Here is a 72,089-nt window from a genome sequence, read left to right as displayed (position 1 = left end):
TAATTACTCTGGTTAAGACGTAGCTTCCTTATTATTTCTGAACTTCCCAAGATAGTTTAAAGCAGACAGCTAGGGCATGAAATATACGGTTCTACAACTATCTTAATTATACTGCGTGACTCTGGGTTTGATACGGAATAGCAATGTCTGGGAAGTGAATTTAATCTCTACAGATTTAGGACGATTGCCAAAAAGATTCATTGATTTTTTTTTCCAAAAGCACGATCTTTTATTGTATAAATGTCAGAAGCTTCAAATTATTAGGAAATGTGTCAAGAAGCTCAAGGTATAATAACATTCTTTAGAGAGCTTGATTCTGAAGACAGTGCAATGAAACGTTCAGAAAGAAAACATGTCTTATGTTCTTAGAGAATAAAGCTCTGGGATTCGTTTTAATTTGTCATTTTGAACAGGATGAGGCCTCCACTGGGTACTTTGATGCAAAAGCCCTGGGTATGATATACAGCCATCTCTTGGTCATCCACAGCTTGACGGGGACTTTAGCAGTCCTGGAAAAGGAGGTACTGACTTGGGACTTGGGGCTGTGGAGCTGAACTATGAAAAATTACTGGGATTTATCTTGGTGAAGAGGTCATGAAGAGGGGGTCATAAAAAAGGGAGACAATATTAGGAGCTATGTCACCAGCTTAGGCAGAGCTTTTCTATGTCCTAAAATCAAGGGACTATCCTTAGCATTGGGCAATGTATTACTTAGGGTGGTGATTTTATTGCAAGTAATGTAAGACCTCCTCTAACTGGTTCAAAAACCAAAATATAGTGGTTCACATATCTGAAAAGTCCAGAAGTTGGGTGGGCTTCAGACACGTGGGATTCAGAAGCCAATGATATCATGAGGGTGCTAGCTCCATTTATTATTCTTGTCATTGTGCTCTGTCTTATGCTTTGGATTCATTCTCAGGCTAGCTCCTAGCCATGCTCAACTCTGTTGTTTCTCAAGACCTTCAGGTAAAGTCCTAAGTTTAATGCAAATTTGATTGCCGCTCTTATTAAAAGGTTTAAAGTCACAGATTGGCTTAGCCTGGGACTTCAGGAGGCCCAAATGGAAAGCAGGAGCTCTTAGGATGATGACAGTAGATGCTGGTGAGGTGGCTAATAGAAGAGTTTTCAGAGATGGGTACAGTCTTCTTTCTGGACAACTGAAGGCTGACTCAAAGGCCTAGAAGGTATGGATCCTATTGCAAACCTCTGCCTACCAAAATATTAATGTTTTCAACCTATACTGAAAACTTAATAAGCGTTCATTACTGCCTCAACAACATGGTCTATTTATTCAGCTTATCACTCAAGACTTCCTGCTGTGAGTTCATCTGAATTTTCTAGTTGAGACTTCCATTGTTCTTCAGCAGGAAGCCTCCATTCCATCTGGGCTGTTCTGATCTCACTTCCATGACTTTGCTCTTGTTCACTCTTCCTCTACCCTTCATTTGAGCAGTTACACCTGACTCACCTCTGAAGGCTGTATTGGAGGAGGCACAGTACAGTAACCACAAATGGAGGTGCTAGAGTAAAACTGTGTTGGTTCAGACTCAGCTGTGTTAACAAGTTATTTAACCTCACTCAGCCATAATTTGCTTGTATTTAAAATGAGAATATAATGGTACCTAATTCAAGTGTTGTTGCAAGCATTAAATGAATCAATACATCTAAAAAGCCTAGAATAATGCCTGACAGCATGCATTCAATAAAAGTTAGATATTATTATAATTATTTATGAAATTATCCTCTGACCATCCCACTTCTCCTCCCTTTAAACTACTGTGCTGTTTAGGCCCGAATTCTTCATTTTACACTTACGGATGTATGGTCAGATCATTTTATACAGGATAGGAGGCTCCTATTAGACACTTCCTATTTATCTGTATAATTCAATGCTCTAACTCTATGTTCTACATATCTACAAATCTAGCAAATATTTACAGAAGAACTGGAATGTGGCTAAGAGTACTTCTATGCATGTTCAGAAAGGATCACAGGTGGCCAAAAATACCAATTGAAAACACCCATGAAAATTCACCTTTCCAACAAATACTGTTTTGTGTACACTAAATTAAAACTTTACGCCTATGGAGCTAGTGAAAAGTTGATCAGTTGGTTATATAATCACAGGTTTACAAATTCTATTCTTTACTCTCACAGGAAATATTTAGTGAGGGTTAGGATGATTTCTGCCTTTCAGAATATTCTTGGGAAATTTACTAGGTATAGGAAGATGGAAGGAAATAGGACAATTTCAGACCTAACAGAAAAGGCAAACATTAGGTATTACCAATGTGATGAGAAATGTAAAGGAAAAGTATAAATCCTATATACTGAATGGGCATGTGTTTATCAGTTTGAGATATGGCACCAATTTTCTCCATCTCCCAGGTGTACAGATGAACAGTAGCACTACTGGCACACATACAAAGCTGATACATTATGTGTAGATAACAATAGCTTATCTGTATGATGCTATATGTTTTACATGTCACCTGTAGATTACATGTACATTGTATGTAAATTTCATTACATATAAATAATAGCTTACCTGAAGGACGCTATATACTTTACGTGTACATCACATGTAGATTACGTAGATAACAGCTTATATGCTTATATACATGTACATCACATGTAAATTAAATGTAGATTACACATAGATAAGAATAGCTTATCTGTACGATGCTATATATTTTCTATATTACTTTCTTATTTCTCATCTGATATTCATCATTATATGGTACAAAGAAGATCTTATTCTGTCAATTAGAATTTGAACAGACTAAATTAGTTGAGAGGAATTAAATGCTATTTTCAAGATCAGAAATGTAGAGAGGAGTGAAGCTGATAGTGGGTTTTACTGACTTCATGTTCAGCAATCTCTGCATAGCCTCCATTTGGTGCCCCTCCCCCTCCAGTTCCTTAGTTTCAACTGCTTCTTACATATATTTGATGAGAAGAAAAAGGTGAGTATATTTGTGATAGCAAATGTGGCAATCCTTTAAGGACTATCAGATTGGATATAAAAAGAAAATTTATTGGCTTAGCATTTGTCTATTGCAAATGATATTCATCTACCAAGATCTCCCTTCTGTCTACACACTAATGCCTCTTCATCCTTGGAGATTCAGCTCAGGTGTGCCTCATTCAAGAAGCATTTCCAGGTTATTCTTCTAAGTCTTCTCTTTCCTGAGTTCACACATCACATGTATTTACTTCTCTGTGTACCTACTTCCTTAAGGAGCATAAACTCCTCAAAGCAGGGTCTATGCTTCATCCATCTTTGTATATTTAATGTCTAGTATAGTACTGTGGGGAGAGGTGAGGAGAGAAAGAGGAAGGGGAAGAAAAATAGAGAGAATGAATATAAGAAAGAGAGAGAGAGAAGGAGGGAGGTGGTATTATACAGTGCCTTTCGAATTACTTTTAAAAGTTGAGCTTTCAAGTTACATTCTTGGACTCCAAGAGAGACATAAACTCTAAGGAAGTTCTTTAAAATCCTAGCATATCTAACTCAACTTTTTTGTCCACAGAAAATTGCTGCCTAACCCGTGGATTAAAGTCAGCAGTTGATGAATAAGAATAGTTTAAAATCACATATAGCTCTGCAAAAGGGAATTGGACTAGATAGAAGTCAGGATATATAAGTTCTAAGTGTCACTTCATAGATCTGAATCTCATTCTTTATGATCAGAAGTTTTGTACTAGGAATTTCAAGGGTCTCTTCTAGTTTTAAAACTTTTATGGGGGTATGAAATAAAAAAAATATATATATTATATAAACAGAGGAAAATCAGATTACAATGATAAAATTAGATAAAACTGAAGTCCTCAATATACCAGATATTGCAGAAAAGAAAGGCTCTTTATTCCAGATGGTTAATTGAATCAAAGATTTGTGTGAATGCACATGAAAATGGCATGCATAGACATAAACTTGGTACTAAATAAATCAAAATAATCATGCAGCTTTTTCTCATGTAAAAACTTCTATTTATAAGCAAAGATAAAAGAGCAAAGGACAGAATAAAGATAAAGGAGCACATGTGATTCATTTATATACTCAAGGTTCGTGGCTTTTAATGACAGATGAAAGGAAATTATTTTCTTCTTGGATATATTACAAGCTATTGGTAGAGACTGAATACTATTTCAGCTAATTTGTATAGAAGTTCCTACTCTTGCTACTAAAAAAGGCTTAATTTTTTTTTTTTTTTACAGCCTGGCTTTTAATAATCAAAGAGATTAAATGGAGCATATGTTGAGACTATCCATCTTTGGCATCCCAACTGTCTTCTCATAAAAAAAAATCATATCACATAAATAACACATTAGTGGCTGTATCTCCTGCTTGATGAAACTTTTTTCTTGGTCCAAGGAACCCTATCTCTCTGGCATAGAAAATCTGGGTAAAAGGGGATGAAAAATCAATTCTTTTTCTCTTTAAGGTACACATACGGCGAAGGAAAGAAAAAGATAGTAGATTAGGTAACCATCAAAATGCCTGAACCATAATGGATAGTCAAAGATGAAATGGCATATATATAATAATTATCATCAGTAAATCCGCATCAAATTTCTTAGTTGTTAATAGATGTGTAACTAAATGTTATTAGGAGCAACTTGAGAAATTATGGCAAAGCAAACTGCATATTGTTTACATTCTGTCAGTAATAAATCAGTACAAACTGAGGGCACAGATTCCAGTTGCTGCTTATACAGTTCTGTCCTTGACCTTGCAGGTCAGGGTCATAGCAATAAAATAGCCAGGGAAATTTAAAGGTTGGAGACACTACATAAAGATCTGACATTTTGTAAGACAATATGGAAAGATCCTTCGTTCAGCAACAGATAAATGTAGGTCAAAGCAACATTGGGAAGGATATGTTGAATTTGGCTTACCATGAACAGTGTCTTGAGAAAGTTGTCATTCTCATCACAAACTGCAAAAATGTGACTCTACTACCAATCATCCCACAGCCCACATATGGACTTCCTTCATTTTCTAAAAGCTATGAAAATTGCAGATGGCAACAGCCTTTAAGAAACTAAATAGCAACTTAGTAGTGAGGTGTTTGAAGAATCATGTTGAGACAAACCAGGCTCCAGATAAATCAGTGTATTTTTTTATTATTGTTGAAAAGTCCCTTTACCAGATTTTTTTTAACAATAGAGAGAAACTGTAACATGTTTAGATGATTCTTTTCTAGGAGAGGGTGAAGAGACAGTCTTTTTTTTTTCTTTCCAGGAAGTCAAACACCAATCTTTCCTAAAAACAAAACAAAACAAAACAAAAAAAAACAAAAGACTTCTTTGTATGTAGTAGGAGATTTCGTGAACTAAGAATGTTTTCATTTCTCTTTGGTTTCTAATTTAGGAAAACATTAGCATCGGTTAATGGAGTGTACTTTAGGTAGAAAGCCTAAGAATATGCTTGCATTACATAGGAAAAATATCGTAGTGTTTTACCTTAGTAGGGTTCACAATTCAGACATGCATAAGGTCCTAAATTCAATCACCCTCAGCCTATGTTGATACTCCAGCTCTATATTTTGTGACATCTCCATGTATTTCAATATATGAAACAGCATGTCATCAGGCTAAAATTTCTTGAGAAAATCACCTATAGATTTACAGCAATTTTTTTCTCAAGACCAATTCTTCTCTCCATGTTTGCAGCATTTTATTACAAAAAATTTCAACATGCAGCAGAGTTCAGAGAAGATTACAAAGAACATCCATATACCTATTACCTAGAGTCTACCATTAATACTTTACTTGCTTTATCATATATCCATGTGCCTATCCATCCCTCTAGATATCAATCTATCCATCTTAACTTCGGATGTATTTCAAAGTGCATCGTAGACATCAGTGCACTTTCCCTTAAATATTTCATCGCATGTCATTAGCTAGAGTTCAATGTTTGTTTACAGTTTTATTCTTTTGATGTAAAATTGACAATGAAAACAACACAGCTTAAATGTGTATTCTAAGTTTTGAAAAATGCATGCATCTGTGTTACAACTCCTGGCAAGACCTCAAACATCACCATTATTGCAGAAAGTTCCCTAATGCACCTGCTCACATAATACTTGCCTTCAGCGCTCCAGAAACAACCATTGCTCTTATCTTTGTTCCCACCATAGATTGGTTTTCCCTAGAAAATCATGTAAATGAAATCACACACACACACACACACACACACACACACACACACACACACACACACAAAAGGGATCCCTGGGGGGCGCAGCGGTTTGGCGCCTGCCTTTGGCCTAGGGCGCGATCCTGGAGACCCGGGATCGAATCCCACATCAGGCTCCCGGTGCATGGAGCCTGCTTCTCCCTCTGCCTATGTCTCTGCCTCTCTCTCTCTCTCTCTGTGTGACTATCATAAATAAAGAAAAATTAAAAAAAAAAAGAAATCACACAATATATGCATTTGTGTAAAGCTTCTTCCAATCAGGATATTGTTGGGAATATTAGCACTTTGCTCTTTTTTTATCATACAGGGATATTTTGTTATGATTACACTACAATTTATTAATTCTCCTGCTTATGGACTTGAAAGCTGTTTCCAATTTTTGACTGTTATTAATAACGCTGCTGTGAATATTCCTATGTATGCCTTTAGAATCTCACTCCATCTACAGGCATTCTCAGTCTCTTTCCACACAACCAATGGCCCATTTTCTTCATGGGGAAGACTGTGTACTTCTCTTATCACAAAGTAAGTTTAAATTTCAGGCCCTGCTTGCACTTGATGAGCTCAGTAGAGTGTTTTTGTTTTGTTTTGTTTTGTTTTGTTTTGGGGGGGTGTGTGTTTCATTGAACATTTGAGCACAGATGGAAAGAATAAAGAAAAGGAAGTAATGACCTTAGGCATATTCTTGAAGGGTGAATGCATTGTTTTCTTCTAATAACTTATACATGAAATATCAGTTTGCAAATCTAGGAGAAAAAAAATAAAAGCATTGCTGTATAATCTCTGTACTTCTTTCCATAAAGATTGACTGTGACTTAAAATAGCCTAGGGTTATTAATGCTGTAAATCTCTCTGAAAGAGATTTCAGCGCTTGTTCTTCTTACTCTCAAGGAAAAAAAAATGTAGTGTACCATAGATCTCACATAAATGGCACAATTTCAAACTCTATCAAGATTAGACTTTTACTAATGCCCAGGGCTAAAATGAATTATGGAATTCTTATATATTTCTCTAAATAACCAAATGTACTCAAACAAAATTTTCTGCTGTAGAAAGACCATTTCAAATGGCCACCTGAACACTTGAAGCATTAACGTCCATAAGACTACACAAGAATGAGGATTATATTATCAAATTAGTTCTTCAAAGGAATTAGAAACAACTAATTAGGTGTGATTCTAAGTAGCAGGGTGGGGTGGGTAGAAAGGAGGGAGTATAAAGTTTCCATCTAACTTATGAAGTTTTATGTCAAGAGTTCTTATGATGCTATCAAAAATTTTCTTCTCTGAAAACCCATTACTACACAAACACACAATTGGAAATTCTGTGTACATGATACAAATGATTCCTCTTAAATATAGAATGATTTTTAAAAATAAAACATATAGAAAGAGGATATGTTTACTCCATCCACTTTTTAAAAAAAAATTTTTTTTATTTATTTATGATAGTCACAGAGAGAGAGAGAGAGAGAGAGAGAGAGGCAGAGACACAGGTGGAGGGAGAAGCAGGCTCCATGCACCGGGAGCCCAACGTGGGATTCGATCCTGGGTCTCCAGGATCGCGCCCTGGGCCAAAGGCAGGCGCCAAACCGCTGCGCCACCCAGGGATCCCCTCCATCCACTTTTTAAAAAAATTCAGCTATGCTGCTATTTCATCTTTATCCATTCACCCACAATATTTCATTTCTAAGACTTCTGTGTTTTTCAGGAAGTCAAATGTACACTCTAAGGTATTACAAAGAAAAGGAGATAAAGTAGCTTTATTAGGTTAATATCAAAAAAGGTATATGTATGTGCAATGTACATAATTCATAGAATGATAAAAATCTATAATCTTAATGAAGCAGATATCATATCAGCATTTGGCATGACAATAATAGCAGATCCTTTCAAAATTTTATTTTTCCTATTTTTTCTTTTAGATAATAACAGAAAAGAGCCAATGGGCAATGTTTTCTTAGCTATCTAGGTCAGGAAAGCCATCTGGCACTCATTTTAATCGCCATGAGAGCATTGAAAGAACCAATAAACCCCGTACTAATATTCCAATCTATTCATAATGGTGATAATCAGAACATCTGGTTAGGGTTTCCCCTACAAAGGTCTCCAAGGATTATATTTGGTATTGGAGCCCATCCTGAGCCGTGTTGACTCTCAACAACAGCTTCCCACACCCATCTTTGCCTGACTCAAGCCAGACTGACCATCTTGTCTTTGCCTATGGCCCAAGCCAATCTACATTCTAAATCTAATCTCAGTGTTTACAGGAAGCATGTCATTCACAGATTCTAAGAAGCAGCCTTAGCTCCCACTATTGTTGCTGTAAGTTTGTGCTTGTTCCTCTATGATGTGCCTAGACTCTAAAGTTCTTTTAGTCTGGACTCTGTCTTCGGTTCCTGCTGTCCTAGTGTTATCGGTCATCATCCACTTTGGTAGCTCACCCTTAACTCTTTAACCTCCTGTGTGTTTTCTCTGTTCCCTTCCAGTCTTGAGGTATTGTTTCCCCAAAGTTCCTTGATTCCTTCCTCGTCTGTACATCTCTTGACCTCTCTATATTAGACCAAATGGCTTTAGATTTATCTCCATTTTAGCCAATGCAAATTCTATGTATAATAGAATAATAACTGGACCAGAATTCTAAGATATCTGGATTCTAATTTGGACTTAACTCTAATTAGCATTGCAATCTTTTGGGACCCTCTGGGATTTCTATTCATTTATACCACGGAGAAGGCAGCTCTCCAATTTTGCTTCTAGTTCTATCATCCTATAATTTTGTATGTATCTTTATGATGATAACAATTATGATCCACTGTCTGCTAGTAACTAGGTTCAGTTACTTTCAGAATTTCGCAGTTAGGATGACTATCCCCAAATAAATGAGATTATCTAGGTAATCGAGAGATTACCTGAGTCAGTTCTCAGGATGGTTGCATATAAGAAATATCTGACAAACTTTTACAGAATCTATTGCCCAGGGCCCATTCAGACCAATCAAGTAAAAATGACTAAGAACAGGGCATAGGTATTATATAAAAGCTCACACATGTAATTCTAATGTACAGCTGAGATTATAAACTCCTATAACGAATATGAGTCAGTTTATTGGACACAGGCTCTAAAAACAATCATTTCAAGGAGTGAATCAAGGTATTTCCTGGAACAACACAGATATTAATAAATAAATACATGAATTCAAGAAGCAAATTGTACTGTCAGCGCAGACAAATCTTAACTTTTAGAAAATATAAACATGAATTTCGGTCCCTAACTCTGACTTTTACATATATATTGGTTGATCTAAAAGATTCAAGAACCCTTTAACTATGCCAGATATGCTTCCTGTTTGGAAATGGTTGCATTTCCTTTAATAATCTGGTAACATACACTCTGCTGAATCAAGAGGTCAGTAGAATTCTGCTTGTGGTGCTAACATCACAGACCGGCAGATAATGTTGACCAGGAAGATTGCCTGGGTTTACTTGATTGATTATGAATTCCTCATTACCTTTCCACACTCTTGCTGTTAACAGTGAAATTTCACACATATTCACACAAGTATAAAATAATAAGAGCGAAGGACAAAGCCCATGAGTAAGACAAAATGGATAACAAAAGTAATCACTGTGTATTACCACTGTAAAAATCAATAAAGCAAACATGTTCTTTTTAAGTGTCATATTACAATAATGTTTTTCTGAAAACTGTTGTCTGCATCCAGTTTAAAAAGGCATCTGCTTGTGTTTGCTTAAAACAAAAGGGTGGTTGACTTAATGAATTATTTACAGGCATGCAATATGGCAACAGTGTCATTACGAAGTCTCTTCTAAGATCTCCTCTGGCTACTCCTGGCAGGGTGTCAATTTGCTTGTTTTTATGGTAGGTACACGAAAATTGTGAAGCTATTCAAGGAAATGAGATGCTGCCATTGCACTTACGGATGCACACAAACCCAGTAAGAAAGCCATAGTGACAAGAATGGCAGAAACTTATTTGGCATTAAAATGTGTAATGTAGAGTCCATGGAAAGAAGGAACTATTAGACTCACATATAGCTGAAAGCAGCCGAGGGCCTAAAGAAAATCAGGACAGGAGCTGGTGAGGAAAAACAAAAAAAAGTATCCTCTGTGACTTCTTTCTTTTCCCTGTTATGTAAACTACCTACATCTCAGTATTTGCTTGGCAGAGGAGGAATGGGACTGCTTCTGCTTCTGTACCACATGATGAAGTAGAAGAAATTCAATCAACTTTGGAATTTATAAGCCAAAGTAAAAGTCTTAAAAGGAGAAATTATGGACACAAAGTAGTATGACAATGTAAAATCCAATTATTATTATTATTATTATTATTATTATTATTGTAATCTCTCATCAATCCCAAATTTGCTAAAACTTTCTTCTATGAAACCAGAATACCTAGACAGGCAGCCTAGCAAGCAGGTAGGTGGCTGTCAGAAACAGGTCAAAGTCCAGGCCAAAAAGAACACCAAACTTCATAGAGGAGATTATTACCTACCTTCAGGTAAGAGCCATGTGTACTTGGCGCAACGCTTTGACTATCATCACTCATCAATGAGACTGGTTGATGGAATCATTTGATCAAACTGAAATTTCAATTTATAAGAATAGCCCTGGGACAAGATTTTGTAAACTAAAATCAGTTACTGTAGTAATTTCTTCCCCATGAACCCACAATGCCAGTCTCAGAATTTGAGAAAGAGGCTATGCAGAGAATGAGTAGGAGGTGTAGCTGTGTATTTACATCCTCAAAACTCTGGTGATTGCCTGCCATGCGTTGGTGCCCTGAGCTAAGCCTGGAGCATATGACGGTGATCCAGGTCTATGTCCTCCCTGCCTTCATAGACCTTATATAGTCTAGCAGGGATTTTTTTTTTCTAGTAGGGAATTTTTGCTTGAACTTCGGATGGCCTTTATTATGCTAGGGATTCTAGTGGAGAGCTAGTACATTTATCTTTAGATGCTTAGCATACATAAAGATCATAAATGTTTATAGTGGGATCCCTGGGTGGCGCAGCGGTTTAGCGCCTGCCTTTGGCCCAGGGCGCGATCCTGGAGACCCAGGATCAAATCCCACGTCCGGCTCCCGGTGCATGGAGCCTGCTTCTCCCTCTGCCTATGTCTCTGCCTCTCTCTCTCACTGTGTGCCTATCATAAATAAATAAAAAAAAATAAAGTTAAAAAAAAAAAGGAAAGCCAAGTGAAATTAAAAAAAAATAAATGTTTATAGTTATTTTTTCATATTTGGATCAAGGACATCAAAAGATAAAAGTAGTAGATTTTCTTAAGAACTCTTTGAAAGACAAACTTTTAAATGCTGATAAAAATGTGAACAAAGTATGACTAAGGTGTATGTTATATTGAATGCTTGAGCTACATGCCCTCTCCTGATGGTATGAACGGGTTCTATTGTAAACAAAACAAAACACTTGTGAGCTACAAAGACCTCTGGTAAAACTGCAGGACCAGCATATACAGATTGTAGCTGGAGCATTTTATAGGTTGAAGGATGAAGAATTGAGAAAATGACCCTCTTCCCACAAGAAGTGACGACTTCTCTAACAGCTTTGAGACACTGTTCAAAGGAAGTAAGAAATTAGGAATCATCAAGCCAGCAGGTAGGACCGATTAATGTACTCCGGCTCTAGTCACAGATCAAATTCACCAGAAAATTGCCAAAGTACTTTTGCTTTTTTGTAGTTTGAGATACAAATTTAAAGTTAAGATTACCAAATCTACTGGTCTTTTTATCTTTTTAGGGTTCCTATAGCTATGTGATATTTATGCACAGAAAATAGCAGTGAAGACAGGGTTAAGGGTATGGACTTTGATGTTTAGGAATCTTGGGCAAAAGAATGGACCCTTTCCATGCATGAGCTGTGCAGTTTTGGATAAGGCACTTAACCTTTCTGAGCTTCTATTTTATCACTGGAAAATTTGGAAAATAATAATACTAATTATTATAGTAATATCTAAAGTAATGATTCTCATGAAGGTTAAGATACTTAATGTAATAGTTCTTAGTCTATTAAGCAATAGTAGTACAAGCTCAAAAATGTTAGATTTATATTATTATCATTGTTCTAACTTTAGTTTCCCTCTCAATAAAACTCCTCTGACAATCCTTTACTATTAAGCCAACAAGCAATTTCTTAGAAGTCATATGTGACCCCAAGTCTACCACTTGCATGCCTTGAGCTGTTACATAAGAGGAAGGCAGGAAAAGAATACTATTTCAAAATCAGTCAGAAATTTATGTATGTTGTATGAACTCTAACTTCCCTGGAGAACTCAGGCTTTGTCTCTCCTATTTACAATTCTTTTCACCCCCAGCCAGGGGACCTCTGATGTGTGCATCAAGCAAAGACAATAAGGTCACTACAATAAGGATAGTGGGAAAAGAAAAGAGGTTAAGGGCTCTTCCTTGCCAGTAGAGTATTCTTTAAACTGGTTTCCTTTAGGATTTATTTTCTCTTTGGAATTCTTTCTTCTTTCTTTCTTTCTTTCTTTCTTTCTAAATTTTTTTTTTTTTTTTTTTTTTATGATAGTCACAGAGAGAGAGAGAGAGAGAGGCAGAGACACAGGCAGAGGGAGAAGCAGGCTCCATGCACCGGGAGCCCGACGTGGGATTCGATCCCGGGTCTCCAGGATCGCTTCCTGGGCCAAAGGCAGGCGCCAAACTGCTGCGCCACCCAGGGATCCCTCTTTCTTTCTTTCTTTCTTTCTTTCTTTCTTTCTTTCTTTCTTTCTTTCTTTCTTTTCTTCTTCTTCTTCTTCTTCTTCTTCTTCTTCTTCTTCTTCTTTCTTCTTTTCTTCTTTCTTCTTCTTCTGTCTTCTTTCCTCTTCTTCTCTTTTTTTTTGCTTCAAATTCCTCCCTATTACTTTGTTGCTCCATCTTCTCTCCCAAGCTACTGCTGAGAGATTTAAAGCTGTCTCCTGTTTAGGCAGAGCCTTCTGAAATGGAAAGGCGCTGAAAGACTGGGATGAGATCTATTGGAAAGGAACAAAGGAAACTCTGCTCTAGAAAGAGAATCTTTTTTCCCTTGTGTAGGGCTTTCATTTCACTGTGTTGGTGTACCAACAGGATCAAAACCAAGGAAGAGAGACCAATGGGATGGGTCTTCCTCAGTCACCAAGTCAAAGGCCACAGAGGATCCAGAAGCTCTAGAATTGGGAATGCACTGGCTGAGAGGATCTTTTCTGAAGATCTATTCTTCAAAAGATCTGCTGCCAGATTCCAGGATTGTAATTCTGTTCATATACTCCAGAGTACTGAGGAGCAGAAGTGATGTTTCTCAACGTTTTAAGTACTAAATGCCTTTACTTAAGCACTCCTTGGGAAACCACATTTGACTAATATTCTGCTCATTTAATTTTAGTATTTCTACTAAATTGACAACATAATACTACCAATAAGACCTGTCATGTAAGGCCCATAATCAGTAAATAGCCAAGGAATGTAGAATCAAATAGGCACAATTGTTTCTTTTTTTCACTTTTTTATAGTTAGTAGCAATTTTGTGTTCAAGTTTTAAAAATTAATATATTTAAAAATAAAGAAACCTATTTAAAATACAGTTTATTATAATGTCTTTTACTTATCCAAGAGCTAATTACTTTTAACGTATTTACATACATATTATGGAATTAAGACAATAATCATACCCAGTTTATTATTATCTCAATCTTACAGATAAATAAACTGACAGAGAGTTTGTATCTTGTGTAAGTCCCCAAAGTTAAAAAGGAACAGAAGTGGGAAATAAAACCAGATGCCCTGAAACAGAGTTTTAGATCTTTTTTCGCCTCATGGCAGTTGACTTTCTGTTATGTTATCAAAGCAGAGAGGAATTTTGTATCCCAGTGGCTTTCAACTTATTTTTAGCACTGATTTCATTCCTCAAATGAAATATCATGCATACACCGGATGCATGTGATGAATAAAAGTGGGTGGTAGACCATCTGCTTGATTTCCAACCACTCTCCCTCCCCCACCTCCACCTTGGAAAGGTCTCTGTGGAACTTCCACTAACTCCAAAGGGCTTCTCAGAATACAGCTTGGAGACACTTAGTCTAGATGTATCTCATCACCTCTAGGCATAATCACAAATGGGCAGGACTTGTTACACAGTTTGTGGAATCCAGTGCAAAATGGAAACACGGGTGCCATGTTAAAAAATTAAGAATTTTAGGATGGCAATGGCAGAACCAATGAGGCTAACATGAGTGAGAGTTCTAGGTGATTCCACAAGCTACATGTCTGTGACCCCTGCTCTGTGTGTGGATCAGAATTTATCTCTTTTACTAAATGGTCTCTAGACCAGCATGTTTATCTTTTCTCAATGACCCTTGTCTACACTCTAGTTAATTCTCATATTTATATTTCAATTGGGGAAGAGCTACTAAAGCTATTCAAACTATATTATAATGGGGTAATTTTTAAGTTTTTTAAAAAATATTTTGCCCCATGCCTACATACCAGACCTTCACTCTAGCTGAAAGTAGACACTCATATTCCAGAGGAGATTAATTATTGTTATTTTTTAAAGGAACCTAAAGTAAAAGATACTCATTTTAAGTCATGGAAGCTGACAGCGTGAGAGTGGATACTGAAAATTCCTTTCATCTTCTTGTTCTAATCCTTAACCCACTCTTACAATACCAACTATCAATCTTGGTGGGCTCAGTTAATAGACTGTGTCACTAATTTGTGACATAGACATTGCCATATGTTCATCACACCTGTCTCATATTGTGCTGGACACCCAGGAAGATGGTGTTTCCTGATCTCTCCTGTAGTTAAACAATAGTAAGAATAAAGAAGGAGTGATGTTTATCACTTCTAAGCCTAGCCCCCAAACCTATACACTCCTCCAAGCACATGCTCTTTCCTCAGCTACAGCCAAATGCACAGAACCCAGAGGGGAACATAGATATCTTAGAAGTTGAAAGAGCCAGAATATGGAAAGATCCCAGGGCCCCCAAGTAAGTCCATACAACAGAGTATCTTAGTCCCCAACACTGGTCCACACTGAACTGTGGGGTGACTGAGAAGAAATTGGTACCGTATTATGTGACTGAGATTTGAGGCTGTTGTTTTAAAAGCCAGCACCACTTTATCTAATACATACAGTATAAAGTAGATATTTCTCTTTTTTTAAAGATTTTATTCATTCATGAGAAACACACACACACACACAGAGAGAGAGAGAGAGAGAGAGAGGGGCAGAGACACAGGCAGAGGGAGAAGCAGGCTCCATGCAGGGAGCCCAATGCGGGACTCGATCCCGAGTCTCCAGGATCACACCCTCGGCTGAAGGTGGTGCTAAACCACTGAGCTACCTGGGCTGCCCAAAGAAGATATTTCTGACATTATTGGAGCTTAGCAGGAGTTAAGATGACATTCGTGGTCATTTTATTTTATTTTATTTTATTTATTTATTTATTTTTAAATTTATGATAGTCACAGAGAGAGAGAGAGAGAGAGGCAGAGACACAGGCAGAGGGAGAAGCAGGCTCCATGCACCGGGAGCCCGATGTGGGATTCGATCCCGGGTCTCCAGGATCGCGCCCTGGGCCAAAGGCAGGCGCCGAACTGCGGCACCACCCAGGGATCCCCTCGTGATCATTTTACATAAGACCCTTCTTCTGATACCAGAAAATTTGTGTGAGGAGACATATGGAAGAGGTACAAAGGGGAGTTTTATATATAAATATAAATATAAATATAAATATAAATATAAATATAAATATAAATATAAATAAATATAAATATAAATCTTGAGTTTTCCTTTTTGGGTATCATTTTGGAGAAAAAAAGGCATGTTAAGTAAATTGACAGGACTGTTGAGGGTATCATTTCTTGCCCTTATCTACATTTGTGACTTTCAGAGGGGACTTTCTTACCCCAATAAAGGATAAATCACATCAACCCAGTGATGCACCAGGTCCAGGCAGAGGAAACCCCTGGTATCAGCTTTTGCAAGCATCCCCTGGTTCCTAAGTGGTGCAGACAGAATATATGTAGAGCCTCACTGGAGAAGAGGCTAGAGGAATTACTTCAGTGAGGAAACATGGATGCCTGGCATGGGCAGCTGAGGAGATCACCAAGATGGGGCTAAATGGAAGTCAGAGCCATGTCTCACAGAACTCAACAGAAAGAGTACAAACCCAAATGAGGTCAAAACCACCAGAGAGTGCTAATGGGTCCTGACTGAAGTAGATCAACATCACAAGTGACCCAGCCACAGAGTTTAGCTGGGAACTCCTTCAGAGCAACCAACACGTGGATGATAAGAGGCAGGAAGCGTGGGTAGAGGGCCCTGACTATTTTCTACTCCTGGAAAGTTTCATAAGTCACCTCGTTCAACCAATGTACCCAGATAATGCTACAAGGAAAGAAAGAGGAAATGGGTACTACCTCAGAGACAAACGTGCTTTGTCAAAAGACTAAACACTGTAACTGGGCTGTTTAAATTATCTGAATGGATTATACTTTAAACAGGATTGGACACTTACCAATTTTCTTTTTTCCTATTAATCACTAAGTGGGGGATGGGGAGTAGGCAGGGGATGGAGGTGTGGGTGTGTGTGGATAGTGACAGGGTTGGAAGCTCAGATCAGCTTAAGACAAAATGAAGTATTCATGTTTTCTTTGCACATCGGAGTGTTGACAGGAGTTAAACTTGGTCAATCTTCTATCTAAGATAAAAGAACAGTGAACTAAACTATCTCAAACTCTGCTAAAACTCCATACACCTCAGAACTCTTTCTCATGGGAAAGCCTGGCAATGACAGAGTTTTGTAGACGGATGTCACTCTTTTTCTCCATTCAGTGGTGCTGCATTATTTTTTTAAAGTCCAATTTTCCCACCTCCATTCTTGTGCAATATAATACACAGGGAGGAAAAGGGTATAAAACAGTGCCAGGTTTTTCGTGGTTTTTCCTCAAGCAGTGCCCTGGAAAACCAAGCCTGCCAGGAACAATGTCAGAACATCAATTGACTACAGCGATAACAACATACCCAGAAGGCAGATTGTCTGACAATAAAGTTGCCAAAAAAGAAATTGCTGTACCTGTGGAGACCTCGAGTTGCTCCACGAAGGTGGTCCATAACCAGTAATAAAGGCAGCACAGAGCAGCTATGAGGTTTCTTTTAACCCAGTAGGCACTTCCTGAGGATTCTGCGCCAGTTGGCTTTGCTGAGTCACTCCAGGAGAGACACACGTCCTTCATCCCGAGCAAGGAAGGTTTATTTAGAAGACAAGCACCACCACCACTAAACATTTCCCTCATCATGCTATTCTTTACATTTCACTTTGCTTAATGATTGAGACCAAACTCATCCCCTGATAACGAGCTGCCAGATACAATTGCATGAATAGAAATGTGGTTATTTATTCTCATTTTGTGTGAAACTTCTGCATTTAGCCTAAGTTGCTTTAGTCAACCCTTTAAACCAATTCTTAAGTGCACCAGAATGACCAACTAGTTATAGCCACAGTAGGAGAGTCTAAACTTGAATATTTCTGAGTTCCACAGGAAAATGGATGTATAGTTTTTGTATGAACCAGAACATTTTGGGCCATAGCAGATTTTCTCTCTTGTCCAGAGGACTTACCAGACCAAGTATCCTTGGGAATCTGAGAAAAGGCTGAGAGCATGGAGAACAAGAGTGGAGATGTGTCATAAAGTCCTTGGGATTGATGGGAAACGTTTATAAAAGACTATGTTCAACTCTTCAAAGTGAGGCTGACTTCTAGCTTTTTTGCTTTCTATCTTCAAAGTGTACACTAGGAAAGCAGAAGGAGCTAGGAGAAAAAGACATGGACTTTGTGAACTCGTTTCCTGGTAAAGTATCAAGGTCTGCATGAGTTGGGGTGTGTTACACATTTGCAGAATAACCCTGTTTTCTGGCCAATTATGCAGTGTTTCTTGCTGTTCACCAAGGAGCCTGCGAGCTCATTTTTGCAGGGATATCATGTCCACCAGGGTCTTAATAAGACGCCGCACTCAAACTGGAATAGTTCAAAGAAGCTTTAAAGAAGAAGAAAGATGTGGGCAAGGTGTAAGGAGATCACAGGGAATGGTAGAGTGCCCAGGATAATTAGAGAGCTACTGTCACCACCTTAGGCTCCAGAAAAGCTGCAAGAAGAGTCCTGGAGCCTCTGCTCTGTGACCTTTCTACCTGGTCAGTTGAAAACGGGCCAGAGAGGGGGAGAGAGTTTTCTTACTTTGCTGTCCTTCCTGCCCTGGAACTCCAGGGGCTGAGCCCAAGGGGGAAGCCAGAGGGCTCCCAATCTCCAGAGGCTCTCGGAGCAGAGAGCAGGGTTGTGAAGGGCAGAGCAGACCGGGAGAGGCAAACAGAAGACCCTCAGCAGAGACACGTTACCTTTCCTCTCTTAAATCCATAGCACCTGGCCTCAGCAGCAAGCTGTTTGATTGAGAGGTTGCTCTTGGCATCTCAGTGACTCTTTTTCCTTATCTGTATAGTAGCAATGCACCTGCCTGCTTCCAGCGCCCACAGGAAAGGAATGCTTTATATCTATTTGAGGTGCCCTAAAAGAACCTGACTACAGGAGTGATTCGAAAGCATAATTTAAACCAAAGCAATAACAGACCCCGAAAAGCCCTGATTAAGAGTCCTAAATAAATTCACTTCTGTAATTGCCAGTACACGTCTGTGCCCTCAACTTTATGAACCAACTCTGGCATCCCAGAGTTTACCTCCCTCCTTGATCAATTCTCAGTAAGGAATTTACTTCTCTAATAACATGCTTCTCAACATCACGCAGGTCCCAGAATGACCATCAAACAGAGACAACGTGAACAGCTGGGACTATCTGATGGTAGTAAACACAGATGTGCCTGACAGGACATTAACTGCTTAGCACGTTGATGTAACTGACTTCCCAATGTTTGGCGAGGCCCTGCAGTCCCTGAGATGCTACTGCCTGGGTTTAACGATCGCTGTGTTCCCCACCCGCTCTTTGGCAAAGGTGTTTCTGGAGCATTTGATGCAGTGCCTCAGCTTGGTGTTAATTATGGGATCGGCTCAAGGCCTGTGATTTAGAGCCTGGGCTCCGAACCCTTTCAGTAATTCAGTTCCCGTAAGTCTGTGTTATTGGCTCCTGAAAGCACTTGCTTAAGCTAATTAAAAAATAAGCTGAAGAAATTCATTTCTTATGCAAAATTAAATCTGATATACACACTGAATATTGCACCTTGTCATGTTCATTTCTAGGCTCAATTCTACCTTTTACTGTTCACTTCGCAGCTTGAGATTTCCCTTTTAAAACAAATGTTTGTATTCTTGAAAAGACAGCTTGGCCTTTTGAAAATATTTGGTTATGAAGTAACTTTGATAAAAGGATTAAAGGACAAAAAAAACCAACCTTGTCAATGTTCTGTGGCGTGATCAGTCAACCAACACTGTCGTGCCACTGACAAATTGATAGTCTCTTGATGAAACGGGAATGATTCTTCAAATAATCTGTCCTTTGCACGGGAAAATGGCATTGGTGGACCTGATAGGCATTAGGTATCAGCAATGATAACTTGATGAGTGGGGACTGTAATCTCTACCCTGTCCTACCCAATCTACCTAATAGCAGTAGAGGTTGATGAAATTAAGGGCAGGCTTTCCCAAGAAACAAAATCTCCTTTCACTTTTCAATGGAAACACATAAAACAAAAGCCACCCAGCTGCAGACCAGTGTTCTGTGTGTCTGTTCATGGCTAGGCTTTCAGAGGTAAGGGAGAAAAATCTCAGGGCAGAGTCCTTTCTAACACCTCTAACCTGAGCCAACTCTCTTGGAAATGCATTCTTCACACACAGGCCATACTGACCTATGAAACACATCACTGCTCCTGAGAATCTTCTCAATAGCCTCAGCCTATTGTGGAGAGGCAAAGAATGTCACTGTCCCATAAAGCACTTGGCACAAACTTGGAAAAACTAGAGTACTCTTTCCACTTAGAGAAATACTGAAGTCTCTTGGCAGTTTTGATTATTTAAAACAGTTATACGAAGCAATGATCTAAGGCACTGTCAGGTGAATCCCAGGTTCAGGGGAAAACAGGGTAGGATCAGTTGCAAGCTGTTGGAGGAGTGAGCCTATATTTTTTTTTTCCCTTTAACAGTAGCATTTAATAATGGTACTGTGGGTAACCATAAGTTCTACTTCAATTTTAAGAAATCCTCAAGACTGGCCATGTGGGATGTTGTTACAGGAGGGCAAGCATGTATTTTACAGGCAGAGGTTGATGAGGAGATAGGCTGGATGCTATTAATGAGACCACAGTGGTGGAGGTAATGGAGGAATAGCTGACCCTTCTCTGATCTCTTGAAGACTACTACTGGGTAGGAGATAAGGATGCATCTACTGCTTTCCTAGGCAGCAGGAGGCCAAGGACAATGAATAGAGAGTGACAAGAAATTCTGATGAAGGAGGTTTGAGTTAGTTCTTGGAGCTGGAAAAATATACTCCAAGTCTTTGACCACAAAAACACATGCTTGACCATCCACACCCTGACCTACAGTGTGTTCTTAAATATAAAAATGAGAGTGGGATGTAAAACAAGGATGCCTAAAGAAATTATGGTTTTATTTTTTCATGATGACTACATCAATTCTTTTTTTAAATATTTCAAATAGAAACTACTTTCAAAAACTGCATATGCTTAGTTTGACTTCTAGGTATTAGGTAATGCTAGTCTCTAAGTATCTGGGTTAATCCCAACTACCTGGAGCTCAACCAGGTCAGCTCTATGCGGACAAGGTCTGTCAGCAAGTTACATACCCAACAGGGGTCCATATTCTGAGCATTGTAGGAACTAACAAATATTTGTAGGTGGACGGACTGACAGATTAAATGAATCCTATGTCTATTAAAGGGAATTTTCACCTATTCTTATCATGTTGGAGGTAGAGCAAATAAGGGATATGTTACTCATTTCACATAGGTAGAAAACACATTGTATTTCCATAATCCAACGTGTTTTTTATAGCTTTTATTTTTAGATTTCATTTTCTGGAATATTTCTGTTATTTTCTGGTATCACTCGCTAATTGCCACCTACTTGTCCTTTATGAAATTAATTTAATTTTATTATTTGTTATGAGATTAATTTTAATCAGACTATATCTGGTATTTACTTTTTCTTTTACCTATTTCTCTTCCCTGTTTCACGGCTGACTCTGTGAGGAGAGCAGATAGAACTGTCTAATTTATACCCATATCACCACAGCCTGGCACAGAGTAAATGATCGATATATATTTGTTGCAAAATGCATGACTGTCTCCTTATTTCCTCCCTCCCTTTCCCAATTGGAGCCCTCTAAGTAAGGTCACCATAAAGTTTGTCATTGAAACTAGTAATCTTTTTTATATGGAAAGGAGATGCTCTTGCTGATTATATGAGGACAAAATCTGCCACTGTCCCACCAAATTGGGACATATGGTCATATACTACCTCAAGAGGTGTCTTCCATCTTTTTCCCCTGGAACTTTACTAATTGGAAGAAATGGGCAAACGAGTTTTAGATAGTAGATGTCAAAATCCAGCACATTTCATTATTGCTTTTATACTCACCAGCCAATAAGTTGACAGTAATGCTTGCCTCTGTCCTAAGACCACACAGTAAGTCCTCTCTCTGGCTTTTTATACTTTGTTTTGTTTGCATGCACGTGTATGTGTTTCTTTTAAGGATCTGTTGTTATTAGGACTGGCTTTCTGGGTGATTCAGATTTTCTTGATTCTTCTAAGTCTTGCTTCCTGCTTTTCATTCCCTAATCATCCTGCTTAGTTATTGTAGACTTCCAGTTGGAGGCTCTTCTCTGACTTAAATGTTTGGCTTCTGCCATTCTGCTCAACTTCCTTTGGAGCTCCTGTTGGCAAATTCTAAACCTCCTCTTAACAAGAACCAGACTTCAACAATGCAGATGAGTAAGCCTGGATTTTGGGCTAAATTCTCATCCTTCAGAAGTGACATGGAAGCTTATCTACTGCTCCCCCTGCCTTGACTGTGCACTTAGTCTAGATCTGGACTAAGGGATAACACTGTTGCCTTCAAACGGAATGTGGACCACAACTTTCCAGGGAAGACAGCTTTCATTGTAACTGCCACCTGTCATGTGGCAAAACTTAGAGAAAACTCAACCAGGCTGTGTGATACGGATTCTGGGGGAAATTTGTAAATCAAGGATCAGAAAGAAGAGAAAGCCTGCAGACTCCTTCCTTCCCAGGCTGTATTGAGAGTTCTAGACACTCTGGGCAGTCTGCAGGATGCACAGTGGATTTTTGTTCCAGTTGCTCTTCATTCTCACAGGGTAGGCATGACTGTACTGATAGTGTGGGTAGAAAAAGAGTGTGAGGGTGCCAGTCAGTCTGAATTTTACAACTTGGCTGTTTATAGGAATTGTCTGGGAAACACAGCATCCAGACCTAGCAGTCTGCAGGCCCACGGGACATTGAGTCCTACTAAGGTGTGGAATTCGTTGGGTGGATGAGAGGTTGAGTCATAGCACTGCTTAAGAGATGAGCTGTAGATGCTGTGTTATTCACATCCTATCTCCTTGCTCTACAAGGAGTCAGCATGACTACAGCTTAGGAGCTTCAAATAAAAATACAAGTAGCCCTAGATGATTTCAATCTAAAAAACAGTCAGGAAAAAGGCCTTCCTATTGTTTTATTGCAAAAGAAACTTCATTGCTTTCTTGATTCCCTTTTAATAGAGATAGTAATAAAAGTAAAATGGAAATGAAAGATTATGGATGGCCTGTAGGTATCTTCCTCAACAACAGAAAACAAGACATATAAATAGAAATATTAATCAATGCTCTGAGCTTAGTTCAGGTGCTAAGCTGTGGAGTGTAATACATCCCACAGCTTAATCATTATTTTTTATGGGTATAGTGGCCCAATGTACCCCAGGCAATTGCATCAATAAAATCTCCTGCTAGAATGGGTTCAGCATAGAGTTGTACTACTTTGCTGCCAGATGAACAGCTTTGGATTTATATGAGATTCATGCTAATGTTCTGAGCAGTGTGTCCTGGATCTTCTTCATTTTAAATGTATAGTTGAAGACACCTGTATTCAGTTCCCAAGTTGGGCCTTAGTTTTGTTCTGGAAATGTGCCTGCTCACACCAAAAAAGATGTCAATTGAACTGAGCCATGTGACGCTACATAAAATCAAGCTTGCTACAAAAATAAATTGGGTGAAACAAATGCTTTCATCAGAAATGTCACTACTGAACAAGAAATAAAAGAGATATTTTTTTTTCTCTCCTGGGCAAGAGTAGTAGATGACAAAGAATATTTTTTCCGGTATTAAATTTTAAGTATAATTTTTTTTCTACAGGGAATTAGCATTTGTTTAAGGCACATAAAGAAAGTAGATCAAAATTTCTCTCATCTAGCAATGACTCTTTAGAAAAATAATTTATTTTTCTGCAGCCATACTTTGTAGGAAAAAAGGAAAAAAAACTGCAGGGGAAATCATGCTAGATCTTTACTTTTCCCCTCTAGGTTGTCATATTATCAACCTATTGTCACTAATTACATTATATTCTCCTACTTTGTAAGATTAGATTCTTCAGGCTGGCTTCTAAGGATGATAAGGCCATCAAGCATGCGAGAAAAAGAAAAGAAATCCAAGGAACTCTGTCTTCACCCTCTTCTACAAACATTCTTTCTACATGGCATTAAACATTTCCATCCTCCAAACTGGGAAATGTCTCCGAAATCTGGCTGTCCAGGCTGGGTTCAAAACACTGACTCAGTGAGGGAAACAAGTTTGGAGTGAAATGCTATCCTTACATTCAATATTGACTTTTCCATTTCCTTTCCATAAATGTTCAATAAAATTTATTCTGAGATACAAGATTTTAATTTTCATTTCTCTAGTTTTCATTGATATGTGTTTCCATGCCATGTGGTTTCATCAAATATGATTAAAAGACGATAATATCAAATGAGCTATCAATGGCAAGCTTTTAAAAAGAAATGCAACGGTAATCTTATGTCGTAGGGCTGTGTCTTTGCAATGTGCAAACATATAGATGTAAAGAAAAAAATGTCCAACTAACCAGATGTTAACGCTGAAGTAACTTTAAATATTGGGACACTTTATCTGTACTTGCTAACTAGTCCAGTGTTTCTTAGTATATGACTGTCCATACTCTGTAGACAAAAGAGATGGACAATCTCTCAGCACTAATCATTTTTTTATCCAGATGTCCTGCCATCGTGTTAGCAAAGCTTTTCCCCGGTTTTAACAGTTGATACTCAATAGAAACTTGAGATCAGTATTGTTACATTGATGGTTTTCCCTGAAAAACCCCTGATTTTTAAAAATTTCTGATTATTCACTCATTATTATTCTGAATAAGTAACTAATTTGACATGGGAAGCTTATTAAATACTGTTAATATGTTGTTAATGGTGAGAGGAAAGTATTATACACACCATTCACATACATTTCAACATATATCTATATAGATCATTGTGCAGTTTAAAAATTTTATGTATGAACCCTATTCTGTTAATTGGCTTCTGCATTAATAATTGGAGATGACACTAGCATATAAATAAACAAGTAGGTAAATACATACAAATATAACCTAAAATTTCCCTCTTACATGAATTCATTTCAACTGTTCTTCTGCTAAGGTATACAAAAAAAAAATAAAAATAAACCTCAGGCTATTTCATATGTTCTTTGTAAGGAGACAGAATCTTTATATAATTTTAAAATTCTGAAGATTTATAGCTTGTGAGGTTCTTTTACCTTCCACTCTAATGGCCCGCATCACTTAGACTGGGAATTTTAAAGTAAGTGTATTTATTTTTGCATTTCTTCAGAAGCTCCAACTTAAATATTATCATGACAATAAATATCTTTGCGTTAAGAACCCTTCATAAAATGTAAGAGCTTTTAACGTGAAATAAATAAATGCATTGTTCACTCAGATTAGGTCAGTGTCTTTGAAATATACTGTGTTAGAATGTTAATTGAGTTTGACATAAGCATGGATATAAAATGCATCGTGCCACTCAACTTACCAGCGGTGGAACTGATTACCAATTCTAATCGTCGTCTGCCTGGTGACAGCATACCGAGATGGAGATGTTGAATATTTTAGTTTGTGATATTATCATGGTTGTTTAAAGTACTGACTACGTGTTTTGAAACCAATAGAAGTAATTGGTATGCATGTAAGAAATAGCAGGCTGAGCACATCATTTATTTAGAGAGTCTTTTGATGTAACTCTATGGGGGAAAAAGTTAATAAAACATGGTTCAAAGATAAATTTATACTCAGCACTATAATATGACATAAAGCACAAATTATTGTACTGAAACAACTGTTTTCTAGTGAAACATGTTCTTTATCCCTTCCGAAGCTACTCACGAAAGCCAGAAAGACCAGGCTAGGAGGAAACAAAAGGTACGCAGGTATTGTTAATTCTTTTAAACTTTTTTGAAGCAACCTGTGATGATTAAAATCTGTGTGCCAACGGAGAAAAATCAAGAAATGTGACAGAGTTCCCAAGCCTTTACATTTGCTCCCAGAAATTAGGTTATAGTCTCACAGGGCAGGCTCACCACCTAGTCAGTATTGAGAAAGACTAGAAAACACATTTGGGAAGTGATAGGGCGGCCTTGTGTGAAAGGTCAGAGGTAGAGGGTAGCTCCGTACACACATCCTTCTGCAGCGAGGGCACGGACATGCTTAGTCTCTACTCAAGTGGGAAAGTACTTTTATGACAATATTAATTAAATGCCTAATAATGGCCAGAGAACTGCTGACTTCAAACCTGATGGGTTTCAGGCAGCGTCTGAGATTACAACTATGTGTTAGCAAAACCTGAAAAACTGCTGACAATAAAGAATTCGTTAAGAACAGTGTTGTAGGCTAGACATGGACAAGCAGGGAGGGAAGAGGGTTTCTGTGCAGGCAACTCTCTAGGGAGTGTGACTGACTCCTCTCATCAGTGTGGGGAGAAGTGTTCCTAATCAGTGGACACCACACACAGGAGTTTTGGGGGGATCACCCTGAAAATCAGAAAACTCGATCTTTTGACTTTTAATGACAACTGTGTATTCTTAGGCAGGGATTTGAATCCTTCTGAGCTTTATTCTCTTTATCTTGGACTAGATGGTTTCCCACTCTTCTTTTAATTCTTGGTTCTACAATGCCTTCTTCTCAAGGATATTAAGTGGGAACTTCTAGGTCCAACAAGTAGAAGAGATGGGCCTGATCTAGGGCTTACCTGGATGATCTCATGTGATCTTCCTGACAACCTTGTGAGATATTGTATATCCATTTTGCAGGTGAGGAAGTCCCAACACAGTTGTCATATACAACTATATTGAACAGAACCACGATTCAAATACAGGCAGTTTGGCTCTAGAGCTCGGGTGCCAGACTTCAAAAGTATCACAGTGAATGAACATTGTGCTTGGCCCAATCTTTTCTGCTGCATGTGACCCCTGCCTTTGTGATCAAGTCACTAGCTATGGTGTGGGGAAGGTGGCTAGCACAGCTGTGAGGAGTAGCTTGGCTTAATCTGAGAAGAGTTCACTTTCACCTACACACAGTTGCTACCTCAGAACTCTTATCCATCAGATTGCCACCATGAGGAATTCTGTCCTTGGTTCAGCTGACTGGGGGGAGAATATGAGGAGCTCTCCCCTGTGTCTCCTCTATGATCATTTCATCCCTATAATTGGGCTTCAGTGTTTAAAGTCTCTATGTCAATAGTATTTAATTTAATCAACCCCACATTCATCAAGCAGTGTATTATAAGCGGAAGCTTATGTTGGAATTCCTATTAACTTGCATTTTTAAAATGAGGATTTGAGGTTTCAGAATGGCCACTTTTGGCAAAAATATGACTATAAAAATAAAAGCTAATAATTAGAAAAATGCTTGACAGTTCCCCTTCCTACCTACACTTATTGCTTCTGCTGATACTGCATTTCTTCCTAATGAACTCACACCCTTTCATCAGCCACAGCATGCTTCTGCCAGGCTCCATCAACTTTCCAGGCCTGTTCATAATTTCTGTCACTACTTTCTTGTCACTACGGAGGTCAGTGTAAAGAACACATCTCATAGGTTTATGGCTACAGTAAAGCTAAACACGTAACATTTCATCAACTCTTACTAAATACTGGATACTAAAGATGTGTAGATCAGTCCAGGCTGCTATAACAAAATCCCATAGACTGTGTGGCTTGCAACAGAGGTTTATTTCTCACAGTTTTGGAGGCTGGAGGTCCAAGAGGTAGGTGCTGGCAGATTCAGTTCCTGGAGAGAGTTCTTCCTGGATGGCTGACAACCATCTTCTCGCTGTGGCCTCATGTGACAGAGAAAGAGAGCTCTGGCTTTTTTCTCTTCATCTTCTTCTTTTTCTTCTTCTCTCTCTTTTTTTTTATTTATGATAGTCACAGAGAGAGAAAGAGAGAGAGGCAGAGACACAGGCAGAGGGAGAAGCAGGCTCCATGCACCGGGAGCCCGATATGGGATTCGATCCCGGGTCTCCAGGATCGCGCCCTGGGCCAAAGGCAGGCGCCAAACCGCTGCGCCACCCAGGGATCCCCCTCTTCTTCTCTTTTTAAGAGTTATTTATTTATTCATGAGAGACACAGAGAGAGGCAGAGACATAGGCAGAGGGAGAAGCAGGCTCCCTGTGGGGAGCCCTATGCAGGACTTGATCCCAGGACCCCTGGATCACGACCTGAGCCAAAGGTAGGGGCTTAACCACTGAGCTGCCCAAGTGCCCCTCTCTTTGTCTTCTTATAAGGACACAAATCCCATGTGTCATGCGGGCCCCACCCTTATGACTTCATGTAAACTTGTCACCTCCCAAAGGCCCCATTTCCAAATTTCATCGCATTGGTGGTTAGGGCTTCAACACAAGAATTTTGTGGGAGACATAGGCATTTGGTCTACAGCAAAGGGCAATGAAGAATTTTCATCTTTTCATCCTCTGAACGGAAATGACATGAGTCCACATAGAAAAGGCAGGACTTTTTTTTTTTTCTCTCTCCCATTGACTTTTATTGCCTCTTTTTGATCTTTGCTTATTGATCTCCCTAAAAATGCACTCTCAGGGGTGGTGAACCAGATTTAAGTTTGCCTTACTTACTCTTGCTTCAAGTTCATGCTATCATGGTTTCCAGATTCTTACTCTCATTTAAAAGAACAAGTCTTAGTAAATTTTATAAACAGCGTGTTACCGCATTTCTTGATTTGTGGTTAGTTTAGACAGGTGAGACATAAAAGTTAACATTTAAGAAATATAAGTCCTCTCCTAACCAAAAGTAATTAACATTAATAATTATTAATTAACAATTAATTAAAATTAATAATCAAACATGTATAAAATGTAGACTGTAATGGTAGAAACATAGGTTCTATATATATATATATTTAAAGGTTTTATTTATTTACTCATGAGAGACAGAGAGAGGGGCAGAGACACAGGCAGAGGGAGAAGCAGGCTCCCTGGGGATAACCTGATGCAGGACTTGACCCCAGGACCCTGAGGATCACGACCTAAGCCAAAGGCAGACGCTCAACCACTGAGCCACCCAGGCACCCCAAATATATATTTATAGATTAAGGATGAAAATACCCTAAACAAGTAACAAAAATTAGATTTCAAAAGTTTCCTTCCACGCTTATGAAAATTAAGTGAATAATATAAGACATAGTCAAGTTAGACAAATCCTCATTTTCTTCTCTATGTGTTTCTACTTTCTTGATCCCTTTTTTTCTTTTTTTGTCTTTCTTTGTGGTCACAGTTTACTGACTTTGTAACTCTTTTATAAAGATGCAATTTTATGGAATTTATACCTCTAACTTTTTGCCTATATCAGAGTATATAGATAAAATCTAATAAGTCAGTGAGCCAGGAAGCTGAGAATAGAAAGGAAATGTAAGTCTTTCACTGATATCTCTCCTTCCTGTTTATGGTTTTCCTGTCTGCCAGTCTCGGTCTTCTATAATGTCAAGTCAGTTGGTTAATTTTTCAGAACTAGGTAGTTGGATTGAGGACAGGACAAAACAAATAGAAAAAAGAAATAATAAATTTCAGAAAAAGCCACTTCTGTAGACCAAGAATTTTCTGGTTGCTTTAAACTGTAGTAGGTCACAAAATCCATTCAGGACATTTCTCATAGTAACTGTATAAATATCAAATGTTTACTATGTGCCAGATACCAAAATAAGCACTCACACACATTATTTCATTTAAACCACAAAGGAACCTCTTGAATTTGTTTTTCATATAAGGACTCAGACCATTTATTAAAATAGTTTAGTGGATAATGCCTGGCATTAAAAAAAATAGATTAGAAAAAAGCACAGTGACTCCCATACTGTAATGACAAATACTGCTTCTTAAATTCTTTTGTTTCAATATATGTCTGAATATTTGTGTGTGTGTGTATTGAGTCTTACTATAAAATGTGTTTTTTTACTGATAGTTAAAAGCTTCAAAGCCCTGCCCCATAAAGTAGTATTATTATCTTAATTTTTAGAGGAAAAGTAAAAAGATCCAGCTTTATAACTGACTTCCAAGTTCTCAAATCAATTAGCTTCCACTGAGTTTTTAATGGTGCCTAGGATAACGTTATTGTTGAACTTACTTCGTTACTGTCTCTCTCATGGTTTGCATTTACTTAACATCAAGGCGGCCCTAACACGGGGTGATTAAATCTCCTCAGATCAGGCCATCTGTGCCACTGAGTAAGTGAGATACTTCAAATAAGTGAATGATGAATTCTGTTCCAGACTGTCCCATAAAATTATAATAAAAATAATAATGAAGTGCTCTCTAATAAAAAGAAAGTCGTTACAAATACTGTGCTATTGATTTCAAAGGGCAGTAATTTTAGAGGAGCTCTTTCATCTGTGTTATAAATCTCAGCAACCAGTGGAGAAAATGTCAGGATTTTAAAAGCAAACAAATAGAAGAAAAAAAAAATCGCCTCACTGCTCATCTTTCATGCTGTTTTGAGTAAAACTAAGGTAGCACAAATATTTAAACAGATGGCTCGATGATATGCTTTTTTCTTTACTAATCATAGTTATTAAAGCACTCAGTTTATTTTTATTGTGTTTTAAACGAGCAGAGAAAATCTGAGTCTGCTAATGACCTTTGTACATCATGCTGCAAATTGATTTTGATGACCTTTCACTCTCCAATAATTAGGCTGGCTTCATGCACATTCATCTCCCTCCTCTCCTCTCGTCTCAACGTTCGTGGTGCAGTGTTTTTTCTTGCCATCCCACAAAACCTTATCCTCCCCCTCTCCTAGCTTTCTCTCCATCATTGCTGGATTGGGTTTCTATCTCTTCCCTGAAAGCCACGGATTCTTGCATAAAGAATGAATAGAGGTATTTAGAGGCTGGCAAAAAAAAAAAAAAGAAGAAGAAGAAGAAGAATAGTTACTTCACTGAGGTTTTGAATGATCAAATATCTGAATTGTCATGTAATTATGACCATTACAATGATGTCATTGCCATAGTCACTTGGCAATTGTGTACATTGTGTTGAAGACTTATTACCGCACTGAATTATATCTTGGTAGTTTAATGAATTTTATAAGGGTGTTTCTCTGTGGCTAATGTGAACAGATGGTAGAAGTGGAAAAGAAATAAACTATGCCTCATTTTCCTTTACATTTTCTCGGTTATTATGCTCTGAAATTAAGAACATCAGACTAACACACATTTATACAGACATATTTTAAATCATAATCTTTAAAAATACATTTGTCAGATATCCCCCAATTCCATATTTTCTGCTTTCTTTAGGCTTATTTTTGTCACTTTAAAAAAATATGGTAAAGTATACAAAACATATAATTTACCATTTAACTGCTTCAATGTACAGTTTGGTTGCATTAAGTACATTCACAATATTGTGCAACCATCGCCACTCTCCACTGCCAGAACTTTTTCATCATCTCAAACCTTTAGACAGATTCTGAAGCAAGTACATTTTTAGTCCATTAAGAAACTTCTCTCTCTTCCTTATGTAAGGTTCATTAAGTCATATTCTTAATATAATCATTTATACATGAACCCCTAAGTCTGAGGCTAATTATGAATGTATTTTCCTCAGCACTATGGAATTCCAGAGAATAGCTTACTGAAGGATAGTAGTCCAAGAAGCCTTGCAGGTGATGATAGCTAACGTTTATGGAACATTTATTTTGAGTGAAGCAAGAAGCTCATTACTGTACATGTTAAAGAGAAAAATTAGATCCTCGAACGCTGCTTACAACATCCCTTAAGGCAAAGGTGATGTTATTATTAAGTTCACCTTTCCTACAAAAATATAGCAGTTGAGTTTTCCAAACCTATGAGCACCAATCCACAATAAGTAAGACCATAAGCAAACTGCACCCAGTCTTGAGAGTTTCTAGGTCCCACTACTGCTCTGTTCCTTTCCTGGTCAGGGTTGAGCCAGGAAAACACAAACCAGACTATGATTTTTATGTTTATTTTTATTTTTGAAATTTTTAAAAAATATTTTATTTATTTATTCATGAGAGAGAGAGAGACAGAGAGAGGGAGAGAGAGAGAGAGAGAGTGACGCAGGCAGAGGGAGAAGCAGGCTCCATGCAGGGAACCTGATCTGGGACTCAATCCTGGGACTCCAAGATCACGCCCTGAGCGGAACACAGAGTCTAAAGCGCTGAGCCACCCCAGGCATCCCCAGACTATGATTTTTATTTTTATTTATTTATTTATTTATTTATTTTTTAAAGATTTTATTTATTTATTCATGAGAGGCAGACAGAGAGACAGAGAGACACAGGCAGAGGGAGAAGCAGGCTCCATGCAGGGAGCGCGACGTGGGACTGGATCCTGGGTCTCCAGAATCAGGCCCTGGGCTGAAGGCGCGCTAAACTGCTGAGCTACCCGGGCTGCCCAGACTATGATTTTTAAATGGAAGAAAGTTAATACAGGAAATGTGGCATACAAGTGATGGTAGTGCCTAAAAGCCAATAGGAAATTGCTAGGCAGCCTGTATGTCAGCAACCACAGGAGCCATTACAAAGCTGCTGGGCCAAAGTGGCAATGCAATGTTAGGAGAGCCCAGGGGCAGGAGTCAGCTCCAGGAAGCTGGAGTCATGAAAGAGACACAGCCATTTTTTGGTTATTGTTAAACACTAGCTCCCATGGAGAGGGAGGAGAAATATTCTCATCTCTCTCTTCCTCATATATTTTAATCTCCTTACAGTTCTTCTCCTGGACAATCCAACCAGAAGTCAATGTGATAAGTAGCCTGGGACACAGCTTGAATGGAAAAGCAACACCACCACCACCACCACCAACCGCCCCCCCCCCCCCGCCCTCCATGGTATAACAAAGAACAAAGCAGGGGGTGGGGTGGGGAGGGACTTAAGAGCAACTGGGTCAAAGATTGGCCTTAACTTGCCAAATCAGGAAATAGTGAACTCCCTTCCAACAAAGATGAACAGAAGAAAAAACAACAAGAAAGAACAGAAGAAAATATAGAAAGATTGATGGAAGCCATGATGAACTGTAAATGGAAAGCTTTGATAAAGCTTCCCAAAGAGGATGCCACTTCTCACCTTTATAATCCTTGATTCCTTTCTTTCTTCACACCCAGTTTCTTCACACTCAGTTTCAAAGCAAATCTTTTCTGTATTCTCCAATACATGTCTTCCATCCAACTACTCCCACCATCTCCATTGGTATGTACCATCATCTCTCACTTGAATTTTCACAATGATTTCCTATTTTATTTAGTCTTCTAATTTGTTCCTTACATAAAAAAATGAAGGAACATTTTACATACAATAAATGGCATATATCTCAAATTCTGATAAATGTATCTACCCACATTTTATGGTCAAGATACACAACTTTTCTAGCACCTTTTCATCACTCTTTACTAGAAAATCCCCTCATGTCCATCCAGTTCACCAAATTTCACTTCTCATAGGCAACTACCATTCTACTTTTTACCACCATGCATTTGCTTTCCCTGTTAGTAAACTTCATATAAATAGAATCATACAGGATGTATTCTTTCATACTTTGTTCACTCATCCTAATGTTCTTGAGAGTCATCCATGTTGTTCTGTGTCTTTTACTAATTTTGGATCAGTATTGCATTTTGTGGATATACTACAATATGTTTACTCATTCCCCTGTTGATAGATATCTGGACTAGCTCCGTTTTTTTGTTTGTTTGTTTGTTTGGTTGGTTGGTTGGTTTTGTTTTTGTTGTTGTTGTTATTGTTATTATGAGTAAAGCTGTTACAAATTTTCAAGCACAAGTCTTCTCAGGGATATATGTTGTCATTCTCGTGGGTAGATTCCTAGAAGTAGAATTGACCGGTTGTTGCATAAATGTATGGTAACTATAAGAAAAACACTATGCTGTATTCTGAATTGGTTGTACCATTTTACATCCCCTCCACCAGAAATCGAAATTGTTCCACAAACTTGAAAACACTGATATTGCCAGTATTTTAATTTAGCCATTCTAGAAGGTGGGAAGTAGGATCTCACTGTAGTGTTAATTTGTGTTTGTCTGACAATGAATGATTTTGAGATTTTCATGTACTGGTTGGCCATTCATATGTTTCCTCCTGCGAAGGGCCTGTTCAAGTTTTTGTCCATTTCTTATCTATTTATTGTTACTAAAGTGAGTTTTAATAGTTCTTTATACATTCTAAACTTAAATCTATTTCTTCTAGTCTGAGGTTTATATTTTCATTTTCTTAAGACCATGCTTATATGTTATAATTTTGATGATCTCAAATTTTCAATTTTTGTCTTTTATGGTTAGGGTTCATTACCTTGTACCTAGTTATTGCCTACCCCAAGCCCCTAAGGATATTCTGTTATGTTTTCCTCTAGAAGTTTAAGAAGTTAACATTTTAGCTTTTACATTTAGGTCTATAATGCATCTTGATTTTTTTGTATCACATGAAAAGGGAGGTGGAGTTAAGACTCATTTTTCCTTCATATATTTGTCCAGTAGTTCCAACACTATTTGGGAAAAGAGTTTTTTCCACATTAAATTGACTTGGTGTTCTGTTAAATACCAAATAGACCCATTTACAATTACATATGTTTTTGGATTCTATAGTTCATTGAACTATTTTTTTATCCTTATTTGTCACTTTCTTGATGTGTATGACAGCTTTGTAATAAGTCTTGCAAAGAGATAGTATATTTCCTCCAATTATTTTTCAAGTCTATTTTAGTTTTTTTTTTCTTTTTGTACTTCCATATAAGTTCTAGAATCAACTTGTCAATTTCTACATAAAAAATATGATTAGGTTTTGATTGGACTTGTATCACACATGAATTCAGGGGAGAATTGACACTTTTACACCATGAAGTCTTCCAATTGATTCACATAGCAGATCTTTCTATTTATTCAGAAATTCTTCAATTTCCCCAAGCAACGTTTTATGGTTTTTGGTGAAGTCTTGCACATGTTTTGTTTATTTATACACTTAAAAAATTATTTTGGGGGCTATAATAAATAGTATTTGTCCACTTTCAAGAAAGTTCCTGTAGATTTTCACTTCTTGATATGTTTGCCAGTGTGTAGGCATTCCTCACTGGATAAAACTAACCTAAGTGACCTAGAGGACATTTTGGGTATGACTGAGCAGGACTTCCCAGGCTTGTTTATAAATGAAACTTTGATTTCTGCCTTAATCTTTTTTTTTTGCTGTGGGGGAAGCTACTGTCACATCATGAGGACACCCAAGAGGTTCTATGGAGAGGCACGTGTGGTAGCAACCAAGACCTCTTGCCAAGATCAGCATCAACTTGCCAGCCTTGTGAGTGAGTCTTCTGGGAAGGAGATCTTCCAGTCCACTCCAGCCCTCAGAATCCTACTACTCTTGCTGACATTGTGATTGAAACCCCCTGAGAGACCTTGAGCCAGAATCACCCAACTCAGTTGTTCCCAAATTCCTGATGCACAGAAACTGCATGAGATAATATATGTTTGTTATAGTTTTCAGCCATTACATTAAAAGTAATTTGTTATGCATAAATAGATAGTATAACATTTTTAAAGTTTTGTTTTCTAATTATTTCTTGTTAGTATATAGAAATAAAATTGATTTTTTTACACATTATGTATCCTGTGACATTGTTAAATTCATTTATTAGTGTGAGTAGCTTGTTTGATAGATAAGTTAGAATTTTCTAACATCAACAATCAAGTCATCTGCAAATAAAGACAGTTTTACTTTTTCCTTCCCAGTGTTTCTGCCTTCCATTTATTTTTTTCCTACCGCAATGGACAGGGCTTGGAGACAGTATCAATCAAAAGTAGTAATAGCGCAAATCCTTGCCTTGTTGCTCACTTTTTCATTGAAAATAAGTATAATGTTAGTTGCCATTTCTCATAGATGTTTTTTTTATCAGATTGAAGAAATTATCATCTATCTATAGTCTGCTGAGATTTTCAATTATAAATGAACGTTGACAAGGTTGTTGACTTTTAAAGAAATTATGAGAAAAGAAAAGATGTTCCCTTATATTTGGCCACATGGTTACATATCCAGAGTTCTTCCACCGTTTTCTTTACATCTGGGTATTACTTCTCTTCACCTTGAAGAATAAACTTTAGCATTTCTTAAAGGGAGATTTGCTGGCAAAAGATTCTTTCAGCTTTGGTTTATCCAAAAATGTCTACTTCCCCTTAATAAAAAAATTTCCTCAGAGTACTTCACAATGTCAACACTTACTTAATTTACTCATATTTCCTTCTACTAGAAGGTGAGTTTGATGAAGTCAGGAGCCTTCTCTTATTTACTTCTCTGTATTCACTTCACCTGCAACTGTGCCAATGCCAGTGCCAAAGTATTGGCCAATTTGTTGGCAGAAAGAAAGATGGAAAGAAATAGAAGAAAAGAAGAAGGGAAGAGAGGCAGGCCACCTCAAGATGGGCTTCTCTGGCAGGAACATTATTTTGAGTTAAAAGCAATCAAAACCCCCAAATTCAGGGAAGACTCCTTACCTCCTCTCTCAGCCACCTGTCTATACCAGGAAGACAGCTATTAACAGTGATTTGTCTTTACCTAAGAAACTCTTCCACATAATAGGGCAATCTTTGTTTTCTAAACATCTCCTCTTACCTTCCTGCTATAGTCTTTTTCCCCTTTGTAGTCTCAGATCCCACCTCTGTCCTTACTTTGTATAAGCTTCATGATGGCCAATTATCTTTGGAATTTCCATGTCTGTGTGGAGTCCCGACAAGTAAACTATTAAATTTGATTTTCTCCTGTTAATCTATCTCATGTTAATTTGATTCTTAGTCCAGCTAGAAGGATCTTGAATGGCAGAGTAAATTCTTCCTCCCCAACAAAGAAGAAGAAGAAGAAGAAGAAGAAGAAGAAGAAGAAGAAGAAAGAAAGAGAAAGAAAGAAGAAAGAAAGAAAGAAAGAAAGAAAGAAAGAAAGAAAGAAAGAAAGAAAAAGGAAGGAAGGAAGAAGGAAGGAAAAATGGAAAGAAGGAAAGAAGGGAAAGAGGAAAGGAAGAAAACTAATTAGCACTGCTAGTTATGGTCTCTGCACAAATGTTTGGGGTTGACATTTCATGAAATAGCGGTTATATTAATCAGGTGTTTGAGTGGCATAAATTAGTTTGCTTATGATAGCAATAAAACATATTGGGCATGAAGGAGTAAAGGAAAATTTCCATTTTTTATATATATATATATATATATATATGTATATGAAAATTTACAGGACATTTTAAGGTATAAAATAATAATTTATTATAACCTTGCTGTTATATATGTGTGTGTGTATCTCTTTATCTATAGATAGATTATGGGATTTATTCTCTATTTCATATTCCATATGGAATATATTCATGGAAACCTTATAAGTGTAAAGAAAGCGTATAATCTTTATTATAAATAAATACTAATTATGTATGTATAATCATCCTCAAAATTACTGAAACTTTTTCAGAATATGCCTACAATGGTTCTGTACCTAATGGTAAAAAAAAAAAAAAAACAAAAAACCATGTACAGGGCCTGGGAGAAAAAAATTGGTGGAAGGGGGCAAAGATAAAGATGACAGGCTTAACATAGAGGGGACTGAAATAATAGATACAATATAGTTGATTGACAAAGATATTTTTGATAGGAAATATTTTGAAAACATGCACAATTCCAAATAACTACTTTGAGGTAACAATGATTTCTTAGCCTGCAAAAGGGAAATAGCTTCTAAGTAATGTCATTTATATTGTTCGCAATGTTGATTATAAATCAGCTGAGATCGCTCATCTACAAAACATCAGGCTTTATAGCAGTAAAATTTATTTTCTAGGAAAGAAATGTGTGGAATTCAAATTCTGAAGTTGTAAGCTCCATTGTTTTATAGAACAATACTCTAGGACAAGACTGGAAACACTGAGGTTTGGGTTATTTAAGATGTGCCCACGCGAAAGGCTGTAACATAAGCTATGCAGATCAATTTTGTGGAGAGAGATGTCAGGGGAGTGGACAGGGCTCCTTCATCCCTAATTTTGATGTGGGACAATGTTTGATAGAGCATTGTCATGAGAAGGTTTTAGTTTAAAAAAAATTTTTTTTAAGATTTCTTTATTTATTTATTGAGAGTGTGAGCAAGTGCAGGGGAGAGGCAGAGGGAAAGAATCCTGCAGCAGAGGGAAAGAATCCTGCAGCAGACTCCCTGCTGAGCCCAGAGCACTGTGTGCAGGGCTGGATCCCAGGACCCTAAGATCATGATCTGAGCTGAAACCAGGAGTCGGATACTCAACTGATGGAGCCATCCAGGTGCCCTGTGAGAAGGTTTTAAATGAAAATACTTGATATTGGTAACTTGGGAAAGATAAGTAATGCCAGAGTGTAGGCTTGGGAGATAGACTGAGTTCAAATGTAGGGTTGGCTTTCTCCCTTGTTTACCATGATAGATAGTGTCCCGAATTATACATTACAAGGTTACCCAATTTAAATGTCATCTCTTACTGTGAGAAACTGGATGAGTTTCCAAGTCTAGGTTTCTTACTTTTGAAACGGGAATAATGAAAAAAATAAAATAAAATAGTAATAATGATATCTCCTAGGCATGTTGAAAGGTTTAAATGAGATAGATCTCAGAAAAGAACCTACTTGTGCCGGGCTGGTCAGTTCACACCGGACTATTATTCCTTTTTGCCTGCAGCCTCCTCAATGAGATAATTAAAGCCATCAGTGATATGACCCCAGCTGTCTTTTTCCTTCATCTACCTTTTTTTTTCCTTCATCTACCTTAAACTCAAACTTCACCTGCCTAAAATTTCTCAGCCTTTTCCAACTCTCAGTCTTGGGCATGTTATTTCTTAGCTTGAAATGCAATCTCCTTCTTTTATCTAAATTCTACTTAATCTTGATGGCTCCCATTTTTGGAATATTTGTAGCTAGAAGTAATTCTACTATTGTACACATAAGCACCTTTTTAAACTTCACTTCATGACAGCTATCACTCTTTAAAATGATTTCAATATATGATTAGGTGATAAAATATTTTCTATTATTTGAATCTATCCCAATTGTATTTATTTAGATATACCACAACTTGTTTAATGTATCTCCTACTGAATGATATTTAAATTGTTCCCAGTTTTTAAATTATTATATTTTTGTTTAATTATACATAATTATATTTTAAATTAATATTTTATACAATGCAGATAGGGCTATACATTTTTTTCTTCATTGCTTTAATTTGTATTTATTTCAAGGTCAGGAAAGTTGTGAATGTTTCATATATTAACTACTTTTTTTCTTATGAAGCATCCCTTTTTGTTTACTTACTATTTAGAGGGGCCTATTTTTGTATATTTAAGATATTTTATATATCTATCTTAAAAATCAATTTGTAAGTATTTTTTTTCAAGATTAAAGAAATTAGTTTCTATCACTTATTTCTAGTTTTAGTTAAATGTCTTCTGTTCATAATGTTTTAGACCTTGCTGAAAAGGTTTTCCTTTTAAGTGCTGTTTAAATGATCAAATTTATGGTTTCTGAGTTTTGTGTCTGTCTAGAAAGTTCATTCCCATCCCAAGGTTATTAAGAAATTAAGTCATGTTTTCATCCAATACTTTTATGGTTTCATTGTTTATTTTAAATTGCTGATCCATCTGGAGTTTATTTTTATGTAAGAAGTGACTTGAAGATGTGATTTTATTTTTTCAAATGACTATATAGTTACCACAGATTTATTAAAAAATTCATCTTTACCCCCATTAGTTTGAGATGTTCTCTTTACGCTAATTCCCATATGTACTCGGGCTTATTTCTGAACTCATTCTCTTCCACTGACATTTCTGTGTACTCTTGGGCCAAAAACACAAAAAGCGTATGTTTTATTATCTGGTAGAGCTCTTTATTTTTCTTCTTCGGACTATTTCTAGCTAGTTTTATGTGTTTATTTTCCAGGCTACTATAGTCATATGGTTTTGTTTTGTAAATTTTACAGCATTTTGTGGTTGTTATTGTTTTTGTGGTTTTTTGAAAAATTTGTCTTAACGATGTTGAGTCGTTATTTCTAGGAACAGTTTAGGTTGCATTGTTTTTTTTTTCAGGTTGCATTTTAATGAAGGCTTTTATTGTGTATTTCAATTGATAATGAAAAATTTTCACCTTATAATATCCTAGAGATTCCTTATAAAGTCATTGCTGCTTGGGACTATGATTGAAATATTTTCTTCCACTATGCTTTTATTGGTTATTATTTACATATAATAATTTATATTCATTGACTGTAAATATTATATATTTCCATTTGTAATAACCTTCTAGTTCATTCTCTTTTTTCATATATGTAATCATATTATGGGGAAGTAATAATATTTTCATTTTCTTTTCAAATGTTGATAGTCTCTTTCTCGGATTAGTATAATTGCTGATAGTAAACTGCTCATCGGGGTTCAATGCAAACATTGTCAAATTAGTTAATGTTCTAATCCTTGGGATGCCTGTGTGGCTCAATGGTTGAGCATCTACCTTTGGCTCAGAGTGTGATCCCAGAGTCATGGGATCGAGTCCCACATCAGCTCCCCAGGGGGAGTCAGCTTCTCCCTCTGCCTATGTCTCTGCCTCTCTCTCTCTCTCTCTCTATCTCTATCTCTGTTTCTCATGAATAAATAAATAAAATCTAAAAAAAAAAGTTCTAATCCTTAGTTTTCTCATCTGTAAAATGTAGAGAATAGCAGTATTTACCCTGTAAGGGCAATTTAAAGATGAAATTGGTAATGTGTACAAAGCAATTAGCAAAATGCCTAGAACATAATACACTCTCAAAAATGTTAATTATTGTTTTATTTTTCCTCAAAGTTAGTTAAATAGTCTCGTATTTTATCATCATTAAATAATGTTAATAGTCATTTTAAATGACTTTCAATAATGATGTGTGGAATGGCCTAATGGTTTATTTGTAGTGTAGGGATTATAGCATGATAAACGTACAGTCTAGACTTAACAGGGTTACAATATCATGCAATTTTATTATTTTAAATAAAGACTAAATTCTTGTGAAACTAAAAGTCACTTAATTTACATTTTTGGTGAAATATGAGTGAATTCACAGATTAGAGAAAGGGTGAGGATAATGGGAAGTCTTGCATTATGTTAGATTCTTAACTTTAGTGGAAGTATTTATCACCTTACATTTGTATCATATGTATTGATTTACATTTTCTATCTTCCTTGATAGAAGACATAGGTGCCATGCTCAGTCAAATCATCTGCATGGTCAATTTGGGCAAATGACAAACACTTCTGGCACATTCAATAAAATACTTTGGGTAATGGCACAGATAAATAAACAGTTAATATGAAGAAATAAATGGAATCACAAACTATATATTTTTCTAGGTTTCACAGGGTCCAAGCATATGCAATAGAAACATTGTGCTATCCCATCCTCAGCTGACAAGAAACAGTATCCTACTTCATCTGTCCATAATGCATATAACATTCTTCAATAGGAGAAAGATATTTAATCTGGAGCCACTATGGTACATAAAAATTGACTAAAGGTAAGAAGTGTTAAATGCTCTTTCATCAAGGAAGATTTTTTCCCCTTAATGCACATGTGCTACATCTTACTCTAATCAGCTAATTTTTTGTCTTTCACTCATCGTGGAAATTGCAGAGAGCTTGCTTTTACTGTAAAACCTGATTTATATGCTTCTGCTAAATGCAGGGCTTCCATTTATGAAAGCTAGTCAGTGATTTATATCATTGTTTTCCTTTTTGGACAAGTCACTACAAAATAATTTTTTTCAAGCAAGATGGTATTAACCTTCTCTAACTTCAAAGCCACTCTCCTAGCAGTATCAATATTCCTTTGTCATTTCTGTCACTTTATTACATTTGGTAAACAAATAAATACAGCCGCACATATCAAAAACTAAAATGACTATTTTGAGGATTAGCCCTTTGATAATCATCTACAACAGATTAAACAGCCTCTATAATATTTCAAAGAATTGGCCTTTCTCCAGTTGATACTGATATTGGGATTTGAGTTAATTGCCGGTGCATCTCCAACAACAGAGCAGGTGCTGGTAGAAAGAACAGTTCCCTGTAGTTTCTGTTATTTATTGTCAGAGCTCTTTTGCACTAAACCCTTGAGCTGACTTTTTAGAGCCCACTGTATAACAATTTCATTCACTTTCATGTCAACAAGCTTGGGCTTGATAAATTAAAACAGAAAAATGCTGGCTAAAGCACCATAGCCCTACATGATTCATTTTGTTGCAAGTTTCTGGCAGCTGTCCAAGAATGACCGGCTATCTTCCTAGGGTCCTTATCATTTTCCCATCTGGAAAGGGCTGAACCTTACTTACACTGGGGAGTTAAAGGCCTGTGCAGGCTGTATCCAAAGGCCATTAACAATCATAACTTTAAAAATCATCACCTTCTTTCAGGCAAGGTTAATAGTAGTCTATAGAATAGATAGGAAGGTCAGTATTTTACCTCTATTTAAATAAATATGAAGCAAATGGCAGGATTTCTTTAATGATGTAGAACTACATGCTAACCTCAACCATTGTATCTTTAGACTTTGTGTTCATCCTTAAAATTATCGAAAAGTGATTCTGAAGAGCCTATCCCAAATTAAGCAACTTCTGGTATTAGGTACTGGTTTACTATTAAGCAAAGTAATTCATTTATTCTTCCTCTATACACCTCAATTTCTCTTAAAGGGTCTTAGGTATGATGGTTATTTTAGTAATTATTTTAGCAATTAAGTACCAGACTTCAAAGGTCATTAAGAAAAAAAAAATAAACATATTTTTGAAAAGAAAGGCTAAATAATAGCAGCACAAGTTTAAACTCTAATATTTAATTTTAGTAAAGTTTTAAAGCTGGTTTTCTTAAGTAAGACTATATGTAGATTCAAAGTAAATTAAATTTAAATGTGATACCAGTTCAGCATCTATCACCCAAGAAATTATTGAAGCCTAAACATAAGGCTGTAAATTCTAAACAATTACAATCTTTAGAAACTGAAAGCTCCCTTATTACTGGATATTTAAAGTGAGAACTTAAAGCTTTCATCAGCTAACTTACGATGCATATTAGTGATTATTAGCCTTATCTTCAAAGCAGAAAAAAAGGTAGAGATGACCAGAATCCCTGACCAGCCCCCGTTGCCAGGTTTAATGAGCAAGGATGGAGCAGAGTGGGCAAAGCCAGGCAAACAGCTCTCTCTTTCTAAAAGAAGACAATAGAGAGAGAAGTCAGGTGGACTCCCCAACCTTTACCCGAAATAGACCATTTGTCTAGGAAACGTTACCACTTACAGGGGCTACTGGGTGGTGAGAGAAGTTTGGGAGCTTGGCCCTAGAACCTTGACTGGTGGTTGAAAACTGTGAAGGGAGAGGGAAGAAGAAGCTGCAATTCCAAAATCTGTGTTGCTGAGGCATCTGGGTAACCAGTTGGTTAAGTGTCCAACTCGTGGATTTGACTTGGGTTGTGATCTTAAGGTTGTGGTATCGAACCCCTGCATGGGGCTATGTGCCCAGCCTGGAGTCTACTTAAGATTTTCTTTCTCTCTCCCTCTGCTCCTCCCTCCTGCATTCTGCTCCTCCCTCCTGCATTCTATTCTCTCTCTAAAATAAATGATTCTTTATTTATTATTTTTTATAAATAAATCTTTTTAAAAATTGTGTTGCTAAAGTTAAAAACTTGAATTCTGCTTAGTAAGATGCTTATATTTGGGGAGAACAACTCCAAGAGGATTTTGTTTGTACAAAGATAAAGCCTAGATCTAATTCTGGAATGGAAACTGAGAGTTAAATGTCTGTGAATAATAATACAAGAGGTTATCTTCAGTGTGGGTGGATTTGAGCCAGTGGGGATAATAATAGTCTGGGTGGCAGGTCTGAGAATAGCCTATCAATCTCTCTGTGAGAGTCAAGACTTTGGGGGTGGGAGCATTAACTCTAGGATAAGAACATAGTCTGAGGCTCTCCCATGGCATGGGAGATGGCCTGAATCATGAAACTTTTTGCTCAATCGTTAAACTAATGTTCATTTGTTGGACACATACCCTGTGATGGCATTATCTAAAGGGGTAAATTAAAGAAACTTTGAAGTTGGTGGCTACAAGAGCAGGAATTCTTATGTGAATTTCCTTCCTTCCTTCCTTCCTTCCTTCCTTCCTTCCTTCCTTCCTTCCTTCCTTCCTCTCTTTTTCATTCATTCATTTGATCCCCCCATCTGTCTGTGTGTGTGTGTGTGCTGTAAGTTCCTTCACTATCCTCAAGCCATTAGTGAAATTGTATTAAGCCCCATAACCAAATCTTAGACTGTGATTAGAGATTTTAAGGAATGTTTTTCAGCTTAAAAACCAAAGTGACTTGGCTGTATAAAATTGCCAACATTGAGAGTGAAGAGAATCATTTTACATGATAGCAATAGATGGCCTAGATTAAAGGGGCAAGATGCCAGCTTTCTAGAGGGACCAATAACCAGAGAATAAAGCTATGGGACATAGTAGCCTTTCCCAGGAAAGTCTTAGAAATGCCTCCAGAGTAGTGCTTGACAGCAAATACTACCCTTAATACCAAGCAAAAGGGGTCCCTTAGGTGCCAATGATGCTGTGAGGCCGAGGCACCACAAGCTTAGAACAGAAAAGCATGAACCTTCTTTCTGGTTTTGTTGTTGTTGTCATTGTCATTGTTGTTTGTTTGTTTTTCTCTTTCAGGATTCTCTCCATCCTGTCTACCTCAGCTCACCTTTAACAATGGTTGAGCAGATGCACTAAGAACCTTCATGATCCTCACCTATAGAACTTCCAGGGTCCTGTGGACAGGACTCAGTTCCCAGATGGTGGCCTGGAAAGTAGATTGTTCCCATGGCAAGCCTGGCATATCTTTGTGGGATCATGTAAAACTGAGCTTCGAGAAGGGTGCTGGCAAGCTGACATGTTCCCACTCAAATGAAACACAGGATGATATCAGGGCTCTGGGCTACTGACCACCTACTACTGACTTTTGAGTTTGAGCTACATGAGAAAGCCTATGGGTTGGTTCCCTTTGAGTTTTTACCATCATGCCACCTCAAGTCTACCAAACCCAAAGGTGGCAAGGTGGTCCATGGATGTGATTTCCTCTGAGGAAAGTAGCATCCAGAGTGGTCACTCCACCCCATTATCAGGCAGTCCAGAGAATAGGCTTATTGCCTCTGTAGGGAAACAGGTGCTACACAAAGCCAACAGGCCCTTCTATTAACATACTTCTTTCTTCTCATGTGGTTATATTTTATTCTCCGTGGTCTGTCTTATGCTGTGCCAGACAAAAGACAGACATTCCTTGTGAGAATGAGACTATTCTTTTCACTCTACCCAATAGGCCTTTTGCCTACTCTCCCTGTTAGTGTGATATAGGAAGTCAAAGGAGCAGTGAACATTGAAAGAAATCACATTATAGGAATTCCGTGATTACAGACTACAAAGGTATTATAGAAGATGTGTTGTTCTATGTTTTTATACTAAAATTCTATATGGTAAATTTAACATGACCAGAAAATAAAGTAATGTTCATGTTTCCTTACATACTCTCAGTGCACATGCATTGTGGTTCTATCAATGAAAGTCAGTAACAACCTTTGAAATGGTCGTTTGGAAGCCGCTGTTCATAGGCAACAGAATGGATGATTCAAGGTCATGAGAAATGGTGGACCCAATAGTAAATAAATAAGATTAAGGAATTACAGAGACAAGAAACTGTTTCAATATAAAGAAGTTCTGAAGAGCACAGCATTGTCTACAATAACATTGTTGCTGTATTTTTTTTCTCAGTGGGAAATGGGACATTAGGATGGTGCATTTGACAAAAAAAGGACACAAAAGGTAATACTTGTGACCTACTTTATCTTGGACAGCTGCTACGGCTGAGGATCCCTTTAGTTTGGATCAAATGGACCATTATCTTTGAATTAAAATCAGCTTCATTTGCATATTTTCCTCAGGCCCATTTCTTATCATGGCTCTTAAGACTATCCAGTGGTCAGAAGAGAAGGGGAAGGAGAAGAAGGGAAGAAGTAAATGATGAAGGAGAGAAAAGACGTTGGAGAGGATGAAAAGCATATCAAGGGAAAGAATGGTTCTTCTTAACTTAGGAATCAAACAGTGGAGTGCATCTAAGGGACTTGGTAGGTTATATAAATGGGTACAGCTTGTGGGCTGAGACAATAAGGAGTGGTAGAGGCTTACATATATGCGAACCATGTCAACATGGGATAGCCACACTCAGCTCCAGGCATTATTATCATAAAAGAAGCAGGGCCCAATATCCTAGATCTTCTAATTTTTTAAGATGCCCCAAATTAAACTTCTATGTGGAATCTGCGTAGTTTTAAATATTGGCAATTAATTTGAATGTTAAAAGTTCTGTGCAAACCATAGAATATGTCCGGCGCCCCTATAGTCAGTGTGCCAGCTAAGCTCCAAAACCTGGAGAACAGAATAGGTTCATAAACCAATGATATGTAAGCCTTCCAAGAATAAGAAAGCCCCCATCAAGCAGGAAAGACAACTTTTGGGAGAGGAAAGAAGAAATCCTATCAAGAGATAGAGTCCAAATAGTGTTGGAAATCAAACCATCAAACACTCTTGGTTAGTTCTCTCATCTATTCCCAACCTCTGCTCCCTGGAACTGTGGCCCTAATCTGATGGCTCTTTGCTTCTTCCTGAAAGTATAATGGGAGAAGGGTGTGCTAGAGTTGGTCTCTTCCTGGATAGTAAAGAAGAGCCTGTGACTCTTTACCATCCAGGATATCGATTGAAGTGATATCATCAAGATAGTGACACAGGTCATTCTCAATTGAGCTCCTTTCAGAAGAATAACTAGCAACAGCTATTGACAAGGCATCATTGTGAAAATCCCAGAACCTGGGGGTGAGGTTAGGTACCCTTTGGACAACAAAGACTGAGAAGGGCTGCGTTAGAAGGGTAAGAAAAACAGTTCCATTTTGACTATATCACCTCACCCCCAACCTTTAGGCCATCATAGCACTATATCAAGAGGGCCCCCTTGAGACTGATTTCTCCAGTAGGATAAGAGAATCCAAGATGAACATCTAGCTCCTCTAGTGTTGCAGGATTATCCAAGAAGGACCACTCTGGTTTTGCCTCATGAAAATTAATAAGAGAATTGGTGGGGCTCAACCACTAGGGATTAGAGACAGAGAGAGGATACAAATCTTAGAGCACCCATCAGTCAGATCTTGTTGTACTGTATTTCTGCTTGCAGTGGAACCCAAGCAGAGATCCCAGCCAGTGGATCTACCTATCTGCAGAGTCAACTAGTGGCCATATCTGGCTAAGGAACTTAGTCAGCAGTTCTACATGACTGAGTCCCTGGTCAAAGACCTTATCCTCCAGAGGATAAGTTAATGTAGTGGAGACCATTACACTCCCCCCCACCCCCACCCCAGGCAGGGACACAAATTCAAAGCCCTACCCAACTTATGAGTGTAGCCTACAGACCCAACCATATAAGACAGTTGCAGGATACAAAACCATCATACAAAAATCAATTCCATTTCTATACCCTACCATCAAATTATCTGAAAAAGAAATAAAGAAAGCAACCCCATTTATATCAGCATCAAAACCAATAAAATACTTAGGAATAAATTTACCTAAGGAAGTGAAAGATCTCTACATTGAAAACTATAAGACTTTGATGAAAGAAATTGAAGATATCACAATAAATGAAAAGATATCCCATGTTCATGGGTTGGAATTATTAATATTGTTATAATGTCAATACTACCAAAAGTCATGTATAGATTCAATGCAATCCCTATCAAGATTCCATTGGCATTTTTTTTTTCAGAACTGGGAAAAACAATCCTAAAATTTGTAAGGAGCACAGAGACCCCAAATAGCCAAAACAATCCTGAAAAAGAAGCAAAAAGCTGGAGGCAACACACTTCTTAAATTTGAACTGTCTATAGAAGTATAATAATCAAAATAGTATGGTGTTGGCATTAAAACAGACAGAGACTAATGGAACAGAACTGTGAGTTCAGAAACAAATCTTCACATATATAGTCAATTAATATTTGACAAGGGAGTATAGATACTCAATTGGGAATAAACAGCCTTGTCAATAAATGGTAACAGGAAAACTGGATATTCATTGCAAACAAATGAAACTAGTTCCCCATTTCACTAAAAAAAAATTATTTCAAAATGGATAAAGATCCTGAAATCATAAAACTCCTAGAAGTAAACAGGGAAAAATCACCTTGATACTGGTCTTGGCAATGATTTCTTGGATGTGACATCAAAAGCACAAGCAATTAAAGCAAAAATAAATAAATAGCACTACATCAAATAAAAAGCTTCTGTATAGCAAAAGATATGATCAACAAAATGAAAAGGCAACCCATAGAGTGGGAGACGCATTTGCGAACCACATATCTATCTGATAAGGGGTTAATATCCAAAATACATAAGGAACTCCTACAACTCATCACACATACACACATACACAAACTATAAGTGAGGTGACAGTATGTCTGTTAACTAATCTTACTGTAGTAATCATTTCACAATATACACATACGTCAAATCATCACACTGCAAATCTTAAACTTACATAATGTTATATGCCAATTATAGCTCAATAAAACTGGAAAAAGAAAAGAAATATAGATTGAATTTTATTGGAAAGACATCATTTTGGGCTTTGGGATGAAAAGGGAGGAGAAAGCTCCCAAGGCAGTCAGCCCGTTGAAGAAGAAAGAGTTGAAGAATCACACCTCTCTGGGGCACCTGGGTGGCTCAGTGGTTGAACGTCTGCCTTTGGCTCAAGTAGTGATCCCAGGGTCCAGGGATTGAGTCCCACATCGCGCTCCTCATGGAGAGCCTGCTTCTCTCTCTGCCTATGTCTCTGCCTCTCTCTCTCTGTGTCTCTTATGAATAAGTATATTTAAAAAAAATAAAAAGAATGACTCCTCTCCAAGCCAATTCACTCTGTGGGACCAGGTTGGCCATGGAGATGGACAAAGGATTCAATTACATTGCCTGGACTAAGTCAGCCAGCTTAACCACACATGCTAACAGTTATGTATATACTCATATTGCAGTTAACTATGAAATTAGTTCAATGGAATGTTCTTGGAAAATTTAGGCAAACTTACATGGCATTTATTATATGCTCCACGCTCTTTTGATATATTAACCCATTTAATTTTCAACACAATTCTAAAGGTAGGCACTATTTTTGTACTTCTTTTACAGTTAAGGCAAATGAGGAAGTGAGAAATTAATCATTTGCCCACAATCAGCCAGCCAACCAACAGGGGAACCCAGGAGACCAAAAGAGGTTGGCTGCAGAGTTGGAGACCTTCACCAGATGATTTATTGGAAAGAGCAGATCTTTTCTTTCACTATTGATTTATTTATGTTGTAAAGCAAAATCAACTGCTAATCAAGAGTGAAGAATATTGACTGAGGTATGTTAATCAGAAGAAAAATAAGGTCATGAATTCTTCTTGGATTCAGACTTTTAGCCAGGAGGCAGAGACACTGCATAGGAGTGAGAGGAAGACTTAGTGTGATTCTTGCTGTGGGAGATAATTCAGTCCTTCCTGTGCTAGGGAAACAGTTCGAGGAAACAGTGACTGTGGAAGTGTTAAGTTTGCGGGAAGAACTGAACTCTTCCCTCTTCTAAGCAAAGAACAAGTCAGTAGACTGGAGTGAAGAAAATTTAGGACAATTCTGAAGGAGAGAGAAGATCAACACTAGATAAGTAGATTTTGTGTGCTTGGGATTAACATCTTCCTCTTTAGAACTCTTCTCTTCCATAGCACACTGTGATAAAGACTGAAAAATTACAGTTTGCCAGAATAACCATCTATTGGCAACTCCATTGCTGACCTCTGCACTCACCTGCAAGCATATTGCCAGGGCTCATATATATTGTCACCCATTTTATTGATGGGAGTGCTGACTCAATTTACTTGACTTGTTTAATATCATACAGCTAATAAGGAGCTAAGAGTTTGCAACTCCAAAAAAAAAAAAAAAAAGTTTGCAACTCCTTCTTGCTTCAAAATCTGTCCTCTTTCCACTGTACTCTTTGCACTCAACCCTTATTTATATGAAATGCATTGAGCAGAAGGGCTTGCTCCAAAACTATTCTTTAGATTCCTTTCTTTACAACTCTAATTACTGGGCCCATTTTTTTTTTTTTTTTGTGCTGTAATCCTAAATTTTGGATTTCTCATCAAAATAAGCAGGTGGTTTGGCCAGGGGACATGGAGTTTAGATAGGGAATGAGGTCTACCATCATCAGGTCTACTATTTAGCAAGTCAATGTAACTGTTTTATGGTGGAAAATGATTGCAGGTTTTAAGAAATTATTTTAAAATCACAATTTCCCTCCTCTTGTCTATGAGGATTGGTGACTGACAAACAGTTCACTAAACATGGTGGCACTCAGACTCCCTCTTCTTTGGGCAATGGCCACCGTGCCAGAGAGTATGTAATAATATCTTTCTTACAAATGATAGGATGCATATTTTAAAAGTCTAAACAAAAAACTCTGCCCAAATAACTTGCTATATTAAGAGACTTTTTTTTTTTTTTTTGCAATGTTGTACTGAGGCATACTCTACCTAGAGTATCTTTAACTTTTGATTCTAAGATATTGTTTTATGCAGTGGCTTTTCAGTGATTCTTCCAAGTAAAGCAAAGCTTAAGTCTCAAGGTTGTCTGTGAACGGATCCAGCCCCCTAGAGAAATTCCCTGACTGCACATAGTTGAAAACCCATTATGGCTGCTCCACAGCCAAACATTTGAGGCACCGATCAATGCTGGAAGTGCAAGAGAGGGAGAGCTGAGGGGTCTTAATACTGCCAGTTGTTTTTCATCTCGATTCAGCTTTATCAGCATTAAAAGAAATTAAAACCAAAAAAAAAAAAAAGAGGAAAAGAAAACACTGAGTCCCAAATTGAAAAACATATCTTTCCCCATAGCCCTACCTCATCTGTCAGCATCCCATTTGGTTCTTCTTAGTAAATTAACACATCAGAATAGCCTTGTAGATGCAAGATATAGGTTCCTAGGGACAAATAATATGCCTTTAACTCTTTAAGGGAAAGAATGCTGCCTTACATTATTATTGTGTGTCAGTTTTGTTATGAAGGAACATAAACCATCTTGTTGGACATGAGGCACTTGGAAGATTAAGGCTTTCAGCCACCAAAGAAATGACAAAAGAGGAGGAATCAGAGTTTAAAGACTTTAAACAAAACAGTGACATCAGTATTTATTACCCGTGCATCGCTGAGATTTACAATGCTTAAAATATGCAAGCAAAAACATTTGTGAAGCAGATAAAGAAGACTACAAAACACCCAAAGAGATTGCTAATATTAACACATAAAAGAAATATCACACCTAAGCATGTTAACACTAATGATTTAAAATACTACTTACACTTTAAGTGGCTGGCCTATGAGACATATTTTCTCACAACCAGGACAATTACTAGAATTTTTTTAAGTCCTTGTTAAGTGTGCAGTGTCAAGGGTTATGGAAACAACACCGGGATTTCATATCTTGCATACATTTAAGAATCTGAATTGAAAATACTTGGTATTTGGGATGAGGCTACTGTACGTGAAGCTTAGGAAAAGCATGTTTGAATACAAAGAATAAACACCAGCTGAAGCCAATGGAGGTGTAAAAAAGCCAAAGCACAAGAAAAATAAAACACAGTAGAAGTGCGCCTCACAAAAATACCAACTTGTGGATTATTTATCAGCGGCGTAATTGGCATCCCTTGATTGATTGATTGATCAAAATGTGAATATTTTGATTTTAAATTAAAGGAGATGACAGTGGAGTTGTCATAAAGAGGAAAACAAATTTAGATACTTTTTCTTACATGTAATATCTTACTGAAGTTTTTAATGCTGTGGGTTTTTTTTTTTTTTTAAGATTTTATTTATTTATTTGAGAGATCCAGCAAGAGGGAGGGCAGGGAGGGGCAGAGGGAGAGGGAGAAGCAGACTCTCTGCTGCTCACGGAGCCCAACATGGGACTCGGGGATCCCAGGACCCTGAGATCATGACCTGAGCCAAAGGCAGATGCTTAACTGACTGAGCCACCCAGGTACCTGCCCCAGTGCTTTTTTTTTTTTTTTTTTTTTTAAGAATTTAATCAACTTCTGATTTTTCTTGTGCTTATTCTCCTCAATCATCCAACCAGTGGCTTTGGGTGAAAATGATGATTTAGAGAGAGATGATTTGCAGATCTGTGACAGGAAAGCAAACTTACTCTTCTTTCTCATGATTTGCTCTTCCTTCTCATGAGTTAGAGGGCTCTGGGACTGCCCAAAAGACAGAATGATGACCAGAGCACTGTTGCATTGGCAGCAGACAGACATGCCAACATACAAGAACAATAAATATAAATCTCACTGACAACAGATTTGGTTTGGGGTCTGAGTTTCCAAGAAAGACATGAATATAGGTTCTTCCACTTTAGGGAATGTTATTTTCCCACTTCTTCAGACATTCTCTATTATTGTCCAGATTCATGTTCCTAAGGTCAGAACTCTTCCCTTTAATTGTGAGCACCACCCCATAGGCAGGCAATGCTTGAGGAACTTATTGGCAAGCATTGTTTTTAGGGATTCACTCTATTTATTTGGAGGCAGGCACAGTGCCGGGGACTTTACGTGTTGTACCACTTAGGATCCTCAAAACAAACAGATGCCATGCTCAAACGGGGCTAATTGAGGAAATCTGAATAAAAGGGCTATTTATGAAGGGGTCTTTGGGGCTATAGAGAGAGAAACAAGGGATGTTGCAGTGCATCAAGACTAGCAACAGTAGAGAGCCTTTCCCACTCCGACACTTCGAAGCAGAACCCAGAGGGAGAAAGAGGCTGCTTAACCAGAACTGCAGCCTTCAGTAGATTGATGCAATTTGCCCACAGGGATGGAGCAGGGAGACAATGGAAGAAATCAGTACCCTGACTTCACTCTCTTGTTTTCCTATATTTCTTCTGCTGCCTTCTATCCACCAAGCTAAGCCAGAAGGCAGAGGGCAAGACTGTCCATAGATTTAGTTGATAAATGTCAACCAGAGCACAGAAAGGTGTATAAGGGGAGAAAGTGGATTTGGAGGAGCAAGTGGAGAATAGCCAACATACATAACATCTCGCTCACCCTCACCACATCCTCATAAGCCATACATTACCAACATCTGCAATTTATGGTTAGGGAAAGTTAAGTTCAGAAGGTCAGGGGATTTTCACAAGATACACAGATAATAAATGATAGCTTGAAGATAGAAACCTAGAGCTTCTCAATCCAAAGCTGCTCCTCCCCCCACCCCTCCAGCAATACCCCCCCCCCCCCCCCCAAGAATAGAACAAGCGTAGGCAAAGAAAGCAGCTGACACCTACTGAGCACTGGCCATGCCCCAGCCATTGCTTTAAGCTTTAAAAAAATGTGCAGGATCGCATCAGCTCTCTCATCAGCTATATGAATTAGGTACTCTCATCTCATTTCTCAGAGGAGGAAGGTGTGTGAAGATGGAGTAAGTTATCAGGGTTGGCCAGCCAGCAAGTAGTAGAATCTCAACCTGTGCAGATTCTGGGCTCACACTTTTAGCAATGAAATCAGAGGAAATGAGGGAGGTGGGGGAAAGACAAGACAGAAGGAGTCTGAGTGTCTGGCATGATTGCCCAAAACTCTCAGGTGTTCTAAATGCTTTCTCTTGACACAGGCAAATCACTTTTTTCTTCCTATCTCTTTTATGTTCATTTTGCTATTCAAGTGTTATAGTGTCAATGGTGATGACAGTGGCGCAAAAGGAAATGGAGCTTCGTTCAGGCTCTTTATTATTTTGGGAACCCCTATGCAAATCTGACAGAGGCAGTCAAAGCTGAATTCACCACATCCCCTCGACTTCTCTTACATGCTCTCTCATTTATTTATTTATTAAAAATATTTTATTTACTAATTCATGAAAGACACACACACACAGAGGCTGAGACACAGGCAGAGGGAGAAGCAGGCTCCATGCTGGGAGTCCAATGCCTGCCCTGGGCCTAAGGCAGGCGCTCAATCATTGAGCCACCCAGGCATCCCTGCTCTCTCACTTAATGGCACAATCTACTTTTTGTTATCTACAAAAACCTGAGCACCTTCCCATACTGTTGCTATTATTATTTACTGGACTCTTCTTTGAGAGATTCTTTAAAATTCTAACTATATATTCTGTTCTCTGCATAATTTTAAAAGCACTCTAATCTTTCTTGGGAATATTTATTGCACTCCTTTGAAATCATGGAAATCTATGTAATTATATCCATATAGGTATTGAGATCCCTGATATATATCATCTGCATGAGTGTATATCTGCATACATGTGTTTGTAACCAGGTACTACATCTTCTGCGCCTCCACCCCAGTCTTCTGTGCTGGGTACATAGTAGTGCCTCAATAAATAGTTCTTGAACGACCCAATGGAAATTGGGCTTCTGTAACTTCTCGGTCGTGTACGAGAGCATTAGACTTGAATACTGAGAAATGGATGCCTCAGATTTTCCAGGTTTTCTCTCCTAGCAAAGGCCAGGTAAGGAGGCAATTGCCTGACTTCCTTTTTTGTTTTCTTTGATATCATACCTGATGTCAGCCCTGCTGTTCTTCAAATGTCAGACTGTCTTGGAGCTAATCCTTTGATATGCTCTTTTCATGGGGTTTGCAGCTACTGAGTTAGGTGCATTTTGATTCTCTTTGTTTCTATTTTCATGAACTCTTTTAGAGGACAGTGGTCAGAAAGTCCTCAAGGTTAACTGACACCTAAATGGCATTTTTTTTTCAACCAAAAAGACTGTATTTTGAAACTCCCAAATGTTTTGGACATCCAGTCAAATGTTTTGACACTTGTCCCGATCATTAATGATTTCAAACCAGAGTGGTGGGCAAAGGATTCTTGAATCAAAGGTACCAAAGTAGAGTTTCTTTAAGGTCACTGAACATAAAGCAGTATCTTTTAGCTTCCAAAAGAGGTGTGCACAGCTTGCTCTGAAGAGAACAGCAGCACATAGGCTCTACTCTTCAGATTTGGAATGCTACTTACAATGTGTCCTCTGCCACAGAGACAGAAGCATTCGAAACCAACCTCTCTCTCTCCCCACCCCCCGCCCCCTCCCTGTGTCCTATTATGTCTCAGCAAGCCATCTTGCTGAGAGAAGAAGCTGGGTGCTGTAGCATTTGTGGGGGCGGCCTTTCCCACCGAACTGGCATTCCACCCCAAGTGCTGTTCCCAGTGGCCTCCTCTCCATAGGCATCCCTAGCAGCTGCGGCTTCTTCTGGCTCAAAGGACCCCATGTTTGCCTTTAAAATGTCATTCCTTCACCTCTCTCAATATTCAGACCCACTCATCAGTTTGTTTCCAGCTGCCCTCAAATGTATTCAGAATAAATGGTGCACGAAGGACAGTTTAAACTCAGCAAAGCATCTCCAGTTCACCGGGCTGTTCTTCCTTAACAACAAGTGTTGTATTGTCATGTAAATGCGTTTCTGGCACTGGAGACATTGGCTGTGTATCTGCTTTGGCAACTGAAGAATGTTCCACGGTTGCCGGGCAAAGAGTAGAGAAAGGAGTAGATGAAGAAGCTTAGAATGACAGGTTAATGAGAGCTGCTTTTGCTCTATTTTCTTTTCAAACTCACCGCCCATCAAGTTGGGCTTTACCAAGGCCAAAACCTAGTACTGTCTCTCTTCCCCGCCCCTTTCTCTCTATGGCATACTTGCACCATGACCATATTAAGTCTCCCTCAAGATTCTCAAGTTCGGTATTGGATTGTTTTGGAAATGAAAATATGATAAAGCCATTGTTAGAGGGGCTTTTTTGTGCAATATGAGTTAGCATGAAATATGAGTTAGTGTGCAGTGAGCATAGAAGAATCTCACCTAGAATTTCACTCTTACAATTCAAATATGGTCTCTTCTGCAGGCTTAAGAATAATGTAGCTCAGTTTCTAATTTTTAAAGCATTAAATTCACTTATTAAAATGACATCACTGCCTCGCTGCCATTAGGGCATGACTTTGAATTATTTTTCTAGTGGCTAATTGATGAGTAATGCAGATAGGTTTGCACTGTGTGGTCTGCCTCCTTCATGATCCATTTGCCTCATGGTTAGGGAGGGCTGAAGGCTATCTTTGGCCAAGAGCAGAGTGAATCCACAGGACCCATTTAGGCATTAAACCTATCATTTCACCTCATTAGCAATACTTTCTAACCACAAACACGATCTTCAGAAAGTAAAGTTTCCATCCTGTTTAGTCTTAATTTTTGAGATTGAGAGAAACAAAAAAACATTTTTTAGAGCCTAAATCACTCCATAAAAATTGTCTTACTTTCTTCATAAACATGGCTCACATAAGAAAACATTAACTTGCTTTTTTATTGTTATAATCACAATAAACATTGTATAGCTCTTGCTATGCACTAAAAGGTTCACTTAAAAGTAGTACATGTTGGGGCACCTGGGTGGCACAGTCACTTAGGTGTTAGAACTCTTGGTTTTGGCTCAGGTCATGATCTCAGGGTCGTGGGATAGAGACCCACGTCAAGCCCTGTAAGAGTCCCACTTTGGGCTCCATGTTCAGCAGGGAGTCTGCTTGAAGGATTCTCTTTCTCCTTCTCCCTCTGACATTGCCCCCACTGACATGCTCTCTCTCTCTCTCTCTAAAATAAAAAAATAAATCTTTTTAAAAAGTAGTAAATGTTAAATTAAATTTTAATCCTTACAAAGTTCTATGAAATAGCTGTTTTTCTAGGGTTACAGGTGGGGAAACTGACCCGCAAAGTGATTATGTAGATTGCCCACTGACAGATGACGAGTGGTGGAACTGGATTTAAGCTGAGGCTGCAGGTGCAGAGACCGTGCTCTTGACCATCATGCTATCCTGTTCCCCATACCCATGGATCTTGAAATACCAACAGAGGCAACAAAAAACAACATGTACTGTCTCCAACTTTTTGTTTTTGTTGTGATTCTAAGCATTAGTGATCCAACTCAAATGTCAGCTTTTTCTATTCACTTTGCCTGAGATCTTCACACAAATAATAATTATAGCCTATATATCAGTATTTCTTTATTCATGCTTTTATTTTGAAACTATATACTAATACAGGTATTTGTTTATGTCTCTTTCTTTCCTATTAAGCTTGGACAAGGCTGGGTTCATATTTGTATTTCTAGAATCTAAACAGATTCTAGCCTTCAGTTAGAACTCAATATTGATTTATTAAATTAATTGGATCTAAATAAAATAGTTGATACTGTATCTGCATATGAATCTGAAAATTTTAAAAAAATTAAAGACATTTATATAGCTGAGTATTACTGTATTGCAATACAAAAACTATTCATTTGGCTTACTGGATATATATTTAGTACCAAAATTTGAACAGGTTTGAAAATTAAGGGTTGGGTGGCAAAAACTTCAAACCTTGATCTAAAAGGGATCTCGAGGTACAAATAAGTATTACTTTCTGCTAAAGGTGTACTTGTAAAATACCCACAAACTTTATTAAAATATATTTCATTCTACTTTGTCAAATGCCAGCTTGGCTGCAAGCTGACACAGTTAGGTCATATAGTTTAACATTTAAAGTAAAATGATTATTTGCCCTCCTTGATAGTGGCTGCCTTACAAAACTGCTATGAAAAAGGCAGAGTGTATGCTTTTATGCTGGCCTCTCTTCTTCAGTGTAGCCCCCTCACATGCACAAAATGAACCAGGATGCTTTCTTCTCCATATAGCTGGTATGCCTTGGGCATGAATCCATACTATCTGGAGATCCATCATTATATCCTCACATCTAGACATAAGCAAGTCCTCCCAAAGGGATTGACAATGAAGATAACTAGCAAATCCTGCTCTCTAAAGAGAAGACTGAGTTTACATTTGAGAATATAATTGACAGTTACCCTATACGGGTTAATGATGGGCTTTCAATATTCTCTTTTTCCCTTATTTTCCACATACATTCCATCAGGAAGACATGTCAGCAATCCTAAATCCTATCACATTTTTACAACTATCACTCTGGTCCATCTCTTGCCTGAATGTTTATTTGCTATACAATAACGACTCTAACTTACCTTCTGGCTTTCACTTTTGAAATCTGTCCTCTAACTTCCACCAAGTGTTAACTTGAAATTGTAAGTCAAATCACATCACTCCTTGGTTTTCATTGACTGTCTTCACTGGCTTCTTCACCCTTAGAATAAAATCCAAATTCATTACTGTAGGCTCATATGATTTGACCCTGGCCATCCCTTCAAACTCTTCTTTCCTCTCCAACTCTTACTCTTTGCCCTAGAATTACACTGGCTTCATTGGTGTTCCTTGAATATGTCAGACACATCTTATTCCAGGGCGTTTGAATGTGCCTCCCAGGATCTCTGCATGGAATCCTCTTGCCCCACATACTCATGATGTTCACTCCTGTTTAATTCATCACCATTTTAGAAAGCACCTTTTTCTAAAAATACTATTCCCCAGTCACCCTCTATTCCCCTATTTGCTTCATCTTTTTTGATAACAGTCTTTTACTGGAATGTAAGTTCTCAAGTTAAGGACTGTTGTTCATCATTTTATCTCTAGCAGATAAATATGGGACATAGTATGTAATCAATACCTATTTGTGGAATGGATGAAATACCTAGTCTAAGATATGAGTTTTTAGAAAGCATCTCTGTTTAGTACAGTGAAATTTGAATGGTTCAATTTCAATAATTACTAGTAACATTTTAGGAAAATTCATGAAAATATCAATTTCTTTAGTCTTTGAAGAACATTACTGACACAGAATAGAACAAAAATGATGTAGATATGGATTTAGGGACACAGCAATAGAGAGATAGCAGTTGAGAAAGAGAGAGACAGAACCTAAAAGACGGGGCCCTCCTATTTCCAACAATTTAAATGTAAGTCCTGAATGCATACACTTGACACGTCAAAATCCAACAAAAACTTGTTAATGTGATAGATATGAATGATAGGATTAGATATTTAGATCTTTTTAGGCCTTATTTGGGAGTCAGTAGATTTGAGGTAATGCTTTAGACTTCAAGCTCTGACAATGTTTGCCAAACTGCAATCCTTTGGGTAAATGCTACTTGAGCCCGGGCATCTGAGACAGGTCTATGGAAGAAGTTGAATGCTACGGGTAGGAGGAGGTCATTGCATTATCTGTGGGCTGCACTTGCGGTGTGCTGGAAGGTAGAGGACCACTATTGTCTTTTACTTTAAAAACTGGGTTGCATTGAAATTCCACATGAACTGATTTGTTCAAAAGTAACAAATGTTGATAAAGCTTACGCTCACATAGCTCCAACCACTATTTTGCATGATTTTATCGAATGAATACTCAGTGATTTCCTAAAGGAAACTCTCTGGCACATTTATCCTATCATACACTCCCAGTGTTAACTCTTATAAATGCTCAGCTCATTGACAGGTTGGCAGCACCCCGATGGTGGCATTGACAATAGTTTGGCACTTGGCTGAAAAAATACAAGATATTTGCACCACAGACTTGATAGGTTGTAATCTTTCACTACTGAAGAAACAGTTATATAATTTTAGAGCAATCAGAGACTTTACATGGCATCTACGCAGACTCCTTGACTTTATATTTATAAGAAACCACTTCCCAAACAGGGCAGTGGCTACCCATTGACAGATTAGCTGGCAGGAGAGGTGAAATTGGAACATGGTCTTCTGATTGTTACCCCAAAGGTCTTTTTTTGAGGGGAAGGGATTTATTGCAAGATTATGAGTGTGGGAGGCAAAATTCTGGTCCCCATAACCTTATCCTTCTGGTATTCTACACATAAGTTGTTCTCTCACATAGCAAAAGAATCTTTCCAGATGTAACTAAGGTTACTAAGTCTCTGAAATTAACAACATAGGGACATTACCCTGATTATCCAGTTGTGCCCAATGTCAAAGGAACCTTTAAGAGGAGAAGAGAAGCTAGAGAGATTAAGAAGCTCAAGAAGCCCTAGATGTGCCATGGAAGGAGACCATGTGGAGATGGAGGGGTCATGAGAATATGGATAGACACTAGAAGTCTCAGCCAACAGCCAGAGAGGAAATGGGACCTCAGTCCCTCAGCCATACAGAACTTAATTTAGCCAACAACCTGAAAGAGCCTGGAAGTGGATTTTTCCCCAGAGCCTCCAGAAAGGAATGCAGTTTTGACAGCACCATGATTTCAGAGCCCAGCCGAGTCATGGAACTAAAATAATAAATGAGTGTTATTTTAAGCCATAAGTTTTTTTTGTAAAGCAGCAATAGAAACCTAATACATCCAGTTTGTCAAAATTCTTCTCCCAGTTTCTCAATCTTTTATAGAGTTTATAAGGTGCCCTCAATTTCTCTTTCTCTTTTTTCTTCAATTCCTTCTCTAAGCAGGAAAATGTTTATGCAAATATCAGCTTGCAATATGACTCCCACCCACACACCGAGAGGGCTTCATCCATCTGAATACAAGCCCTCAGATCTTTGTGGAGTTGTCTAGTGGGATGGATCTCTTATTTTTTCACCAAAGTTGCTCCTAGTTCTTCTCTGGCCCTGTTTGCTTGCTCATTTTCATTGCTTTCCCAATGCCCCACCACATCCTAAGATCATTTATATATAACATTAGAGAGGTTCTGTAGGATGCTCCCAAAGCTTTGAATCTCAGGAAGCAGGAGCTTTGCTGGTTCTGCACAGAAGCAGGGAATAGTTTGATCAGTCTCTCCATTCTACTCGTGGTTGCTGGGCTCCAAAGCAGCTTTCTCTGCGCATGGGGGATTCACGAGGTCCTTTTCACTGGTTGTGAGGAACCACATGCCCCATCATAGCCTTCTGCTTTGTATCATCTCTTCTTAGATGGAGAATGAAAACCACTTCATGGGAGGTGAGGGAGAAATCCTGCCACTTTCTTTCCTTTTGTTTCCCCCTTCCTCCTTACCTTGGCTTCTCACCAGTGAAACATGTTTTCTGCCAATGACAAAAATAAAAAATCTCCTTCCCACTCCAATGGAGAAAAGCTGGTGGGTGGGCACATATATATTATATGTGTATAATTATTTGACCAACACAAATATTCCTTATAAGCTTATCAATTATTTGCCCTTGGTTAAAATAAAATAGAAAACTTTTATAATCATCCTCAGCATATTTTGATAATAGACACTGCATGGGTGGAGTAGTATCCTTCAAAAAGATAATGCCCACTTCTTAATCCCCAGAACCTGTGAGTTATACATTATACAGTAAAAGATATGATTAAGCTAAGGGTTTGAGAGGAGCTTATCCTGGGTTATTCAGGTAGGCCCTAAATCCATTGAGAAGTATCCTAATGAGAGTGAGGGAAATTTCACAGACACATAGGGCACAAACATACAGAGAGGAGGAGGCAGTATGGCCTTGGAGACAGAGGTTGGAGTGATGCACCCACAAGCCAAGGAATGCCTGGAGCTAGTAGAAGATGGAAGAGCAAGGCATAGATTCTCCCCTAGCACACCCTGAGAGAGGATGGTCCTCTTGAAATGTTGACTTCAGACTTGTGGTTTCCAGAACTATGAGAACATAAATTTCTGTTTGAAGTCAAGGCTGTGGTAATTTGTCACAGCAGCTGTAGGAAACTAATATAGACAACAAACCCCTAGACTCTAATTGTGTAAAATATGCACAATTCTGTCCATTTCACTTGTTTGCTTGTAGATAGAGGAGCTCTACTGCTTATAGATTAGTGTTCACTGTCACCTTGTTAGATGTTGAACTTATGAGAATGCTTGCTCAAAATATCTGTCAATGAACTAGTTCTCCCTAAATGTCTGTGACATTGCACTGTACATTATTAATCTGTTTATATTTATTGAAAACTTACTCTGAATAAATTAAGTCAATATCCCAGTAACTATGGGGAAAGGGGAAACAGTACAGAAAATGAAACAATAATATAATAATTAATAATAATAATAGTATTTTCTTTTAAACCCCTCTTCCTAGCACCATGTGTCAGACACTGTTGTAAGTATCCAGCATATAACACATTTATATATTATAATATTTCACACCCCCATAAGGTTGGAACTTTTTTTATCCCACCGTATAGGGAGTACTGAGGCAATGGCGATAGTCGGGTGATTTTCTGGTCCCAGAGGTAGTGGGTGGCAAAGCCAGGATTCAAAGTCTGTGCTCAATGACTGTCACCAGCCCTTGGTCATGGAGAGAACCATACCTCAGAGTCCAACAAACTGCCTAGAGAAAATTTCAGTTGCTGTGGAGCCCAGCTACAGATAAACTTTAACAAACATCACTACCATTGATTATTTACTTCTGTTTAGGATGATTTCCAAGAGATGAATTCAGATTCTTATCAAACCTTGTAATGATAACTTGCCCTTAAGTATCCATGTTTCTTCTCAGGGCTGAATTCAGTCTTACCACTGGTGAGAGTGGGGTATATAACATCTCCATTCTTTTTTTTTCTACTCTAATTAATTAATTAATTAATTAATTACAGAGACAGACAGCATGAGTGGGAGGGGCAGAAGGAAAGGGAGAGAGGATCTTAAGCAGACTCCAAAGCTAAGGGCAAAGCCTGATGCAGGGCTCAACTGAGGACCCTAAGTTGAAATCGAGTCTGACCTTTAACTGCCCAAGTTATAGTTGTTTCTTTCTTTTTTTTCTTTTAAACCCAGGCACCAAAGTTCTCCACCATTACCTAGCTCTTGTCTTTGACAATCAAGGCTCTGTTTCTGCAAATGGACTGTATGAAAGAATCACACCCAGAACAAGACTTTTTTCAGTGGAAGGATCCCTGGCCTGGAAGGTGAAGGGAGGAGGGCATGGTTAGAGCTGTTTGTTTTACTTCCAGGGGTCCCCTGTTTGGAGCGGTTTAGAATTTCCTGGCTGGGCTGCACCATTGCAGGCAGATGTTCGAAGCCCTTGTGCTCCATGGAGGTGAAGCTAACAAACAGCCCCTTCGAGAGGCTCCTCTTTTTCACTGAGTTGATGGACAAGAGGCTGTGAACTTTGATACACCAAACAGTCAGGCTTGTGGGGGTTGAAACTGTGCCAAACAGCTGCCTCCTTTGAGAGAGGCAGGGAGCAGAGCCCCCCCCCCCCCGCTGGCGCTGGCGGGGGGTGGGGGTGGAGGGGTGAGAAGGTGTGCCAAAACAGTTAACAGAAACCATGAAGAAATTTCAATTTATGTTGTTGCAAAAGAGGAGGGAACCGAGGAAATTGAACTTTCAGTGAAGTCTGATAATTAAACTCAGGAGTACTGACAGGGTAGCTGAACACAACAGATAAATAACTACTTTCCGGTAATTATAAGCCAGGATGGTAACATATTAGACAAGCTGGTTCACTTGGTATTTTCAAGTCTGACATTTCGATTCTAGAGGATATTTGGATCTGTGCTAACAGATTTCTTTCTTTTTTCTCCACTCACTTTCCCTTTTCCACTCCCCATTGCTTGCTGAAAATGAAATATGATTTTAGGGCGGCACTTTCCAGCATGTTCTGTATGTAGGCCTTACGTGATATAGCACACCTCAGAGCCCACTGCTGCTGGGCACAGTTGCTCAGATGGTGCCTGCTTTTCCAAACATCATAAAATATTATTAAAAAGAGCCCAGGCGTTCCCTAATAGAAAAACACGCTACAAATTACACATTCTATTTATAGCCTGTCCTTCATTAATCATAGAATGCGTAAGCTTTTAACAAATCATCTCATAGTACAAACACTTCATTTCACAAAGAAGAAACCGAGGCAAAGAGTTCTTTTCTAAGACGTACTGTTTTCAAAAGGAATAAAACAGACACTTAAGTCAAGGGAACAAAACCCTTCTCTTTTATGAATAGAAATGACACAGAGACACACAATTTTCCTCCTCTCTTTGAGAATAATGTTAGAATACTTTTAACAGCTGAATTTACATAATAGGATAAAGATTTTTGTCCTTTTCTGTGTGGTGTGTGGACTGGATGGGTGCCACGGTCCTCAGGCAGAAATGAAAATGAACACTTTTTTCTGTGCTGGTCCCACAATGAAACCACCCATGAAGAACTAAGAGGTGTCCATGTGCGCCTGCAGCTTGAGCGATCTCAAGTGTCCTGACCCAAACTCCAGATGGTATAGATTTTGCTTTGTTGACTCTCAACCCCATGTTTTCTTTACTTTTTTTTTTTTTTAATTCACAGAAGCAATGTCCTAATTTATTAATGTCTGTGGGGAAATCAAGTCCCAACGCCAGCCCTACGACGGCCTGGCAAGGAGACATCATTTCCCAGCTCCGTTTGAGAAGACTTTGTCCACCCTGCTTGGCACTTGGACAGGCTGAAACGGAATGTCTTTTGTTGTAAACACCTAATTTGTTTATTTTGAACTATCTGAGTAGCTAGATCAAAGACCAATGTCAAATGCCCAAAGCAATGTTTGTCAGCAGTGGTTTTTTTTTTTTTTTTTTTTTTTTTTTTTTAGTTCTTGTCCTTAAAGCAACTGAAAGGGGGAAAAATACTCATACTGTATTTCCACAAAAGCGTAGGAAAGTTCACTTTGGCAGCCTCTTGCAACAGAATGAATACATGCTACTGAGTACAGACCATTTGTCTCCTGATTACAACAGACCCCAGGGGAACTGGTGTTGGCTTTGAATTCCACCTCTCTTTCTCCCACAGCCTCCTTGCTGTGACAGTTCCACCCCCAATCCTCAGAGCACAGAGCACTAGGGAGTCAGATCTCTTCGCTGTGTGTTTTAATCTGCTTTCTAAATTAAAATGGGGCTTTCTTTGTAACATGTTGACTTGTCTCGAAAAAATATATCTTTAAACTGTCCTCCTTTACAATGCACTGGTGCTATCATGAATGCAGTCAATGTGCGTGTGAGTGTCACACACATGGCAATGAGGGCATCCAGTCCCTTCTATGAAAAACTGTACTAGCTTTCTAGCTGTGCTTGAGCCCCTTTGCACTGTTTGCTTGTTGCTTTATGAAGACTCACATTGTGTTTTTCTCCTTGTAGGATTATTGTTTTAAAATGGGGCGGAATGTGTTTTTATTACCCCAAAAGCGCAGTTTTATTGTTAGACAGTCTTGAGGGTGGCCAGGATGTATTCCCCTCGATTACACCCATTTTCACTGATATTCCATAAGCACGGCTAAGACCACCACTGGGAGGGAAAGCCTAGGCTGAAGCGTTCAGTTCACACTTAGCAGTGGTTCCTGCCGTGAGCACTTTTTTCCTTTGCACTTTTGTTTTGTTGCTCATTTCCTTAAAGAGAAAAGTAAACCACAAAATATTTTGCAAAAGCTTCCTCCCTTTCAGATTATATGAATTTGGTTGATACACTTGTCTCTTTCTTCTTTTATATTCCTACTCACTTTATTTTCCCCCTTCACAATTATTTTGTGTGTGTGTGTGTGTGTGTACAGATGAAGCAGCAGCAGCGAGCTGTCATTTGGCAGTTTCTTTTCCATTATGTTTTCACTGCTGGGAAATGCTGGAACAAAGGCATCCAAAGTGTTACTGAATGGGGATCAACACACAGCCTTGCTGGTGAGGCTGTAATCAGCCTGTCTTGGAGGAAAATGCATGCTTTTCAGCACTGGTTGGAGATTTTTGTATTTATCTTTGAAATGCATGCTTAGCCCACGTAGGCAAGTGATGTGTTATTGCCATGTCCTTATGCGGCCCACCACTTTTGTGAGCAGAATGGAAGAAACGGAATGTGACCTGTCAACCCTCAGTGAGCATGAAGTAGTCCAACAGACGTTTTTAAAACACAAAGAGAGGCCCAGCTTATGTCAGTGTCAATTTCTAAAACACGTTTTTATCAGGCATTTTGTTCCTGTCCTCTTCTGGCCAGATATGCACGTGGGGAAGTCATGCTGCTGCTGCTGCTGCTGACGTGTTACTCGTGAACAGTTCTGGCAGGGGGTCAGGGGCAAGTAGCAAGAATAGGATGAGCTGGGGCACCTGGGTGGCTCAGTAGGGTAAGCGTCTGCCCTTAGCTCAGGTCACGATCCCAGGGTCCTGGAATCAAGCCCTGAGTTGGGCTCCCTACTCAGGGGGAGTCTGCTTCTTTCCCTCTGCCCTGCCGGCTGCTCCTGCTCCCTCTCTCTCTCTCTCTCTCAAATAAATAAATATTAAAAAGAAAAGAATAGGATGAACTGAAAAGGTAGTGGGCATTCTCAGCACTGGAAAAGGCATAGGAGTGGGGTAGCAGGGGTGGCATCTAGGTCACACACCAATTCCTATGGAATGCGCACCCCAATCCAGAATTAGAACACCCCTAGGACCCAAGATAGTTCTCTTGTACTCCTTTTCAGGCAACTCCCCACCCCCATCCCACCGGTCACCACTCTTCTGATTTCTATCCCCATAGATTAGATTTCCGCATTTGCTTTCTAATTGCCAAGCCATAGAATGTAACACGATATATCAGAAAAACAAATCGTGCTGCTTTGAGAGTTAAGTCGTATGTATAATTTATGTAATACTTGGGATTCATCTGACACTGTAAAATGTAATCTCTGTGTATTAAAGATTCGTTGAAAAATGTTCCTTGATTTTCCCCCTAAACTACTTAGTATTAATGATATGTCCTAAAAAAGTAGAGATTCAATGAATGAGAGAAGTATTTGATTTATAAACTAAAAACACAGATCTCTTAAGTTCAAGTTTGAAATGGCACAAAGCCTCCAAGTATCTTAAGACCACCGCTTCATAGTACAGTAGCAACTCTTTAGCCTTAGAGGATTAGGCAAAGTCCTCATTGCCTCTATAAGTAGAGTGACTTAATGGCCACCGTATTCTGCAAGCAGTTGGCTTCTGAGCTCTTCTCAGGTGGATCTGTTCACTTGTCCCCACTTCTTGAATTGGTGCCTACCAAGCATTTACTGTGTTTATAATCATACAAGGTTTAATTCTTATTGTAACTCTTTCATTTAATAAGTATCACACCAACTGTCCAAATAAGAGTGTAAAAGAAAGACTACTGAGTTTCCACAGAGGGAAATTTTATGCCAAAGACTCAATAAAGTTGATTTGTTAAAATGACAAAAGAAGTTGATATCAAATTAAATAGACTAGATCACTGTTAAAAAAAAAAAGAGAGAGAGAGAAGGTCTCTTGAAATAATAGTCATTTGAAGGAACTAAGCTAGAAGTCAAGCTGAGGCATTATAAAAGTTGTTTTGTTTTTATTTATTAAAGAAACACTTAATGGTATTTTCAATGTACCAGGAACTGTTCTAAGTGTTCTAGAAATATTAATCCACTTAATCCTTATAACTACTCTATGTGGTAGGTAATATTATGCCATTTGTCATATGAGGAGACTAGGGCACAGGGAGGCTATGCAACTTCCCATTGAGTTACACAGCTGGCAAGGAGCAGAGCTGAGATTCAGAACCCAGGCAGCTTTGTCCAGAGGCCATTTTCTTCCCACTGTGCTCCCATAACTCTCCTTATCCATGAAAATCTATCCATGACAACTCCCTGACTGGCACATCCACTTGCAGAGGAAACAACAAAAAATGCTATAGTCCATCATCTTAAGACTGTGAAGAATGAATGTTTAAACCTAATTCACGTTTTTGTTAAACAAAGATACTGACATTATCTAGGTTTCTCTCTTTTTGAATATTAGCTTTAACCTATTTGCATTAGTGGTCCCAGTTGGTTCATTGACTAAATGGGCTTCTTCTCCTCAACCAATAGCTCAACATATTCATTTCCCATCAAGGTTTAAGAGAGCACAGCTGTTTACTGGAATTGTTAGGAAGGCCAAGACTATTTGTAAAATGAAACAAAGTTGGATTAAATGACTTATTGGACCCTTTTTAACACCAATGTTTTGTTGTCATACATATCTAGACTTGGAGTGGTTTTACCAGCTTTACTTTGTTTTATGAACACAGATGTACATATCTTTGAGCTCACCTATCCATTTCATAATTGAAAAACAGGGATCCCTGGGTGGCGCAGCGGTTTGGCGCCTGCCTTTGGCCCAGGGCGCGATCCTGGAGACCCGGGATCGAATCCCACATCAGGCTCCCAGTGCATGGAGCCTGCTTCTCCCTCCGCCTGTGTCTCTGCCTCTCTCTCTCTCTCTGTGACTATCATAAATAAATAAATAAATAATTAATTAATTAAATAAAAAAAAAAGAAAAACAGAGAAAGAGGGTACTTAAGCCCAAACCATTCACTACTATTGGCAAAACAGTTGATACGTCATTTTCTTATGTGAAGGAACAAAATCTCTCTTTTTATTCTTATTTTTATTAACTAAAGAGTAATTTACATCCAATGAAATGCTTAGATATTGAGAATACGGTGCTATGAGTTTTAATAAATATGTACACTAATGTAACCTACACTTCAATCAAGTTCTAGATAATTTCCATTCCCCCAGGAAGTGCTCTCTGCCTCTTTCCAGTCAATACCATCCCCACCCTACAGGTAACAACTGCTCTTCTGATTCCTATTGCCATAGATTAGTTTTCCTGTGAGCATATTTGCTTTAAAATTGCCAACCAATATAGTTTAATACAACATATCAGAAAAACAAATAGTACTGTTTTCTGAAGTGTTAGGTCCAATTTATACAATACTTGGATTCATCTGACAGTATGAAGTGTAATCTAGTAGTCAAATAATACCATGGTGATTTCATCATCTGCTGAAATACTGATTTTTAAAACAATCTCTGAGAAAGGATAAAAAATGAATTTAGAGTTCTAAGGTTTCCAAGTTTTATCACTAAGTTTCTGTGACTCTGCAAATTGTGAAATCTCTTATACCTTCCCTTTCTCTTTGATGCTGTATTGTTCATTCATAACACTGTATTTAAAACACATTATAAACTCAAAATAAAGTCAAGATTTAAAAAATTGTCCTTTGATTATGTGGAAGTCTATGTCAATGTTGTAGAATGAGGCACCTATAGAAGAACAAATTACTTTCAAAGTCATTAGTTCAGTCAGTATCCATATATTTATAATATTTTGTATTCCATCACATGCCTCTTGAAAAGAATGAGTCTTCTAGTTTTTTCTATGTAAGAAACTTCCACAAAACTTCAGAGCTTTAAATAATAATTTGTGAATATCTCTTACAGTTCTGTGGTTTGACTGGATTCCACTGGGCAGTTTTCCCTGGGGTTTTGTCCTGTGGTTGCTATCTAATGGCAGCTCCATCTGGAGTCCTCTGAAAGCTTCTTCACTCATGTATCTTGTGTTAGGGCTGGCACAGCTGACAGAGCTGGAAGTGGTTGGGTATCACTCTCCACGTAGTTCCTCCACATGGCTCATTTGGTCTTCTTTATGAGGATGGTGGTCTCTGGATACTTTGACTTTTTATGTAATGGCTGGTTTCCCCCCAAAGTGAGTCATGTAACCAGCAAAGACAGAAAATTCTAGGCTTCCATAGGTTTAGCTTCAAAAGTCACAGGGCATCATCTATCACTTTTTCTGTAAGTTATTAGCAATTAAATCATTTCACCTATCCAAATTCAAGTGGAGGAGAATTAGATGTTACTCCTCAGTGAGAGCAGTAGGGAAGAATTTGCAGTTGTCTAATCTACCACAATGAGGTTTATGTTTTTACATCTGCAGCCTGAAGCTCTCTCTTTGTGCTTAAAACACTTCATTGCATAAATCACTACTTTAATTGTCAAGTCATCTATAAGTAAAAGATCAGAGAGATCTCATAATGTTTAGAATTGTAATTTTGACCAAGTCTCTCCATCTGTTTTAAACTTGGGTGTTTTATCTGTAAAACCTGTCCCTTATCCCCTCAGAAGGATTATATAGATCAGTGTGATAATATGTGAAAATGTAAAACTGTGAAAAATCATACAGAGTTAAGGTATTATCTTGGTTATCATTAAAACAATAATGAATAGATTTCTCCTGCAAAACAATAAAACCAAAATAAGTGTCTTTTTAAAGGTAGTTGAATTCCCCGAGACAGTTCTAAATACCTCAACTTTTTTCCTATTGTCATGAGGACCTGGCTCACAGAGAGTCCTTCTCTGACCTCTGATTCTGCTGACCTTGTTGTATTTTTTAATAACAAGAACATTTATCTCCATCAGAAATTATATTACACATTCATTCATCTACCTGTTTGGTTTTGTGTCTCTTCTGGAACATGAGTACCTTGTGGGTAGAGACTTACTTCCTCCATACTCATAAGTAATTGGCAGATATATATGTCTGACACTTCACAAACATTGTTGAATAAATGAATGAATAAGTAAATGATTGGTATAAATGACTGCCCAATCTGGTATCCTAGTTTTGAAGTCTCTTTACCTTTAGAGATCTAACAACTGTCTGTCTGTCTGTCTATCTATCTATCCATCTATCACACAAACTTTATCTGGATACAGTCCTTCCTAAGTTGTAACATATATGCACACTATATTACAGTGCTCACCTTGAAACCAGTTACTTCCTGGCACAGCTCCTTTTCTCTATCTCCTATCTCTGAATATGGCTTCTTACAGCTGCAATAAAATCCAGGCAACCCTTTCTGAGGTATTTCTTTGGACTATGTCTTATTCTTTCAGTTCTGACTACCATTGTCTCAAACTCGGGATTCATTATGATCTTTTAATGTAGATGCCTTAGCTAGTTTCCTTTCTCATCATGCCCTAGATAGTTTCCTTTCTCATCATTTTCCACAAGCATTAGCATCCTGAAACTTTAGTTTTGTAATTTTATTCTGTTCTGCAGAAAACCTTGGGTGGTCTGCCATGCCTCTCGGATGAATTGCCTCTAGGATGAATTATGGTCTAGCTGTGACCCCATCTAGTTTCTCTCTACCTTTTTTCAGGAGGGTACACTTCCAACAGTCCAACAATGCAAGCATTCTAAACTAGTTAGTATATTTTACTCTTTCATGGGCATACAAAGAACCTGGGATACTGTTAATATATAGATTCTGATTCAGAAGTTCAAGGATAGAACTTAAGATTCTGCATTTCTAGCCAGCTCCCAGGTGGTCAAACCTCTCTTGGACTAGCAAGGCTTCATAATAGATTGCATATGTCATGCACTTCCACATACCCGTGTCTTATTTTGTTCTCCTGCCCAGAATGTTCTTTCCTTACCTCACCGCCTGGTGAACTCCTCTATTCCAAAGACACAGATCAAATACCATTTCTTACAGCCTTTCTTTCTACCTTTATCAAGAAGAATTGAAACTTAATCTGTTTTCTTCTAGTGCTTTGATGATACTGATTTAGTACGAGTTTTTCTTCCTAAGTTAGGTGAGTTCCTGGCAGGCCGTGACAATAGCATTATTACAATTTGTGTGGGAATAAAACTCATACCCAAAGTAATTATTTTGTGATGTATAACACATAAAATATATAATATAGAAAGTAGAGAGTGCTCACAAACTCCTATGTGACTACAGAGGTATATGAAATAATTGTTGCATGTCAATTATGTACTAGCCTTCTATAAAATGCCACATGTAGCAGGTGCACAATATATATCTGTTACAATGGTTTTAAAGAATGATTTTAAGTTCTAACACTTTACTAGAGAAAATGCTGGTCTGGTCATCAGACATTCTTACTCTCTGTTGGAGAATTTGGTAGACCATAAATTACCTTCCTGAAAAATGTATAATATTTACTATCTAATTTAATGATCCAAAAATCTGTACTGAATCAGAAATAGAAATGTTAAAGTAATTACACTGAGAAGTCAATTTAATGAATGCCCAATATGTGAAAGCATTATTTCTGTAATCTTTTTTATTGCCCAATTTATCATTTTTATTGTTCATTTACTTATGCTATATAGTTCAAGAATGAATTATAATCTCTACCCCTCCCCGTTTTTTTCAAGTCGGATCTCTTAGAAAGTAACAAAAAGCTTCTATATGAATAGAATTTTTGTCCTTGTTGAAGTGAATCTGTTTGATTCTTAGGTGCTTTGGATGATTTCCCTAGAGCCTTCCCTTAATTATATCATACATATGTTTAAACAAGCATTTGCTTTTCTCACAGTCTAAATTCTTCTAACTTGATTTTTTAGGGTGGCCGCAAGATCCAAATTGTGCTGTCTGCAATCACTTAATGGCTCTGGTCTTATAAGCACAGAATTCCGAGTTTGAAAGGCAAAGTCTCTGTGCGGTTTGAATATTTGCATCACACAAACAGCAGGAGAATATAACCGCATGGCTGACGCAGGTCATCATGTGACTTCAGCTGCCCCA

This window comes from Vulpes vulpes, chromosome 12, assembly GCF_048418805.1.
Source record: "Vulpes vulpes isolate BD-2025 chromosome 12, VulVul3, whole genome shotgun sequence".
Classification (NCBI taxonomy): domain Eukaryota; kingdom Metazoa; phylum Chordata; class Mammalia; order Carnivora; family Canidae; genus Vulpes; species Vulpes vulpes.
The sequence above is the reverse complement of the archived record's forward strand: the minus strand, read 5'-3'. Positions refer to the sequence as shown.